The sequence below is a fragment of the Vigna umbellata genome, chromosome 1, assembly GCF_029865625.1.
Source record: "Vigna umbellata cultivar VRB3 chromosome 1, Vumbellata_1.0, whole genome shotgun sequence".
NCBI lineage: Eukaryota > Viridiplantae > Streptophyta > Magnoliopsida > Fabales > Fabaceae > Vigna > Vigna umbellata.
This window is the reverse complement of record NC_142165.1, coordinates 89,650,635-89,722,723: the sequence shown is the minus strand read 5'-3', so window position 1 is coordinate 89,722,723 and position 72,089 is coordinate 89,650,635. Positions and strand designations below refer to the sequence as shown.

The following is a 72,089-nucleotide window of genomic DNA, read 5'->3' as shown; positions in this document are numbered from 1 at the left end:
TATATCTCTTCTATACCGAAACATCACTTGAGACCCTCTAACCATATTGAACCTCTTAAAATAAAAAGTGATTCCTAACATGTTTGTAAAAATATCCTTAACATGTTTACAAGGATATATTGAGACAACTACAAAAATCACTTCAGCAGCTTAGAGATATAGATCAGGAAAAATACTCACTAAGGATTTATGTTTTTGCATTTTCGTATATAGTTTTCTAGACATTGTGTATTTTTCTGCTGCTTTTGAATTTTATGTAGAACGATAAATACATTATGTATTAAATATTGCTCCTAAAAGTAATCTAACATTCTTGATACCAATACTCTTTATTATCTTATTTATCTTAAAAGCTGTAATTTTTAAGACAAAACTAACTATAATTATAAATAAATAAATAAAAACTCTAAGAAAATGTCAAATTTTAAAACTAATAAAAATATTTTCAAAAATTGAAAAAATAATAGAAGACCTAAAATATATTTAATTTAAAAAGTAATACATAGCTATCGATTATACATTCAACAGAAGATCGTTTTCATTGTGTTATGGAGTGTTCAACCCAACAATATTTTCATGAATAGCTTTTTTAAAAGGATGGTCTAAATAGTAACTTGGGAGTGCTAATAATAATGCCGATATGAAATAAAATAACAGATACCATCTTTCTAAAGGGTGTTGCTCCTTCCACCACCCTAAATACTTCTGCACCTCCTCATTATTTTCTTTTATTCCAAAAATACTCTACACCTTCCCACTATTTTCTTTTATTTCAAAAATATCCTACACCTCCCCACTATCCTCAACAATCTTTCTATTTTTCTCTCTGCATTAATGGAGCATTATCTTTATCTTTTTCTCTCTACATTAATGGAGCATTCATATGGCTTAGATTTAACCTTGTGATATATTGCAAAATATAAAATTGAGAGAAAACTTCAATATTAGTGCTTCTACCACTTCCATTTTATAAACTTAAATGTTAGATGCAAATACAAAATAATAAACATAATAATATTAATAGTAAATAATATATTATTATTATTATTATTATATACTAACATGACGAAAGAACTAAATAAATATCAAATCTTTAACAAATAAATTTTTTTTATATTTTAAGTATTTAATAATATTTTTATATTATTTATCTAATAAATTAAATACTTTATTCAAGTTATTTGAGTCAAAGATGTCGGTAAGTTAAAACATAATATAATGTTAAAAATTATAGATATTAAATGTAAAAAAACACACATATATATAAACATTTTTCTAGAAATTTAGAACAAAATTTTACCATTTATTAAGTGATTTGAAGAAAAAAATTTATATTGAACAGTGAAAATAAGATTGAATCAAGCTTATTTTAAGGGAAAGTGTAAATAAAATTTTGCAATATATCACAAGTTTAAATTTGAACCATGTGAATGTTCCATTAATGCAGAGAGAGAAAGAGAAAGATTATTGAATATAGTGGGAGGTGTAGGGTAATTTTGAAATAAAAAAAAAATAGTAGGGAGGTGTAAAGTATTTTTGGAATAAAAAAAAATAGTGAAAAGATATAGAAGCACTTGGGGTGGTGCTAATAATAAGGCCCATTTTAAAGTTATCACTGTTTTGCACAAGAGAGCTCAAGCTAACTATGAAATGTTCATAGGTGTCTCTTTCTTATACCATTTTTTGTGTTGCTCTATTTTATTTTTGTAAAGTTTTGAAATTTGGTTTGATAAATTTGGAAACTATTTTGAAATTTTGTCCCGGTCTCTAAAAAAAATAGTTATGTTCCGGAATTTAATTCTGAAAAGTTAACATTTAATTATATTCCAAAATTAGTTTCTAAATAGAATAATTTTTCAATGATTTTGAAAACTAATTTCCAAAATAAGAGAATATAATGTTTGTGAAGTAGAAATGAGTGACACAGTAATATAATATATTTTAAGAATTAAAAAAAAAAATGATAGTACCTCCCTTAGTCGTGTGGTGCGAGAGGTGCCTTCCACAGTCCCAGCAGTTGGGAAATTATTGGTACTTGATAACCCTCTATGGCAGACATTTAATGTCATATATACTTTGGATAAAAAGGACCATAGTGGTTTTATCTTTTTTAAGATTTTTAAATAGTTTTGAAATTTATATAATGCTTTCGCATTTCATTATGCTATTTTTAGATTGGAACAACTTTGAATCGAATTGGATAACATTAGGGGATTTTACAATCACTTTTTTTCAGAGCTGCAAATAGAGTGTTCTTTATTTTAGTATCACCATTAACCTGTTGAGCTGCTGGGCTTTTGTGTCTTTTATTTTATACAATTGAACGTGGGCTTTTATTTCTATCCCATTGTTAAATTATTAAAGAGTAAATTTTTTAATAAAATTTGAAAACATGATTAATTACAAAATATCAAATATATTTTAAGATTGCATAGTTTAAAAATATTTGTTTTTACTGTGTAAACTAAAAATACATTTTTAATTATACTATTTTATATATTTTTTAATTATTATAAATAATGTAATATGCACAATATTTTAGATAGTACATGTAACATCCCAGATTATATAGAAGCATATAACATAGTAAGTCCACATTTAAATAAAAGAGAACAGTTAGAGTAGACTGTAAACAAAGTAGTTAAACTTACAATCATCCCAGAATGAGGCATAATTTAAAACTTAAACGCAAGTAGAGTGTTCCAAAAGGATAGGAATCACCGGAAAAATCCTTAACAGCTAAATAGTAATTCAAAATACAAGAAATAATAAGAGAGTCCTAAGGAGACTAAACCGCAGCATCGTCTTCCTCCAAAGTCTGCTTCAGAGGCACCTCATCCATCTTTGTTCACATCCAAGTGGATGATCATTGCAAAAGAAAGCATACCCAAGCAAACACAAACACATAAGCAAGGGTGAGCTAGATAAAAAAAAATCACGTTATAATAGTCATAGGCAACATGCAAGTAAAAGCGAATATACTATACTATACAAACATGACTTGTTGCGCTTAAACTTGACTCGTCCGGACTTAGAATGATTGCCGAACTATGGCGGGTTATGCACTCGTGGTGGCTTCTACTGCTTTGCAAAGCCATTGCCAATGGGTTTCACTCTACCACACTCACGAGGTTAGTCCGTTATTACTCACCTTGGGCCATACTGGAAGCACCCAAGACTAGGACCTCCTGCTACTCCTCACCACATGGATCAATCCTTTCTATTTGAGAATGAAAGACCATTGGAGTGTCAGGAAAACCCCCAAGACTAAGCTACCATGCAAATCATTCTAAACACACTGAAAGGGCACCACCATGTATCTCCCTTGAGGATCATGGAATTACGTCCAATACTAATACTTTCCACTTTAACATCCACATGTTAATGCATATATAAACCCTTAAAGCAACTGGAACAATTAAGTAAAATAGCATACTAGCATAAATAGGAATATAGGCCGAACAGAAAACAGCAACCCATAATGGGCAAGACTGAACACCCTGTGAATGGTGGAGACCGAACGATACCTCACTTCCCAAAGTACAGGACCGAACGGTCCATAAATGGTAAGACTGAAGAGTGACCGAACACTATTCAGGACCGCTCACTAAGGGAGACTGAACGCTACCTGAGACCGAACGCTACTTAAGAGACCATCCACTAAGATCGAACGCTACCAAGACCACCCACTAAGACTGTACGCTACTTAAGAGACCTAACTTTCCTTAAGAGACCGAACGCTACCTGAGAGGCCATCCATTAAAACCGAACGCTAACAAGATCGAGCACTAAGGCCGAAGTCCCCTTAAGACCGAACGCTAAGACCGAATACTCAACAAGACAGAGTACTAAGGCCAAACTCCACTTAAGACCAAACGCTAAGACAGAACGCTCAACAAGACAGAGTACTAAGGCCGAACTCCACTTAAGACCGAACGCTATTACGACCGAACGCTAAGACCGAACGGTTATCAGTTGCGAAACTGCATAATTCTGCAGAATTTCTGCAGAATTATGAACAGCACCTAACCCAACTATTCCTAACCATTTTTACTAACTTCTGACACCCTTAATTCTTGTTTTATACTTAACTAAACTCATCTAAATTATTCTGAACATTCCTACTACCCTTCTAAAGTGATTAAGATCAAGTTTTGTCTTTTGAAACATCAATTTCCACAACTTAAGGACCCAATTTCGATTTTACCACTTCTAACATGTTCTAGTCCAGTTTTAAGATCCTAACAAGTCACAAATGACTTGCCTAAGATGTCCCAACAGCCCAAATGTGCCCAGAATCCCTACTTCCCAAAACCACTACCTCACTTCCTTTCAAGTGACCCCAAAACACTACCAGTGTACTCAAAACAGTGCATACATCAAACATATCAATCTCAAATATCACCTCAGCCCAACCAAATCCACAGTCACAAATTTACAACATGCAGTTCATACAACAAATCTCAGAAACACAATTTCAACCCAAACAACATAATTACACAGAGATCAGCACATTTGCACATTTCATAATAATAAACTTTAAGAAAACCTAGCTCCCCTTACCTTGGAACTTCTTTGCTCAGCTCTAAGACCCACAGCTCCAGTACCCCACACGTGAATAATCTAGACAGCACCCTACAACCCGCAATGCGGTGACCAAGAACAGCTCTTAGAGCTAGAATGAACGGAGGAAAACATAAAGAAGGGTACACTAGGCACATGCAACTTGCCCTAGGTCACAAACAGCGGAGAACAGTGAAGAGCTACTTACCCGCTAAAGAATGAAAAATCTATTCGGATGGTTGCGAAGGTCTCTACGCCGCGGTCACTTCAGCACCACCTAATCCAACATGCAACCACTAAACGTGAGGAAAAGGTAGAGAGAAGACAGAGAGAAATGGAGGAACACGCTTTTTAGAGAGAGAATGAGAAATTGAGATAATGAGCTCAGATCTGAAAAGTCCCTCCTAAGATCATAGTGTCCTTAGTGTTATAGCCTGACTACTTCAACATAAGGCCCAACTACCATATATTTTCAGGCGCTTACAGTACATCTTAGAATAAATTTTTAAATTGATAAATGTAGTGTTGATTACATAGTTTGAAAATGCATTTTTTGATCGTGGAATCGAAAATACATTTTTACATCATACAACTTAAAATATATTATCAAATATCCCTCTAAAAGAAGACATATTATATATATATATATATATATATATATATATATATATATATATATATATATATATATATATATATATGTATTAATTGAATATTAAATGCTGATATATTAAATGTTGTAACTTGCTCCACTAAATATACATTGGGTATTGGGCTGCCTAGGATGTAGGTCTCTTGCATGCAATAACTCAATCTCATCCAACAAGAACAGATCAGGATAAGACTGTTCAAAGCCAGCAGAGTGATCACGACCAAAGAGGAATCATCATGTCTCTATATTCTTCTTGTTCAACCTCCAATACCACAAAACACCAACATAACCGGAGTTTCAGTAGTAACACAACCGGAGTTTCAGATTCACACAGTTTTTATTGTTTCGATCATATCATCATTATGTCATTAACACGTCCTTAAAATTATGAGATTTATATCGCATAGACCTAAATCTTTTACGATCATTTTGACATTATCTTTTTCTACTTTTTATTCATTTTTTTAAAATATAAAATTTACACTCTTATAATCACGTATATATTCTAAATTCTAAATTATCTTACGTGTGACTTCCAACAATAAAAGCGATTGATAGAAAAAATTTCAAGTTTATTACAATCATTTAAACCAGTTTGAGCAAACATCCTTAACATGTCATCGGTATCCTATCGTATTTGGTAGTCTGGAGATGATATTTCCCTTCTCTACCAATTTTACACGTAAAAAAATCCTTCAAACTTTTCATGTTCTGGGACCATCAATTTCCCCTCACAATTGGCAGAAATTGATTTGTCATGTACGATCGTAATACAGTAGCAAGACATTGACCTTGCCAACAGTGCTGCCAAACAATAACATCCAAATTTAGCATTTGTGCACAGTTGTACACACAGGTTAACATCTTGTAGGTGAAGAATATATACACCAGTGAGATGCATGCTTGTATGTGCATCACTCTTGATTGAGCCATGCACATTCCTAGTTTGCGTTAAACGGTTAAAGTATTGTTGGTCGTCTCTGACTCTACACAGGTAGAAATCTTCCATTCAGTCTATTCAATTGGACCATCATGCAGTTGGATTATTTAGGTGGTGGTCCAAAATCTTTCTCAGGACCACTTTTGACAGCATGCGTAGACTATGACTCATGCTGCCACTATATGCTACAACCCGCCCTTGTACTGTTTTTTAGGTCTAAATAGTAAAAGCATTTCTTTTATTCAAAGTCATGTTATTCTAACACCAATACTCATTCTTTGTTTTCAACTCCATCCCTTGGTAAAAAGGGTTCTATGTATAAACACAAATTTCCTTAAAAAGGATCTCCTGTCATTTAAAACCTAACCATAACTCTTTTTTTCAACAAAAAACAGTTGATGTGAGTTCTTCCAAACATACTTGGGCAGTTGAAATTGAATTCATTGTACCTTCTAATCATATTTCAATTTGTTCTTTTTCATGTCTCCTCCAACTTTTCTTCCTTTTTGGTTTTCATCACGTATATTTTATTTAAAGACAAATTCAAGATAGTAGGATTGATGCTAAATGTGAATAATTTTTCAAAACAAGAGTTTGAACTTCGGTTCATCTCTTTGATTCCAATCCTTATGCTATTCTAAAATGAAATTTTGATATTTTACGTTTTCTTTTTCACTCGCATTACAAAAGATTATAGGTTGGTTCAGGATTCGTAATTTTCATATATCAATAAAAGTTGAAAGCTGACTTTATATAAAGTGACACACAAATCCGGTTTCTCTGTGTGACACCAACAACAAGAACAGCACTTTAAGGTTTTTTATTGTTGACATATAATCTTTGAATCACACTCGGGATTAAGACAACACATCCTCTGGGCAAAGATCTTTATATAACCAATTCTTCCGTGGCTATTTTGGTGAGTTTAGATCCAAAACGTTATATCATCTCCATTTAATTTGTATCATGTTTTTAAAACAACATTTGCGCCTTGTTTTTATTGTATAATTCTCAAAATTCAGAAGAAAAAGAAAAGGTAAGAGATAACACATAATATATATATATATATATATATATATATATATATATATATAAGGAAAAGGAAAAAAGGGAAATCATTATTTTCCTGTTAGTTTCCTGTGAAAGAATTGATGATATAAAATCTGAGATAACATAGCCTCAGTAACTTCACAATCACTCCTCCCTAAAGTGATAAAATCTAAGAAGTGAGTGGATGCTATTAAACAGGGAACTTTTCCTTTTAGCACATGTCATTATTTATTACTATTATTATTATAGATACTATTAATGAAAAGCAAGATACGAAATTTGAATTTTGTACAACAATCTCTACTGATATCATACTAAAGTTTATCTATTATAAAAAAAAAGATATATAATTTTTAAACAAATAATAACAATGGAAAATTACTTCTTATAAGGTACTGGAAATATATATATCAATAAAAATAATTCCTTTAGTTATTTTAATATATATCAGCATTAAACGTCCCAATCATATTGGCCACTTGCTGTCTTTGCACTTTTCACAAAGGAAAATGTCGTGTTTGCACTTTATGCTTTTGGGTGTTCTAAAGGGCTCTGTGGTGAGTGAATAGATAGTTCTGGAATAAGCCCTGAAATTTATGGTGGTGTGTGTGCTGGCTCATTTTGCCCATTCATCCCTCATCCATAAAGGATCAAACAACTTTATTATATAATCCATATTTTTAATCATTTTTTTAATCTATTATTATTATTATTATTATTATAGATCACTTTTTTTAGTTCCGTTCTCTGTAAATCGACCGACCGGTGAATCTTAAATTTAAACAAACAATGTGTAACATCCTAAAACTAAACAGCGTACGCTTTAACGGCCTTATATAAAGTTTCAAAAGTAATTTGTACAAGATTTAGGGAAAACATGACCGAACGGCTTACAAAATCCAGATACCGAACGGTCAGATAGCAAACGAAGGAGAGGAGGTGATCGAACGATCACCTCATACTAAACTACTAGTTATCAATCGAACCTCCTACGGCTCGGCCTTTACTTCCACTTCGACTAAGTTCTCCTCTTCTAGCGCCTCTTCCAGCAGCGCATCTCCATCTGCTCACATCCACATGGATGATCATTGCAATGACAAGACGAACGCACAAGACGAGACAACACAAGGAAAAACACAGGGTAAGCTTATATAATTTAATTCATACATCAACATATAAGTTAAACAATCCAACACACGAGAACATTTCAACGTACGTATCATACAAAGCATATCACTAGACTGACCGTTCGGACTGTATGAAATCTGTGTAGTTACAGGCGTTCGTGCACCCGGGTGATGTAGCAACTGGGATACACTCAACAGCTGCCACCCGAGGTTAGCCCTATCTGTCCAAAGTACCCCTAAGGACTAGGACCTCCTGCCGTTCCCACACATGACCTACCCTCTTCTACGTGAAGACGAGTACTCACGGAACATCAGAATGAACAGCCAGCTTAGCATGCCCACAGTCATACTTTACAATTCCAACATTCATACATGAGTCGTTCCTCCCTGGAATGCTCGTCCATAATTCACAACATTTCCAAATCATATTTTCTTCATCTTTCCTTAATAATTATCTCGGTGAACTATCTCGTACAAAGGTTCCACAAACTTAAAATGACGAACGTTCAACCCAAATTTAAAAACTGGGCCGAACATATAGAGGAGACAGGGAGATCTTCAAATTTGGGAATAGATCAAGACCGAGGGTTTACATCGGTCTTAAGAAAAATAACGAGCACAATAATGTATATATTCCAAGGACGAATGGGACGGACGTCAATTTCGACATTGAGTCAATTAGATGAAATGGTTCTTGAGAACTTACTCAGAACATTAAAAGAAAACCAAAACAAGGACGTGGACTCTAGGGTGAAGCAAATGAATAAGGATATTTTAAGGCATCTAAAGACTGGTACTTAGGGTGATTCCCATGAAGAAAACCGAACACTTGTGTTTGATTGGGTTTAGTATCAAGAAATCAAAATGTCAGTCAAAGACTGAACACTATAGAAAGCGAACCCTAGAAAGCTTAAACGAACGGTCGTATTAACCATTAGCTTAAGGAGATGAAACGAGTGCCTGGTGTAAGACCAAGCACTACTCAGTACGAGTGCTTGGTGTAAGACCTAGCACCAATAACTTACATAAAAGGGCTTGATAACATAGTACGATAATGTTGAAGTAGTGTTTACGAACGATAAAATATACAAATACCTATATACTTAGATTTATAACCGAACGTTAATAACCAACTGTGCTAGGCCGAACGCTCATACACAGTATTATGAAATGAAGACGCTCGTCCTCAACTAGGGTTCTTTCCAAATGAAAGAATCCATTACAAATTCAACTTCACTAGAAAACCGAACGGTGAAGGACCGTTCAGTAACGTACTTACACTTTCTTAAGGGAATTTCTTATCAGAATCAATATTATTCAAATTCAGTTCTTAACATATAGTTTCACACTTTTAAACATTCATACAAAAATCACTATTTTTCATATCTCATACCATCCAATCATAGAAATTTCATACATTTCATGCACCATAACATAACACCATCATTTTTCATATCCAAGCAAGTCAACGAACGTTCATGCCAGACACAGTCGTATAAATTAAATTAATAAGCTTCCCTTCCCTCTAGTGTGAACGAACGTCCTACAGACCGCAACTCGGTTTTGTCAAACTACGATTCCTTCTACCCTCAACGTTCAACTATTCTTCAAACCAAAATCAAACAACAGACCAAAATGGTTCATAATTAAACTAAGGACTCATGCAACTAGAACTTGGTTTGCATGTCCACAAGAACAAACGGCTAAGGGGAAGGAAACTTACCAGCTTCAGAATTCGAAACTGTTCGGTTCAAGTTGAAGTTTGGGACGCCGGGAACACTTCTACGGTCTCTGAATGATGATCGGAGAAGGGAAAGGATGAGTTTTCTTAGAGAGAAGCTAGATTTTCTAGTGAGAAGAAGGAGAAAATGAAAGATCAAAGTAGTTGGAAGAAGGGTGCATGTAGAGAAGAGTGGGACGGAAGTTTCAGAAAAATCATTTTCTTCCTACGTCCAAACGAGCGTCCGCTCTCCTACCGACACCTGTCTTCCACTATCTGATTTCAAAATCCTAAATACTTGACACCTGACGTCCGCACAGAGGGTTTTGGGTGCGTTTTTATTGAGTCTGAGCAGAGGTTTTGGGGTGCATTTAACAAGGCCTGACACAATGAATATGTATGAAAAAACTGATTAATTGGAAACTTCAAATATATGTTAGAAACTAATAAGTAAAATTTGATTTAGTGAGTAAAAAATATTTAACCATATATGGTCTCAAATATTAACCGTGTGTAGTGTTGATGCAGTGTTAATTTGTGAAAAGGGATTGAAATACGCTCCTGAGTGGCTCTAGGAAGTGATACACTACTTATAATTTCAACTTCAAAATTTCATTATAATCTAGGTGCATCTTATTACTTTTTCAAAAATTGTTATAGGTGACAACTTGGCATATCTTGTAAAAAGTAATTGAGATATACTATTTTTCATGGTTGGGTGTATCAAAATGAATTAGGATTTTAGTTCTATATAAAAATGTAAAATAATTATTCATATAACTAAAATTTCATTTAAAGATGTTTTATTATATATATATATATATATATATATATATATATATATATATATATATATATATATATATATATATATATATGGGTTTGCTAACGCGCGTACGCCTGATTTTCATGGATTTTAAGTTTTAAGGTTAAGGGTATTTTAATAATTTTCATTCTCAAAACTAAAAAAAAACAAATCCCCCTAGACCCTTACTCACCTCTCTCATTCCTCCTCTCAACCATTTCTCTTTCATCTCTCTCACTCCAACCTTTTCACTATCATCCCTACTGTAGCTCCAATTGAAAAATCAGAAATACTTGTCGTTAAAGAATTTGCCTTTGTAAAGAGTCGAGTTATTGACATATTTACCTTCAGGTAAAGGTTCATTCAAGATCTCTTCAATTTCACCATCTTTATTAACCTCTCTAATTTCATCATCTGTTGAATCATCATCTCTAAAAAAAACCTTCCAGGCCAATTATCAATTCCTTCAGATGTCATTATGCTTGTGAAAATTAGATAAAATTATATACGATAAAAATTATAAAATGAAAACTCATTATAAAATCATTTTTTATAAGAAATTGTTTAACAACGAGTGTTTCTGATTTTTTTCCAGGCCAATTACCAATTCCTTTGATGTTATTATGCTTGTGAAAATTAGATAAAATTAGATAAGACAAAAATTATAAAATGAAAACTCATTATAAAATCATTTTTTTGTAAGAAATTGTTTATCAGCAAGTATTTCTGATTTTTTTCCAGATCAATTATCAATTTCTTTATCTTGTGAAAATTAGATAAGACAAATTATAAAATGAAAACTTATTATAAAATCATTTTTTGTAAGATTATTTAATGACAAGTGTTTCTGATTTTTTCAATTGGAGCTACAGTAGGGATGACAGAGAAAAAGTTGGAGTGAGAGAGATGAAAGAGAAAGGATTGAGAGAAATGAGAAAGGTGAGTAAGGGTTTGGGTTTTTTTTTTAGAATGAAAATTATTAAAATACCCTTAACCTTAAAACTTAGAATCCATGATATATAAGGGTATTTTTGTCTACTAAAACTCGGTACACATTGCTAAACTAAAAAACAGGCCTACGCGCGTTAGCAAACCCATATATATATATATATATATATATATATATATATATGTGTGTGTGTGTGTGAGAACACATTAATTAAAAATATTGATGAAGTTCAATATGAGTGTCATGCATATCATTAATTATATATATGAATTCGAGCTCCAACACAAAATGAATGAAAAAAACGAAACGAAGGAAGAAAGCATGTGTTGAATGAAGTATATTTAGAACAGAAAAATAAAATTGTATCACATTCTATAGTAGTAGATTTAGAACCGTCATAATTTATTTTGTAATTAATTACAAAATATTATGACGATTTGATTTAAAATTGTGATAATATGTTTTGTAATTAATTATAAAGGTATCATTATATATGATAGTTAAATTTAGAACCTTCATAATATATTTTGTAACTAATTTCAAAATATTACCATGTAACTTTCAATAATGAATAAATTTAAAATCGTAATTATATATTTTATAATTAATTATGAAATTGTCATCATATCATTTTTTTTTTATTTATAGTTAAATTACAACTACTATAAAAAAAATTGTCATAAAATCAAGTTTTTTCACTAGTATAAATTGTCTTCCTATCAGCTACTAATTTTCTTTTTACCAATTATGATAAACACAAAGCATGTAATAAAAATATGAAGTTATACTTGTTAAAAACCGAATATGGGACGAAAGTATAACTTCTAAAAGAGCCCCACCAATCATGTGATTATTCCATTCATAATAAAAATGTTTTAGACTAAATATTTTAAATGGCTTCGTCTATTATTTGCTAAATACATTATGAAAAATAATGCTAGGCAGGCGTTGACAATCTCTTTATCTTATGACATCGCTAATCACTCCATAAACTAGGAGAAATAAATATTATAAAGACTTTTCGATACATACAAGTTGCCAAACCCCATAATTTTCTTAAGTTTATCCATTTTCATGTATAACAATGCATCCTCAATTAATAGTTCTAGCTTCATCAATAACTCATATGGTCCCAGAGCTGCTTCTTATAACCTTCTACTGTTTGCTGCTGTATTTATGAGACCTCCTTCTCATCAATGCTTACACATTGACTACATTAGACCTCCATTTTCTTCTTACCTTTTATTTGGTTTAATGATTACTTCTTATTTGTGACGAATTTAAATTTAAAAAATTGTTTTTATTTTTTATTATTTAAATATAATGTTGTTTATCATATAAAATAAATTACTTACTTTCAAATTTTTACTCTAAAATTTATTCATTTTACTTCTAAATTCTTTAAAAGAAACAAGTAAAAGCTGAGTTACATTACATTACATGCGTGGGTGGCTTATGATAAGGAGACAGACTGAATGCAGCGTGCAACTTTGCCAGAAAGGAATGCTCAAACGTTGAGCCACACATTAAATAGACTTTACCAGAAAATGCTTACTCAAACCACGTGACTTTGCACTTTGGTTTTGGCTGATAAATAGTTAATATGTCTACTTAGGGGGGATAACACGCCAATTAAACAATGAAATTAATATATATTTATAAACATATATTAGTATTACTATGATTAACTTTTTAATATGTTTTTTCTATGTATGAGTATAAAACATTTAAAACTTCATAACAAATATAGGGATACAGGTAACAAATAATTAGCATTATAATAATTTTAAATAGGCATATAATTAGAAATAAGTTACATAAATGTAAAGTTGCATCATTAAATGTAAGCATCATCATTAAATGTAAGCATCATATTAAAAGCAAGCATCTACCAATAAGTTCTTATGCATTTGTCTTGTTGTAGTTGTTTTCTTGGCCATATTACAGTTGTTTTTGTAGTTTGTATATATATTTTGGTCTACCCATATTACAGTTGTTATTGTTGACTGACTTTTTCTTAATAAATATACAAGTACAAATGCCGTTTTCTCTATAAACCTTACATGTTTGCCTTGGGAAAAATTTTACATGAGAAAACAACTTTTAATGTGCCTTTGTATGTCTCAATATTTTTGTATATGTAAAAGGGTACAATCATAATTCTTTTCAAGTTACTTTCAGATATATGCGGAAATTTGGATGATAACGCTTCCTAAAGATATTTCAAACATTATTAGCTACTGTTTCTTTTAAAAAAAATAAGGGTAACTTTTTTCAACAAAAGTAAAATAAAATAAATAAATAAAATGCTTAAAATGCATCAACATGGAAACAAACATAATAGACATGTCTGCAATTTTTAATGTTTAACCAATCTAATTCATAAAAGAAAACAAATAATATAATAAGAATGTTGGATATAACTGCCAAAACATAAGGTTGATTCAAATTGAACTCTAGTAAAATGGTTAAACATTGACACTATGATTAATAACATAATAAACTTTTAAATATTTGAAGCGCGACCAACGGTGTAGCGAGCAAACCAGCAGTGGCAGCAAGCAGACCAACGGTGGCATCATGCAAACCCGCGATGGCTGCGACGACCAAACAAGTGTCAGCACCAACACTAACACGGCAAACACAAACGGTGGTGAGCAAACTATGTGATAATCGTGCGGTGAATTGGTTTGTTAATAAATTTGTATTTTTTTAAAAAGAAAATTCAAAATCTAACTGATCAATAAAAAATATTTTTCTAAAGTAATAAAGTAATAACATATAAATAAAAAGGGTGGGAAAAGAAAAATTTGTAAAAAGTAATTTTATACAAAATTTGAATTAAAACATGTTACATTTAGTTGTTAGTTTTTAAAAGGAAGAATTAACTTAAACACTAAAATTGAACTAAGACTACGAGTAAGAAGTTTAGGATAGAAAACATCTCTTTTGAAGCTATAAGAGATGAAAAACATCTCTTTTGAAATCATAAACATCTTTTTTGAGTTCCAAAAGAATAAAAACACCTCTTTTAAATCATATAAAAAGATAAAAAACACTTTCTTTCTTTGAATTCACAATAAATAAACACTTTCTTTAAATTACACAAAGCATAATACATTAACAGATTCTCCTCTACTAACGTGGTACCCATAATAGGTTTTTCAAAATCTTTCTACATAGAGTTTTCAAGACTCAAACTTCTCTAAACTTTTGTATTTTCAAATGAAAGCCTATCACTTTATTAATAGAAGCCATTTTTGAAATTAGGTCAAGAAACTGAAAAGTCGAGTCATAATTGTCGCTAATAATCAATTATCACAAATGATAATTGATTAAACAATACATTGATCATGCCACGTAATCCAATCTATCTTAAACGGTCGTTTGTTCAATTTAATGGTAAGTTTCTATTTGATTCAATTTTATAAAAATAAGGACCCGATTGAGACGCCGAAAAAAAAAAAGAAAACCTATTTGGGATTCTAAATGTAAATAGAAACCTATCAAAACATTAAACTTTAATTTTAAAAACAGTTAGAATGGGGCAAGACAATGTTGTACCAACCAATACATAATTTATTCAAAATACATATTCAAATTTTAAACATGTGTAAAGTTAAAAATATATGAGAAAAGAAATAATTCGTACTCACAGATAAAGTTTATTGTTCATATGATTAGAGAATAACAAAACAGTACTTATGTATAAACTTGATTGACAAAAATAATTAATAATTTTATCTATATGCATAATTAATTATATATATAGGAAAATTGTATATTAGTAGTAAAATAAAATGTATAAATTATGATAAATTTTCTAATATATATGTATTCAGTGATAAAAAAAATGATGGTATATTTACTAGTTGCATTATTGGAGTGAATGATATTGAGTAATATTAAAAATAAAAAGATATATTAAAAAGATATGGTATATAAAACTATTAATAAATTACTACATAAAATGTATAGTTATTCAAATACTATTTATTTTCCTGAATGGATATAGATGTATTGTTCTTGAAAACAATCTACAAAATGGTATTTTCTTTTATTAATTTTTAAAATTTCCTTTATAATATGAGTCGCTCGTAGTTTTTTAAAATATATAATATTTTCTTTTCAAAATTGGTTTTGTAGAAATCAAACATAAAAAATTTCCAGAAACAAGAAACGAGAATCTCCGCCAGATCTTTCACATATATAATTTATAACATTAATATTAATTAATTGGGATTTCTATTTACTATAATTTCAAATGTAAAAACTTGCAGCGTTCGAGTAGAGACACTGACCACGTAGCTTGCTTCTTAATCATGTCTTCAATCTTAATCACATGTTTCCAATACGATCCATAAATTATATGCACCTTGACATTGGACAATAAGATATACGATACACGTTGAAATTAAATGGATTGGCTTCTTATGTTTCACTCACTACGTGCAAGATAATAAACAATTCAATATATCAAGAACTCTAGTATATATCTTCTTTTGCAGTTTTGTTATACTGTACCAACACTTTTTAATTATTGGTTGAAAATAATATAAGTTTATTAAAAATAACCAGGTTTAATTGATCAACATTTAACGATCATCTATATTAAGTTTTGGAGGGTGTTGTTTAATATTTGTATTTTATATATAAAAAAATCATTTACAAACTATCTTTAATTGCATATATTATAGATGGTATATTTGAAATAACTCAAAGAGTACATTGGAAAAATAACATCAAAACACGATGAGTGAGTAGAAAAAAAATACAAAAGGAAGAACACAAGACTTAGGTATGGCAACGAAATGTGATGGAATGATAAGTCTTCTCAAAAGTCAATTTTAATTCTCATCCATTCTTTCTTTATAGTCCTTCTTCTAATGATTAGATTTTTGTTTCACAATAATGATGTTATCTTTATTTTATAATCTTTTACATCAGCAGACAAATTCTTCTATCCAACAACTTAGTAATTATCTTTTAAGACACACTGTTTGTGAGACAAATTATTACAATAACAGGTCAAAAGTCTTTCATGGATACAACATTATCCACCTCATAAAAATAAAAGTGTGTCATCGAGACCTTTCACTTTGATATGATAAGCAACTGCATCTTTATTCACTTCACATAACCAACAATTCCCACATATATACGTATATATAGTTGTCCCTCATAAAACTTATAAGCTTATTATTCACTGCAAAATACCAATAATAATATATATAATGATAGTTAAAAATGCACTTTACACCAGTAAATTATAGAATGAACAGTGTGAGGTTGTGGCAGAGAAAGCTGGAGCTTGGTTTGTCTCATAATTTATCATTAAATAAGAAGGTACTAAATGATACCAAAAACTTTTAGTAAAATGAGGTAGGAAATATAAAAAAAAAGTGTTTAGTTTGTTTAACCTACGTCTTTCTCTAATCGGGATTGATAACTAAGAATTTGTTCTGTAGTGAAAAAGTGTATAATAAATAAATGTTTGTTATTAAGTAGCACGTTGGCTTGCTTACCTCAAAAGGCATTTAGTTAATGCTTTTGGATAGGTATGAAGCAGATCGAGGATATAATAAGTAAGGAAATAGAATTGCATGTATAGTTTAGTTAATGATTCTGCTTATGATTAATTAATATAATTAATGAGATTTAATCTAATAAAGTATTTATTCGATGATGGTCCCTCTAGACTTTTGGCATGGTACTTAAGGACGATGCCTTTCAAAGTTTGGTTGTTATCACATGCCCCGACAACCATCACTCAACTCTTTCGTTCACTTCCTTCTCCTTTTCATTTCTTTCAAAATATCATTGTTTTCTTACCAAAGCTAAAGTGAAAGTGGGGAATTTCACCTTTCAGCATGGAAAGTGATGAGAACAAATGGATTTCAATGAAACTTGTTTAAGCACTAATAATCGTTTTATCTCTGGTGAGAATTATTGATGGGTGGAAATTAAGAGAATCAATTAACGATCGGTGAATCGATTAAGAAAGTGGAATAAAAAGAAAGAGGAAAGAGAAGAATAGTAATATTTAAAATTTATGAAGTTAATGTGAGGAATGTGAGATAGAAGAGAATGAAAAAAGAAAAGAGAAGAGAGAGAGAATAAGAGGAAGGTGGGTGGCACGTTAATTCATTATGAAAGGAGCTTGTCACCCTCACTTTCACGATTCACACACAATGCCAAAGGCAAAAAGTGTATTCATATCCTCTCTCTCCCTTTTCCTTTCCACCATCTCTCTCTTTCACACACACACACAAACACAATATCTGCCATGCATCAAATTCCATGCCCACTCTCAAAGCATGCTCCCAAAGTAAATTAAATATTCCCATCACAAACTATACTCCATATATGAAAAAAAAACTATACCTTTTTGTTCCGGCATAAAGATCAACCCAAGATTTTTTCACAGTTTAATCACAAGTTTTTACTTCATTTCTCATACTTAGTAGATAGAGTTAAGTATTTAGAAGAAGATGCCATAATAATATTTGGTTGGAACCCATCAAAGATATCTACTATTCTTTTTATATATAAAATGGAAATACTTTTTTAACAGAGTATCTCTAGGTTAAGAACTAGAGATTAATGTTTGAAGAAACCCATGATTATTTAAGAGTCTAACTTTCTTACCGGATATTCTTGGAGTTTAAAAAATGGAAGATCGAAATGATATATACCTTAAACAAAGCAATAAGCTTTCGTGCATAATTAAGTCCAGGGTGTAGAGAAATTTCACACAAGTGAAAATTTTGTCAACAAAAAGTATAATTTTTATGTATTATCAATTACTTTTTTACGCAATCAATTCATTAAAAATATGATAGATTTTTCAAAATTATTATTATAAAAATCAATAAACTTATAATTTGTGATTCAACTATATTTATCATCAGGAAAGAATGAACTTTACTGTTGAAAAGAGTTGCAACTGATAAGTAGAAAAATGATGGCATGTTATTAATTGGTCCGGCCTTTTATTTATTTATTTGATCTAAATTTATTGGTTAATTTGAGTGAAAAAGAAGTTGGTTGGTATAGCTACTGAAACCAAGTGGAAGGCTTTACTTGGAGGAAGCAAGAAACTGGACAACCTCGTCGTTTTGCTTCTTCTTATGTTGCTCTGGCCCTTTCTTACCTTCTTTCACTCTGTTCGAGATTTATCATAGCAACAACAACAATATTATTATTATTCTGATTACACACAAAAGCATAAGAAAAAAAAAATCTTTTTGCAGAAAACTCGTATTCCCCATTTCCCGCTCCTCAGTTGTATGAAACCACCTTCTTCTCCGTCTCACAATGCTTTCAGCGTTTGCAATTTAGTAACCCAGTTTTTCCGAAGCAGATTTCATTTTTCTCTTTCTCGTTTCGCGAGAAAGTTGAACGAGAAATGAATAGCAGAACACGCACCACTCTTCACTCAGTGAAACCTCCTTTAAATGATTCTAAAGTAACTTCTTCTTCCTCTTCTTCTACTACATTCTTCTTTTTTATCTATTTTGGAAAACAAAATACTTCATTTTGAAGCATAGACTAGAGCTTCTTTAACCGTTTGGGAATGATTCTTATTAACTGATGAAAAAAGGTTTGCGCTTTTGATCCAAATCTAAACTGGGCTCTCCAGCTTCTCTTACGAAACGAATACTTTATTATTTTATTTATTTGTGGTGTTTACTTTATTTAACTTTTTTGAGTTGGGGGGAATTGAGTTTTATGATGATGATTTGCTTATTGGTGAATGTGGAAAGCAGGGGAAGATGGAAAGTGGAGGGAAGAGAACAATGGGTGGGCACAAGAATGGGCGCCGATCCAATCGAGAAAGGAAGATGGCTTTGATTCAAGATGTACTTAGAATCTTCCTCAAATCTTGTTTTCACATTGTGTTCCCTTTTTTCTGTCATCGAATTTTTTGGTTCGTTCTGCAAAATCACTAGCCCTTCATGTTTTCAAGTGCAGGTAGATAAGTTGAAGAGGAAGCTCAGACATGAAGAGAATGTTCATAGAGCTTTAGAAAGAGCATTCACTAGGCCTTTGGGATCTCTGCCTCGTCTTCCTCCTTATCTTCCTCCTTATGTTAGTCTCTCTCTGTCTCTCTCTCTCATTGTTTAATCACACACAAATTAAGTGCATATTTTACTGTTAATACACATTCTAAGACAATTGGAATGGAGACGTATGTAATAGGAACTGAAATGAACATAAGTCTGAATTGTTTTAACAGAAATCCAAACACCCCATCACTTTAACACGATGAGTTTGTTCATCGTATCAATCCCGATCAAGGGACTGCTTCCTTTTTCCAGCGGTCAGTCAAGTATTAATTTCTCATGTCGAGTGATTGGTTCCTTTCGCTAGACCCAATTCCCCTTGTTTGAATTATAGTACTTACACACTATTTTTTTTTTTTATCATTAAAACTTAATATAGTTTTTGTAAGTATTACTGGCATTATTTTTTAATTAGTATAAGTTTTATCTTAATTATATGTGGAATAAAGTTTTGCATTGACTTGAACTTTTGTTATATTTTTACCGTTGTTGTGCTGATTTATGAATAAAAGGAGAGTAATGAGGAATGTGTGTGCCTGTTGTAGACATTGGAGCTGTTGGCTGAAGTAGCAGTGTTGGAGGAGGAGGTGGTTAGACTTGAAGAGCAGGTTGTGAACTTTCGTCAAGGTTTATATCAGGAAGCCGTGTACATTTCCTCCAAGAGGAATGCAGAGAATTTGAATGACCCTATTGACCAAAACACCATCAGGAGTTCCAAGCATCAGAGATCAAAATCTATGTCTCAGAGTGAGTTCAATTCAACTATGATGGGAAGGCCTCATCCTTCTCTTGCCAGAAGTGCTTCCAGCAGAAAACTACTGTTCTCTTCTGACACTATCAATGAACACGCTGGGAAGCTAGTCCATGGAAAGCAATTGCACAGAAAACAAGATTCATTCTCATCTATCCCAGAAGAGGGAAGGGGAAAAGAGAATCGATCGTTTGGTAACTTTGTGAAGGATAAACAATCACCGGAAAAGAAAACAACAACCAAAGTTACTTCTCCAATAAAGAAATCTCCGCTCAAGCAAGAATCAGCTGAGAAGTGCATGGATCACTTGAGGTTACAGGTAACTAGATGATAACCTCACAAATACCATTTCAAAGTTATTTCAGTTAGTCATTTGAGGTTTTGAACTGCCTATTTATTATAGCTAACATAATAAGTGAACGTTTCTTCAAATTAAGCTGAACCAAACATGTACTTAGTGTTTATTGTTCTGTCCATTCAACATCATTGTTTTCCGTTTTGCTTGCCCAGTTGGACTGGAGATTAGCAGACCATGAAAGGGCTCAGAGTTCTTCAAGTTCATCAGATGATAAGGTGTCAGAAGTTGATATCACACCCAATAGAGTTTCAGAGGATATTGTAAGGTGCTTGAGTAGCATTTTTGTTAGAATTGGTACATCCAAGGACAAAATTGGGGAAGCAAAAACACCTTCGCGCTCTGCATCAGCTTTCAACCAATTCAGCAAGGAAAAGGATCAACTTTGTGATCCTTATGGTATCTGTCCAGAATCAAAAACAAGAGAAGTTGGTCCATATAAAAGATTATGTGAAGTCAAAGCCTCCACTGTTGATATGAACCGGGCATCAAATGCTGTGTTTTTGATCCAAAGATTAAGGTAAGTAGTTATTGACTATTAAGTGTTTTTGATTGAGGAAACTGTGGGTATCTATCTAATCTTGCCGAAAAATTCAGGTTCTTACTTGGGAAACTAGCTTCTCTCAACTTGAAGGGTCTTACTCATCAGGAAAAACTTGCATTCTGGATAAACATTTACAATTCATGCATGATGAATGTAAGACACCTTTGTGCTGCTGGTTTATTGCATCTCATTAAAATGCAAGCCGGAATAGAGTTGAATTTGACGTCATCTTAGGTTCTGAGAGCAAACATCTTATAACGATTTTGGTTTCAATGTTGTAGGCATATTTAGAGCACGGCATCCCTGAGAGTCCAGAAATGGTTGTAGCATTAATGCAGAAGGTACATTTATTTGGGTTATATTGTTAACATTCATTATTATTGTTATTATTATTATTATTGTTGTTGTTATTGTTGTTGTTGTTGCTAATGGTGACGCTGTTAAACTACAATATTCAAAGCAGTAGAAGCATTGCTAGAAAGTCTTAATCCTGAGTCCTATGGTCACCTACCAAGAAATACAATTGACAGAAAGAAAAAAACGAAAAAAAAAAAGTCATTGGACTCAAACTGACCATGAGTCCCTTCCGATACTATAATAGGTTCTAATAATAGGTCAGACATTAAACCATGTTCAGAATGTTCCACTGAAATTGGTTCATCAGCTAAATGACTGTAATGCTAAAGGACATTTCAAATTTAGTTCCAAACTTCTTATACCTGTTTCCTACAAACACTGTCTAAGTATGTAATGTCCTTTCTATATATCTCTCTAAATAAAATGTCCAAGTTAATTAACTAAGAAAGGGCAATGCATGTTTCAGGCAACTATGGTAGTGGGGGGCCAGTTACTCAATGCAATTACACTGGAGCATTTCATCTTGAGACTGCCTTATCACCTCAAGTTTGTAAGTGCAAAATTTTTGTGCTTTCTTTTGAATTCAGAGTTCATAGAAAATAAAGTTGACTTTCCTTCATTTTTTTGGTTCCTGTGACAGACGTGTCCAAAAGCTGCAAAAAGTGATGAGGTTAAAGCACAAAGCATATTTGGCCTGGAATGGTCTGAGCCCTTGGTAACATTTGCACTTTCCTGTGGAAGTTGGTCTTCACCTGCAGTATGTTTTTCTATCTTAGTTTACAAGATAAAATTGTTATGCGGCAACGGTTAACTGTTTTTTAGCTTTTGGGGACAGTCTAGATGAGTTTTTCCTTAAACATTTCTGAAGGAGAAAAACAAGAAGGAAATGAAAAATTCACTAGTTAAAATTAGCTTACACAGTTAAAAATAAAAATTCAGAAAAATTATATGAGAAAGCTTACACAAGTTATTTTAGTCTATCAAAAGAAAACGACTTCAATTTTGTTTTCATTTTTCTTTTTCTGAAGTATTTATGGAAAAGTTTGTCAGATCTCAAATTCTTATGGAGAAGTTGGTATGTGACCAATATCATGTCTCAGACGTGTTGATTCTATAGTAAGAAATCTGGAATTAATTAGTTTCACATTGCAGACAGTAATTATAAGGTTAGAAATAGAAGCTGTGATTATAAATTTCTGCCTTATACATCAAGACGTGATTTTGGTTCTACAGGAAATAAAATCAATCACACCATAATAGCGTATTTGGAAGGTCGTTGAGAAAAAACACCTTTTGGATACAGAAGTTATAATTAGTTTACGAACATCACATCCGAAACATGAAACCAAGCCCCTTATAAGAAAGAACATTGTGTTCTTCCAATTCCATTGTTCCATTTTACATGTAGGAGTTTGACAATGTGTTCACTAGTTAAGATGCATTTCATTCACCTTTCATTATCTTCACTCAATAAAGCATAAATATTACATGCCTTTTCTATTTCCATAAATATACTTTTTTAATAAAAAAAAATTACTTTTGTTTTATTAACCAAGTGACATAGCAAATCTTGTCTTTTTTTCTTTTAGGTGAGAGTTTATACAGCATCACAAGTTGATGATGAGTTAGAAGCAGCAAAGAGAGACTATTTACAGGCTTCAGTTGGTATCACAAAATCAAACAAGTTAATAATCCCCAAGTTGTTGGACTGGTATTTACTGGACTTTGCAAAGGACTTAGAATCTTTGTTGGATTGGGTCTGCCTCCAACTACCTGACGAAATGAGAAAGCAAGCAGTTGAATGCCTTGAAAAAAGGGGAAGAGATTCTCTATCACAGATGGTACAAATGATGCCCTATGATTTTAGTTTCAGGTTACTTTTACACCAGTAAGTTCTGAGAAGTGTTGTTCAGGTTACTTTAGTTTGATGTGGTGGGTTTTTTGTTTGTACATTGGTGGTTCACACAGAAAGTACATAAGCCAAAACACGTAACGTTTTCTCATTTGGGAATAGGTTTTGGCATTTGGGTCATTGCTGGTTAGTTATGCTTTTCGGAGATATACATAGAAATGGAGAGTTTTTAAATCTTAGATTCATTTCGGCTGCAACTTTCTGCGTTTATAATAATATCATATGTTGCTTTAAACCCATGGCACCAAATGCCAGTACACCAAATAGAACAACGTTTAACAACGTCAGCATACCATGGATTTTGGTTGGGGTAACAAGAATATACACAAAATTGAGCAGCGACTGAAAAAATTAACTTATGCTCAGTTTTATATTATTTTTAATTATATATAGAGAGAGAGAGTTAGTTCATGCATATGTTGTGATTCATTAAGAGCTATCTTCTATACATATGGTCAATTATAAGAGGGGTGTTATTCCCTCCACCACTACATTTTCTCCCTCCACCTCCCCAATTCTATTACATATTTTTTGAATTACAAAACTAATTTTTTATAATTACAAAAATAACTTTTTTACTTTTTAATCCTAATTATTTATTTTAACTCTAAAATCTATCTTTCTACCCCTTCTCACCCACCTCCCAACCCTCTCAAATTCTCATCCAAACTCCATCACATCCGTTTCTCATCTTCCATTTTTTCTTCATATATGTTTTCTTCATATCTGTTTTCTTCCTCCTTTAGCGGTTCGGTGGTGTATACTAATAACAATAAAGATCCTCAAAAATACATTATTAAAATACATCAAAATATATTCAAAAATAATATATCAAAAAATATAAATTATATTATTTAAATATCTTCAAAATTAATATAAAAAAAACTGTAAAATATAAACCGTATAATCTTTAAACGGATGTGAGCATCCATCTGTTTAAAGATTATACGGTTTATATTTTAGGGTTTTATTACGCACCTTCACGCCTCTGAACCTTTCACAATCTTACTAAACACAAAGTCCACCATACTTTCACGTCACAATTCTATAAAAGAGAAGAAGAAGTGGAACATGAAAGACAACCCAAGGGTAGTGGAACGTAAGAGACAACCTGGGAAAAATAATAAAGAGAAAGAGGGAAGAATGATAAAGAGAATGAATGTACACGTGAGATTTTAAATAATATTAACCCTAAAATTTTAATAAGGGTAAAATAGGGATGAAAAAATAAAGAAAAGGGTAAAAGGGGAATGGGGTGGTGGAGGAAGCAAGTTGTGGTGGTGGAGGGAGTAACACCCTTAAAAGAGTAATTTATCATTTATAGTATACATCTTTTATTCTAAAAAAATACACGCAATTTAAAAAAGTGAACTATAAAATCAACCGATATTAGCTTTTAAGTTGCGAGAAATTCTTAAGTATAAAACAATAATGCATCGTGTATGCTTCCATTAGTAAGTAAATAGGAAATGAAATATAAGGAAAGAAAATAACTACAACAAAAGGAAAAAAAGAAACTAAATATTTTTTTCTTGTTAATTCAGAAGAAAAGAGAGTGAAATGATGTTTTATTAAGGAGAAATAACAAACTGTTTGATATATCCGTTATCGATAGCCTTAGATAATTCTTATATTCATATTGCTTTCCCTGGAAACAATTGTTATTCAAAGTAACATGAAAACTCAGGTTTATTTTACAGAAGACCGTTTAAGATATTTAAACAATATCTAGATTTACTTTTATTCCTAAACAATATCTAGATATAAACTCCAGGTTCGTGATTTTTGGAATAAAAAAAGATCCATGTTAACTATACTTTCTTAAATATCAAATTCTACGAGACATTATTATTGAATGAAAATTGTTAGATATAATAATTGTACAACTCTAATGTCCAATCGAATAAACTCAATTTCTGATAAAGTTTAACTAATAAAAGAATATATTGACGTGTGTTAACAGTACTCCACTTAATAGTAATAGTTTAAAAATTAATTAAAAAATTATTAAGCTGCTGCTTTCTAAAAAGCAAGATTTAGCTAATTATATTTTCCGTGTATTAAATGATCTTCAAATCCATATCCTTATAATATGATAAAACTATGAATCGATAAACTCATTCCATCATTTCTCATCTGGTAAGCTTTCCAACAATACATAAACACAAGTGCAACAACTCTTCCCTGGGATTTCAGATCATACTGGATAAAAATTGTCGATTTTCTCATATGCACATCAAATAATATCCCATCTTAAATTTACATGCATAGCCGAATGTGTATACTGACCGTAAAGGACGAGAGCAATATTTACGAAATGCAATTGATCTGCAACTTCGTTTTTCTATCATGGCAAAAGAACAACACAACTACATTACAGGACAACAACACACTCTGTAATCACAAGCAATGCATCATAGGAAAAAAAGAGAGCCCACAATCGCATCAAAACTCGAAAGCAGTGTTCGCAATAGATGATAAACCTTACAATCTCTCCAGATGTGGCGCAATATTTGATACCCCATAGTCTCTTGTATACTTTCTCTACAAGGTTGTCTCTGTAATACTTTCAGCGGGGGTACAAAAGGTCATATATAACAAAGATTATAATCCATCTCAGACACTCAACCAAACGGAGAAGGAACTGGTCCTCCTCCGGCAAGAGCATCTGATCTCTTGATGCTTCCCATTCCGCAGACAATGCAACCAGGTGCAGTCACGGCCGAAAATTTGGCTCCACAGAGATCACAGACATCATATCCAATAGTTGACAGCCTGCTTAAGGTGCCAGCACAGAATTGTGAGGGATCTTCCAAAGGATCAATGGACTTGTTTGTCAAACCCCTCTGAACACACAGGTCGATCAGGCTTCTAAATTCCTCCTGCTTGTTTGAAGGTGCTTTAGACAACAGTAATTCTAACATTTGCTTCGAATAGGCATAATTTTGTACATCCATGTTTCTTTTGATGGCAGTTCGAATGCAATTTATTCTGTGCTTAGCTAGAAGTGGCAGGGAACCAAGATGACGTGAAAGTCTAGCCATCTCATCTTTAGCACTTATTGCACTCGGACCATGGACTTTCTGCAGACGTCCAATTTCCTGCAATAATGAAGGTAATATACAATTCATCAACCATCCACTGCATTACTAAACTATAGAGTCGAAGCAATTTTGAAGGTTCATGTCTAAACAGAGAAAGCCAACATTTGTACACCGCAAGGTTAAAGACTTTACTGTACAAGTTTACAAAAATTAGATTCAGTTTAAATAGTGTAGATAACGATCGATACGGAAAAAACATGACATTTTCTTTGCATATATTCAGATGAACTGCTTAGAATGTGTAGTACAGGCCCAATTCGAGTTTGGATTGACCTGAATATGTATCAAGCATAGGAGGTGTATCATTCAAAAAGTTTGAATCAATTGGACCCCTTTAACCTTATAATACAGAGTAACCTGTCTTAATTTACCCTGCTTGGTACTACAGCTTATTTTACCCTGCTTGGTACTTCAGCTATTCAACAGGAGTCACCTGACATCACTTACAGCACATCAGGAGTCTTAACACGGTTATTATGTTTATGGCCTAGAGAAAAAAAAAAACGTGTGTACATTTTTATAATAGGTCCATCCTATCGTACTTGCGTTTAAAATTGAATAATCGTTCAAATTGAATAATTGCATTTAGTACCCGGAGAAGAGTGACTGCTATCTTGTATTGAGCACAGATTGTTGCTTGAGCTTTTATATCGATTCCACGAGATTGTTCCTTAGCTAAGGCAAGAAAAGCTTCATCAAAGCAAGACAATGCATCTGAAAGATTATTTTGCTCCAGGTGAGCGAGTCCAGTCTTGAAACATACAGAAGCAGCAGCTCCACGGGGAACCTGTCAGAAGATTCATGAGATTAGATTGGAAACAATGATGAAACAATATATATGCCCCGCAGGTTCAGAGAAAAGCTAATTCCCTAGTTGTGTCATTATCCAAAGAAATAATCTATCATGTTCATAAACACACTAGCTAAATCAAGATCTTTTCTCAGGCAAATTGTCCTAATTTCTTCTCCAGCAACTGAAAAATTATGACATGAAAATTAAAAAGGGTGTATTCCATTTTGTTTTATCTAGACGTAAGTTCAATCCAGATCATCTAATTCTCGCAAAACTACCCAATTCTTCCCTTGACACTCATGAACAAACAAATATTTCAGAAAACCATGGAACCTCGTGTCATTCAGATATCGCTGCATGTTTATTTTCTACATACCTGTCCAGGATGCACAGCAATTTGTTGAGAACCAGTTTGTGGAGGCTTCCCTGAATCGGGAGACTTTGGTGCTCCAAGTATGCTAAGATCAAGAGGTTGGCTAGAAATTTGAGCCTGAGTAGCCTGTAGCTGAGAGTCAGGTATGACCACAGCCTGAGATGAGGATTGTGGTGGGACACCACCATCAGGAAGTCCTATGGACTCGTTGGAAACAACAGGTTGTTGAATGGTTTGAGGGGGAATACCACCTTGAACACTAGCATCAGCTTCAAAAGCACCAACTTGATTAGGAGTTGTCTTAATATTTTCAACCCCTGGAGTGTACTTAGAGAGAAAAGTTCCAGCAGGGGGTAATCCCGCAGCCACTTGAAGGGATGGAATTGTATTCTGAAAGAAATCCTCGGGAATAGGTCCTGCTTTAAGTCCCCCACTCACAACGCTACTAGTTGGCTGTGAAACGAGTTCAGGTTGAGTCAATGTATCTGTACCAAAAATGTCACCAGGAGTTGAAACAGTTGAAGAATCTGACCCTGTAGTTGCTGGAGGCAGGGAAAAATTCTGGCCAAGATCCTGGCTTCCACCAGTTGAGAACCTGGTCCTTGTAGGTGGAGCTAACGCTTCACCAAGTTTAAACTGTCTAGTGGCTTCCTTAATCTTATTCACATCCACAGTAGAAGAGGCAATTGGCTTGTCCCGTATTTTTATGTGTAACTTTTTTATTTTGGATACTCCTTCTTCATCACTACTGCTGCCATCGGCAGCAGTTCCATACATGGATTTCTTAAATTCTTCTTCTGCTTTGGCCTGTTCATCAGCAGAGGAACTGACAAGCTGTTGGTTAAGGCTTTCCAGACCCATCAACGAATCACCTTTGGTATTACCAACCACATTCGACTGATGATTAGATACAGATTTAACAGAAGATGCTTCAGGTCCATTTATTTTATTATCATTACCTTTAGGCATGAAAACCTTAACCAAACCATCTTCCCTCACCTCTACAATATTGCCCCTTCCTTTGATTGAGCCTAAATACACACCAATATGATCTACAATAATGGATGGTATTGTACCATCATCAGTTTTCATGTATGGTGTCACCTCTGCAGCAAGCTCCCACTGAGGTATATCTTTCACAGCAGTAGGTGTTTTAATTTCCCAGTTTCCACCACCCCATTCAGGTCCTTTAGGAACCATACTCTCAGCTGCAAAGTTGGCAAATATACCTTGTGTCCATCCAGTTGATCGAATTCGTAATATCCTATCACAATATCTCCTCAATTCCGAGTCAAGACTTTCTTCTTCCAATTTCTGAGCAAGACGCCGCATGGCACTTGGATTAAGGTGGCATATAAACAGATCAAGCATACTTTCATGATCTGCTATAACTTCAAATGTTTCTTTTGCACTATCAAATTGACCAAACCTGAAAATAACCTTCAATTAGAGAAGTAACAAACTTGTAGATCATGACATTCAAATAACTACAGTACCAGCTGCACGCCAAAACATAACATATGGAAGCTCCAAGTTACAACATTCACAAAAGAGATGCATGTCACTAGATCAACCAACACATCTAAGCTATAAAATGAAAGGAAAAAAACACTGATATAAGCAACATACAAGATAAACATCTAAAGCCAGAGAAAGCCAATTTGAAGTATTATACAAGGAGTACGAGGCAATCAATAACAACCAAAAAATCAATCAATCTAGAAACAGAAATAAATAGAAGTCATAATATAATAACCAAACCCTTTCCATTTCATCAATGCTACTCATATACAGGTAACAAATGGATGGACTGAATAACAGAAAAAAGAGAAGCATGTGTAGAAAATCATATTTTGATGAATTTGCCTCCAAACTCATAGGCGCATGAACTGGAGTTAAATTGCAGAATCAATGAAGAAGATGAGGTCAATGTTGAGATGACGACCTCGATACCACTTGATGGATGTTGAAGAATTGGTTCAGTATCGTATATGGAAATAATGCAAATTCCTAGAAGGATTAGACCTAATCTAGGGAAGGAGGCTAGAAGAAGCTTTGAGGAGAACCTCTAGTCGGTGACTCCCAAGAAAAGTAAAATTTGGAGTGATCTCAACAAAGTTTTACTAAAAATCCAAGAGAGTCTTTACAATGGTTGTTAGGATATAGGATGATAGATTAGATGGGTTTAGGAGTTAGGGGTGTGGGGGTGTCGGTTGTAAAAGGAGAAGCGGATCAGAACTGCTATAAATAGAGCTCTAGTAACTCTGTAGGGATTATGGAATATACTTTGTGTAAAGTCAGGAGTTTTAGCTTGTAGAGAGGGGTTATGCCCTCAGCCAGGGAGGTTATGCTCCCAACTCATTCTTGTACAAAGGTCTCTTTTACTGTGAATAATACAGAAAACCCATTCTTTCTTTCTATCTCCATCTTTTGATTGTGTTCTTGTTAGGTTCCAAACCCAGGAACCTAACAAATTGGTCCGAACTGCCGGATCATCAAGGGAGAACTGCCGAATCATCAAGAGAGAACTGCCAGATTCGAAGTGGGGTGTGCCAATTCGAGAAGCTGCCGTTTCAAGAAACTACCATATCGAGACGCTGCCGGATCGGAGTGGGGGTGAAGGATGAAGAAGTAATCAAGAAACTGCCGGATCCCATTTGGAGAGAAGACGTTAGCGCATGATGGAGGGAAGAGTGGTGGCAGTTGAAGGGCACTTGGAGGCTGTCGAGATTGCAATAGCCGAGATGAAGGCAGACACGGCGGCGATACGACAGGACATCCAAGCGATCTTGAAAGTGCTTGGAGAACGTAACCACAGTCACAAGGGCCAGCATCAGGATGAGAGCCAATCGTCGGTGAATGATAATGGGGGTGGACCCGACGGCGAAAGGGGAAGAAGAGGAGAAGGTAACCAAGAAGGAATGGTCAATTGGAGGAAACAGGTCGAGTTGCCCGTGTTTGAAGGGGGCGAACCATGGATTTAGATAGGCAGAGCGGAGAAGTTTTTCGAGGTCCAGAGGGTGGCCGAAGACGAGAAATTACAGTTGGCTTTCATCAATATGGAGGGGTATGCCGCATATTGGTTCCGTTTTTGGAGGGAAAAAACCAAGAACAATTCTTGGGAAGGGTTGAAGAGAGCGCTGGTGATCCGATTTGGAGAACGGAACGGGGGTACCATCTTTGAAAGGGTGGCGGCCAGTAAGCTGTTGGGAACTGCGGAATACGTCCCAGCATCGAATGTAAACGATCGTACAGTCAAAACGGTCTACAAGTCATTGGCCGAGCGGTCCGAGACCATAGAAGACCAGTCGTCTTGGGGACGAACGAGTGGTGAGGTGACACGGTCGGAGGCCGATCGCTATAACCCATGCCGATCGGGAGTTGCCGAGTGATCCGAGGCCAATCACCCAGGCCGATCGGGAGCCACTAATAGTGTGGGGTCAGTCTGGAATATGCACGGTCAGCCAGGGAACCGAACGGTATTGGTCATCAAAGAACGAACGGTTGAATGCAGGGGGAGGAGCCGAACGGCATAAAGATATGGAGAAGAGAATCGCATGGCAGAGGACTGTTGGATCCGAACGTGAAAGGACCACCGGAACCGAAAGGGAGAGGACGTCGGGAAGCGAACGTGAGAGGACTGCCGGATCCGCACGGGAGAGGACTGCCGGACCCGAACGGAAGAGGATGGGAGGAACCGAACGGTCTTATAGCTACAGTAAAAGGCCGAACGGTATTACACTCAAAACGGTCTCCTAGTCATTGGCCGAACGAGCTTACCATTAGAATGAAGGATGAGGAGGGAAAGGTGGATGGAAGAATCAATGTCCGGGAGAGCAGGACGGATTTTGTGAAGAGGTGGACCAGCGAACAAAAGAAGGGCCTTGCCGTTCGTGAGGCACCTACAGAGGGGAGAGAACTTTTTGAAGCTTTGAAAGACATCAAAGAACAATTCCTCATGGCTTATAATTCTGGAAATGAGGTAACCAGAATGCTGGAAGCTAATAAAATCCAAGAAAAATGGAAGTTATTGGAGGAGGAATTGCCACCACCCAAACCTCCAGACTTGAATTGGAGTGCAGTTGCCAAAGGGTTCCAATAATATGAGTACACGATGATGAAGCGGAGCAAGGAGATCAAATCTCACGTTTCCAACCTTGAGGACAAGATTGTTCTGAAGCGGGGTGTAATGTTAGGATATAGGATTATAGATTAGATGGGTTTAGGAGTTAGGGGTGTGGGGGTGTCGGTTGTAAAAGGGGAAGCGGGTCAGAACTGCTATAAATAGAGCTCTAGTAACTCTGTAGGGATTATGGAATATACTTTGTGTAAAGTCAGGCGTTTTAGCTTGTAGAGAGGGGTTATGCCCTCAGCCAGGGAGGTTATGCTCCCAACTCATTCTTGTACAGAGGTCTCTTTTACTGTGAATAATACAAAAAACCCATTCTTTCTTTCTATCTCCATCTTTTGATTGTGTTCTTGTTAGGTTCCAAACCCAAGAACCTAACAATGGTGCAGACCCTTCTATTTATAGGAATGAAGGCTCCTCTCTACGCTAACTACTACTTGCCCTAATTTCATGCCACAATTCACGGATCAGCTAACAACAAGTGGGATACAACGTGTTTTAAATTGACATCACGTGAAAAAAAATGAGGAAGGTGCTTTTGGAAAGAAGACTGGCTTCTTGGAGGAAGAGATCAATAGCCCTGCCTATATAGTGAACTCGGAAACCTGGTCCTGCAAGAAGAGCTCAGCAGCTCAGCTGAAACAATACCTCGACAACCCGGCCATGAGGAGAACCCAGCAACCCGGCTTTTTAGCAACTTGGCAGCTTGGTCTAGGATTGAGCCCGGAAACCCAGCTGAACTTCAAGGCAACTCAATCCAGGAGCCTGACAATTGGCCTTGGAGCCCGGCAGCTCATCCCAGGAGCCTGGCAGGTTGGCCTAGGAGCCCGGAAGGTCAATCGGGAAGCCTGGATGGAAACAAGAGAACTCGGCCAGATGCAGAAAAGCTCGGTTGGAAACATGAGTCCGGCAGCTTGTCCAAAAGTACAAAATACAAAGAATATGAAAGAAAACTTATACATTTCTACACTATTGTATATTTAGAAACAAGGAGACTAAACCCAAAAGTACAAAATACAAAGAATATGAAAGAAAACTTATACATTTCTATTATTTGTATATTTAGAAACAAGGAGACTAAAGTTGGACTGATTCATGGACCCATGTTGTAAGCCCTTGGGGTGATATTCATCATATTTGTATCCTTATTATATATTTCCTTGTCATATATATACCTGTCCCTTTACCTTAGCTAAATACGAAAATAAATCGCCAATTATAAGATATTGAAATAGATCCTTAGAGATTATAAGGAAATGTGAAAACTTTCCTAAAAGATAATCTAAGATATTCTGAATTACTCAAAGATATCATCACAAGAATGTGAAATGAAACATTATAAGATATTTTTCAAATTTCGATTCTCTGCCAAGTTTTTTGTGTTGTCCTTCTACTGAATCTTTAAAATAGATTGATGGACACTGATTTTGATGTTTTAATATACCAACATTAATGTATTTTAAAAGTTTAGTAGAGGGACAATACGAAAAACTGGAGAGAATCTGGACTTATTTTTCATATATTCTAACAAAAACAAAACCTTAACATATTAACAAAGATTAAAATCTTCAAGACACAGTTCAAGCTAATAAGGAATAAATGAAACGTACATCATAGTTCAATAATTCCTTTATGTACAACAGAAATATCAAAAGCACAATCAAATTTCCAACTTTGCCTACCTGATACAGGCATAACCCAACTGCCTGAACCGGTGAAATAAATGAGATGTGGAGGGGCATTTTGGGTAATCTCTGGAACGCAGAAATTCATCTTTCAAAATAGATAAAGCAGTGGAAAAACGAAGAGCTTTCACAGCATAAACTCCACGCATCACCTGTGATGAAAATACTCACCTGCTCATATTTTCAAATAAACCAAAACGAAAATGCTAAGAGCAAGGAATTATGTTGCTTACTTGAGTGAACTGTGGACCTGATTGTGACAAAGCCACGGCTAAATCTCCACAAACAGGAGATCCTCTAGCAAGAATATCCAGAGACCTTGGTGTTATGCGCAAACTGTCAAACCTGCACTCCAATAAAAGATTACAGTGTAAGTGTTACAAGCTTTCATATAAATTTATGAAAAGCAAAGTGTTTTTGAAGTCTACAACCTGGATTTTATACCCATTAGATACGATTCATTGTGTAGTGTGTGTATATATATATATATATATATCAGAAGTTTGGTGCCACTTAAAAATTTATACAAAATACAGTGTGAAGTGTCTCATTTTTCCAGGTTACTTAAGTCATGGCTCTAGATCAAGGTCAAACCTCAAGCACTGCCTCCCCTTGTTCTAACCGCATCAACTATATGATTTTTATAATCTGTTGTAATGGTTAAGGTCTTCACCATCCTTAATCATCTTGTCTTGTGAAGGCATAGTAGGACAACAATCAGAAACCAATTAAAAAGCCAACAGTAGTCATGACTCACAGTCATGACTTTCATGAACTAATATTTAAAAAAAGTGGTACCTAAGCCTCGACTTTTATACATATAACTTCAATAACACAGAAAAATTACTAACATCATATTGTGTTACTGTTTGATTTAATTAAACCAATTTTCAGTAATAATGTTAAGTAGTTTTTAAGTCTAACTCAACCCCACAAAATCAACTTGTAAAGTGAGGTTTGCACTCACTTATATACTATGAAACCATCTTATCTCTAATTGATGTGGGACTTCCAACACACCCTCATCGGTGGTCTGATAACGGGTGAAACAATATGTCCAATAAAGAACAAATCTCGCTAAGATAGACTATAACAATAACTTTGATACTATGTCAAGAAGTGAATTTTAAGCCTAACTCAACCCCAAAAAACTGACTTGTAAGGTGAGATTTGCACTCACTTATACTATAAAATCGTCTAATCTCTAGTCGATGTGGGACTTCCAACACTAACTTCCAACAAAATGGAAATATGCACAGCAAACTGCACCTGTTAGGTAAAGTTACCCAAATATTTCCACTATTAAAACATAAGTTAAAATTTTCTTACTTTAAAGGAAGAAAAGAAGGAAACCTTGATGTTATTTGGTATAATATTTCTGACAGGTCAAGCTTCTGCTCAAAACTTAGCTGCATTGTGGCAAATCCAATAAGAATTGGTTCAAGAAGACCAACAAGGCAGCTTTTGATCTCAACCCTCTTCTTCTGTCTAGGATTTATTTCCGTGGGGTTAGCAAGCAACAACCGGTCATTCAAAGAACCAACCAACACTGCACGAGAAACTCATAAATAGATCAGTAGGACTGCACAAAGAAATGTACAGTAGTTGAAACAAAAATAGAATATGCTTATCAAATAATTTATGGTTACAGATTATGACATCCTAGCATGCGGCAAGAAGAATTACCCGCATAAGGCATACTGATTGAGAGGATAGGCCTAACTTTTCCATCCCAACCAAGTATACTGATAGTAGTAGCAGTAGAAAAAAGGAGGGCCGGCCCAACCCACAATAGAGATCTAAAGTGAGTATGAGTTAAGGTTCCCACAAAGAGAATATGTGAGACAAAAAATTAAAATTAGGAGGGGAGAAATTTTAAGAAACCCTTTGGTCTATTAGTTTGAAGCAGAGGCAGGTAAAAAGAGGTTCCAAGAAATCCTCCCCCTCAATAGAGAGGATGCTATGCTCCCTCCAATCCCCCACCCCACCCCGCCCCTCCCTCTTAACAAGTCAGTTCACTAGTGTAAATAAATGGTTTGCTCATGTTGTAGAGAAATAAGTATATGGTGTAGAGAAATAAGTATAAAGGATATTGGAGGAAGTCCCTTATTAAAATTTGCAGAAGTGGCAGCAAGTATATCAAGGGCTGCTGAAACAATAAGGACTCGCTGTGTTGTTAATATTCCAGCAACGTATCCCCTAAGAGTTTCTTGCCAGTGCACCTGCCAAATTTGAAAAAACACATATTAGCACCTAGCAGAACAATGAAACAGAGCTATTTGATAATATTTCCACAAACAAGGAACCCTATAATCACCTGAAGCAAGAATGAAGGATCGAAACAATTTTTATTTTGGATGGGTAGGGGGAGGATAGAAAAGGCTCATTAGATCCTTATTGCTCCCATTCTTACTTTAAGAAATTAGACAAGTTTTAATTCAACTCCACAAAATCAATTTGTAAAGTAAGGACTATGAAAGATTTACAAGTTTTATTTAAGTCACATCTCTAGTTGTTGTGAGACTAAACCACTATTAAGACTGCAATTAAGACAGTCCACAAAAGAGATCACAAAGTTAACATCACTTTCTACCATTCCCCCCACCCCCCAAGGGTCACCAGCTGGAGTGTGACAACTAGTAAAGTAAGCACTACCCAAGATTATTTAAGTCACATCTCTAGTTGTTGTGAGACTAAACCACTATTAAGACTGCAATTAAGACAGTCCACAAAAGAGATCACAAAGTTAACATCACTTTCTACCATTCCCCCCACCCTCCAAGGGTCACCAGCTGGAGTGTGACAACTAGTAAAGTAAGCACTACCCAAGATTATTTAAGTCACATCTCTAGTTGTTGTGAGACTAAACCACTATTAAGACTGCAATTAAGACAGTCCACAAAAGAGATCACAAAGTTAACATCACTTTCTACCATTCCCCCCACCCCCCAAGGGTCACCAGCTGGAGTGTGACAACTAGTAAAGTAAGCACTACCCAAGATTATAAGTTCTATTTAAATCATATCTATGGTTGATGTGGGACTATACCACTCCTATAGAGACTCCAATTAAGGCAGTCCACAAAGAGGTTCCAACCACAGTAGAAGTTACTGCAGTTAACGTCACTTTCCGACACTCTCCCTCACTTAGAACCACCAGCTGGAGTATGACAAATGTAGGTGTCCCAACAATGGATCTAAAATAATACCATTTATGATCTGGGTGAGTCAATTTTATGGTTTCTTAGAAATTGGACTTAAAGTTTAACTCAACCCAATAATACTCACTTCAAAGATGAGGACTGCTCAAGCCTTATAAGCTCTATTTAAATCACATCTCTAGTCAATGTGATACTAAGAGTGCCTAAGAGTTGCATCTTAGTGGCTATAGTTTATGATGCTTAACTTAGCCTTTCTAGTCAACCTTTCCATACGTAGCCCTTCCCAAACTAAGGGTGTTTAAATTTCAGGCGGCTTTCCAACCTCCTAATGCCTAGGGCTATAGACCAGAAGCATAAAAAACTGGTAATACAAGCGGTCAAACATGGATCTATAATTGGCATCCACTCTTATACTATAATTTGACCATAGCTCTAATTGACATGAAATCTCGAAAACACACTTTAACATCAAGAGAATTGCACACCTTAAGTGTAGAACTAGATATTTGTGAGTGGTCCAATAATCAATGACCCAATAAGCCTAAGAAACCTCGCTATAATAGATTCTAATACCATCTTACAAAGTGAGTTTTAGGCCTAAACCAACCTTATAAAATTGATTTGTAAAATGAGATTTACATCCGCTTATACACTATAATGTAGTCAATAAATTAAGTTGTAAGGTGAAAATTGTCCAAACATTATAGATTGTATTTAAGTTATCCTTAGTCAATGCAAACCTAAACATACCTATGAGTCACACGTAAGTACTATAATTGATGACACAGGTGACCAAGTGACTTTCTAACATTGCAATATAAATTGTATTAGTAATTTTTTACTAGAAATTATACCCACAGACAACTACCCTCCATATTGTTTCAATGAAAGGAATTTTGCATATACAAGACAGGAAACATGTAACATTGAAAAATCACTCTAAATGTCTACCAGTGACAACCACCTTAAAAAGTCCTTTAGCATAACACAGAAGTATCCAAATGAACTCTAAGGCCAAAGAATCAACCACAAAATTCCAGCACTTTTTTCCAACAAAATACCCACAGAACTACAAATTGAAAACATAAAACCATTTTAGCATCTCTCTCTATTGGTTCCAAAAGTTCTAAAATTAAAACTTTTGTTTGGAGATCCATGAGGCAAACCCAACCTTCACCAACACATAGAATACTAAGCAATTTGTTTCCCTCTTTTTCTAACTCATTTTCCAACTATTTTCACTTAACTTCAAAGATGCAGTTATGAGCAATTTGGTAACCATAATTAAAAAAACACACTTCTAAATGATACCTGAAGCACAATCTCGTTTCTTTTCAACTTAATTAACTTTTTCCCTTCACTATTGGTTGATAAGTACTGGCCATTGGCAGTTGAAGTTGATAGACTGTAACCTTGTATGAGCTTCGCTATTCCAATTTGGTTTCCATGAGTAGCAAACATCAAAGATGAATCTACATTCACAGAAATCACTTTCAATACTTAATGCTATTCTAATTTCAACAAGTGACAACTATGTGTCTGTTAACGGTTAAATAAATGGATTCACATATGGTTGAGATATTCAAGCACCTAATGGAGTAGAAAAGATACGATCAACTTCAGTTTCAAACATATACGGTATTGGGCCACGAATTGACCCAACAGTTGTCTCTGCAGTTGCAGTTGGGTTCTCTTCAAAAACATTTTCATTGTCCTTAGCTTCTTGAGAGGCCCCTCCTGGTAGAGTATATACACTCAATACTGTTTTGTCATCATCAAGGATTGCAAACTGATTTTCATTGGGGCCAACAAATCCTGCATCTCGACCTACAAGACAGATACTTGAATTATTAAAATGTAACAGATGACCGAAACCTGACTGAGAAAAAAGCTTACTCCAGTTAGAAATACCTTTTACTGTGCTGCTTTTACTGTTTGCTACTTGTGCATCACTATTTTCCCAGTAAAGCACAACTTCATTTGTAGCACCACTAAATTCATAAACTACAAGAAATAACCGCTGCCTTTTACTGTGTATCAGGTATTTTGCTCTGTACTCCACATTTCCAGGAATCTATAGAAAAATAATGAATAACATTACAAGGATGAATTTTCCAAATTTGCATAATTTTTCAGTTGAAATATATAAATACTTCCAGCATATCAATATTATGAAAAATGAAAATCTCCACAAAAAATCACAAATACAGAATGATGTTTGTCAAAAATATCTCTGTTACCGAAGTATATAGCTTCCGGTAGATAGTGTCAGATCCAGAAGAAAGATTATGTGCCATAAGGTTCAGTCCATCCATATAGTATGCCCTGACAGGATAATGCAGAACTCGGTTTGCTTTACTAAAGAAATTTAGCTCCAAATGAAAAGGCTGGCAGTGCACAAATGGTGTCAGTTTATTGAACAGAAAATATAACAAACTTTTCAAAACAAACTGTTACATGAATCATACCTCGTAAACTGGAAAGTCCTTCAGATGATGCTTGTTATCAAGAACACTGATAAGAGGCAAGCGTGATATAGGAGAAATTTTTGCATGGCCCTCCATAAAATGCTAAAAAAATATGTAAAGGTATCATTCAGAAATAATTGACGTAAGAAACTCTTAGAATATTTATCCTATTTATCATTCTTATAATATTTACTCTATTTATCATCATTGTAGTGTGTCTAATATACATAGTAGTAGTACCTAGGTATGCACCTAGGTCAAGGGGCAGACCTGTAATCTTTCATGTACTTTTGTATCAAAACTTTCTTATATATAGAATGAGAGAGAGGGATCTTTCAAGTCCTCTACAATTTTTTTACAGTTTCAATCTCAAGTTGGTATCAGAACGGGTCGATCCTACTCTGGTTTCTGTCTCGTAGCATATGTCTTGTGTTGTTTGTAGTTGTCTGCGGTTGTCCAATCCCTATCTGCAGTTATCCATTGCAGTTTGAAGCTCTTCAATGTTGTCAGCCACTGTTCTTCACTATTTCGCCGTTGTCCACCACCGTCCGCCACCGGATCTGGTTCACCTCTCCATGCGATGACCACCCACGCCAGTGCCAGGGTCCCGTTCTCCTTCACGCGCCGCTATTCACTCCATCTTTGTGCACCGTGAACAAGCGCATACTATTCATGCGCCGCCCTCTGCTCGTCTGATCGCCATCACGACACCTCCACAGCGGTCACCGGTCCTTCCTCTCCCCATTCTGACCCTCAAAACTCCTCTTCGAAAGGGTCCCGAAGCTTCCCTTGAAGAAAGTTTGTCTAAACCCTTAGGGTTTTCTAGCTCCTTGCTGTTGCAGTTTCTTCTTCTTCAGAAATGGCATCTAGCAGTACTCTTTCATTCTCCGAAAGTCCATCAATTATTTCCTAGAAGCTAAATGGAAAAAATTATCTATCATGGTCTACTGCCATTGAAATGTGGTTCTTTGGGCAATGACATTATGACCACCTTGAGCAAGATGGAAGCCATGTGCCTGCAGAAAAAGCTGATCAATGGAAACAAGCAAATTTCCAGTTGTGTGCTCTGTTATGGCAATCAGTGGAACCCAAACTTCTTATATTTTGAGAGCTTTCAAAACTTGTCACTACTTTTGGAAGAAAGCTCAAATCATCTATGCCAACAATATTCAAGGTCTCTATGACACGGCAATCAAGCTTGCATCTCTTAAAATGGCAAACCATGATATGGTGTCCTTCATGGTTAAAGCTCAATCTGCTGTCGAAAAACTAATGATATTTTAAGAAGCGGACTCATTTGAGGATATCAAGAAGAAACTAGACAAATATTACATGGTGTTAATCCTTTGTACCCTACATCCAGATTTTGATCATATCAGATATCAACTTCTGACAAGTCATGAGGTCCCCTTCATGGAAACATTGACCACTCGCCTTCTCCACGTCCCAGTACCTCAAACTCAAGAAGCGCATGAACAAGTGGAACCATTTGTCATGGTTGCCACACGAGGAAGAGGAGGACGTAGTACTAGAGGAGGAGGATGAGGAGGTCAGGGACGTCCTCAATGCACATACTGTAAAAGGATAGGTTACACTCAAGAGAATTGCTACTCCTTACATGGTTTCCCTTCCAAAACCACCAATATTTCGAAGACCGAAACTTCCACTTAATATCAAGAGTATATCTAAGGTTAAAGTCTAACAGCTTGGCACAGACATCTCAATTTCACAGTACATCAACAACTTGCATTTCTCAATCCATGGAAGGTCAAAATTCATGGGTAATTGACTCAGGTTCTTCTGATCACATTTATCGTAATACCTCTTTGTTCTCATCCATTTCCTTTCGAGAAAAGCCTCATTTCATAACCCTTGCAAATGGACCTAAAACTTCCTCAAAAGGAGTCGATCATGTTTCCTTGTCTCCCTCTCTCAATCGAAACTTTGTCCTTTATGTCCCTAATTGTCCTTTTAATTTAATTTCCCTAAGCCAGTTGACCAAAATGTTAAATTGTTCAATAACCTTTGATCACAAATCTTTTGTTATATAGGAGCGTGGTTCGGGGAGAGAGATTGGAGAAGGATATGAAGTTGGAAAATTATACCATTTTGGATCTCATCCAAGGGTGTCTTGTGTTGCTGCTCCTAATCCTAAAGTGTTACATGATCGACTTAGTCATCCTCATTTGTCCAAATTAAAAAAGATGTGTCCTGAATTAAGTGGTCTCCAGACCTTAGATTGTGAGTCATGTCAACTAGGAAAACATATTAGATCTACCTTTCCAAAAAGTCTCAATCAATATGTAATTCTAGTTTTTCAATCATCCATTCTAATATATGAGGACCTAGTCATATCTCCTCCTTTGGTTTTAGATGTTTTGTTACCTTCATTGTTGAATATTCAAGATGTACTTGAATACATTTGTAATAAGCTTAGTGCATATGACATATATACTCCAGCTTGAGGGAAAGTGTTTAGAATATAATTAGCTATTACAGATTTGTATGAAATTAATCGTTACATAATCTAGGAAATTAGGATGATTGATTCTTAATTATTAGGTGTTTTTATTATAATTGATTATGTAAAATAGTATAAATACATACGGTGTGGTATGCATCAAACATACTATACATTTAGAACATATACAATTCTATATATACTATAAACGTATTTGAGCATATCATAACCTATATTTTTCAAGATGACACGAATTGTCGTGTCAGATACATGTACCTGATACTCGTATAGTATTCGTGCATCATAGATACAAAAGCCAAACTTTTGTGGCAACAGTCTATTTTTGTGGTTCTCTGGTGTCAATGGTAGCTGAGAAGGAAAGCTAGAATTTTCAAAGGCACGGTGATCTCAAGAAAATTTGGAATAGGATTACTTTCTTGGCTAGTCTGTGGTGTTTTGCCAACAACTGTTTGGAGTGTGTTCTCTGTTACACATCAAGAGAGATTGACAAGCCTATTAAATGACTTAATTCTAGATGTTTCTTTTGTTATTTCTTAAAGACAACTTATTGTCTTTAGTCTTAATTTGATGACAGCACAAGATCAGTTCCATATGCAACATAAACTCCAATTCAACAACAACAATAAATAAATAAAATTAGAAACATACACTATAAAGAAAAGCCTTCCTCGCAATATCTGATATTGTAAGATGCCCTTGGCTGCAAGAAATAGTACAGATATCAACAGTGACATAAGATCCTTACGAAAATTAATTGAGCAGACTTTAGGGAAGAATCCAACCATTGTCAAATCTCAAACTGATAACTTAATGCTTAAACTCAACAATTTTTTTACCAGAAGACTAAATTTCGAGTGTGGATAGTGATTATGAAATAATAGATTATCTTGGACCCAACAATTAGACAGGAGCAGCAACTGATCCCACCAAGTCGTCCCTAAGGTAGCATGAACAGAACAAAATAGGACCAAATGGAATGGAACACCGTTGCTTTGTTTATTTAGAACTATATTTGGTATGCATAGAACAAAATATAACAGTGTCCTTTTTTTGCATTTGGTGCCTACTCAATAGAATAGAACACTCTTTTCAGTTATATATGTTTCGGTGCCAAATTGAGTTAACGAGACTCATTACAGGTTGGCTCACTTTTTGGTGAGCCAAATATTTTGTAATCCAATTCGACCTAACACAAATTGATGGATTAAATGAGTTGACTTATTTAAAAATGTTTTAATCCAATTTATTTTATATATTTATTGCAGTACAATCAAAACGGATTAACTCGGCTCACTTTTGTATAACAATACAATCAAAGTGGTCACATATTTCTCTAAACATGATTATAAAGATAGAAATTGAAAATTAAAGTGTCATATTTTGTCAATAAATAAATTAATCATCCAAACTATTCAAACATTATTGAACAAAAAGATCAAATTGTCAACCTATATAATTATAAGTAGTAAATAATTATAATAAAAATATGAAAAAATGGTAAAAAAAACTAAAAAGTTGTTAGTGGGGTACAGGTCAACTTACCTTTAACCCAACTTGAACCCACCAAGTCGGGTTCAATTTAACTCACATTTAAAAAAAATATATTTTCCAATTCAATCCGACCTGAATCCGTGGTGAGTCAGATTAGTTCATGGGTTTAAATCTATTTTGGCATCTCTCTCTCTCTCTCTCTCTCTCTCTCTCTCTCTCTCTCTCTCTCTCTCTATATATATATATATATATATATATATATATATATATATGTATCTCCATCTTATTTAAGGTTCAGTAAAAATCAAATAGAATAGACACTCCTTTATGTTCCACTTTACAATGATCATAATATAATAATTTGAAAAGAATGTCATAGGCTACTGTAACAACTTATGCATATATGACAACTTAATGCAACAGGAAGAAACAAATTTAAAAGATATTATAAAAAATAGTCATTAATAAAAGTACTGGTTTGATTTTAGAACATAAATGCATACAACAATTGAATACAAAAATAAATACTCTAACATGTAAATATAAATGTATTAGGTAAGAGATGAGAGAAGTGAGCATCAACTGTATTATTAAAACGGATAGTTAAGATTAAAATTCAAGAAAATAATCTTGACCATCTCTGTATGTTTGTTTGATCAAGATTTACTTCTTTTACCTCATGCTGTCACTACAATATATACGTATGTGTGTGTGTGTGTGGTAAAAACAGTCCCCGTTTTAAGAATGTAAGAAATATAAGTATAAGTCATACAACCATACATTATGATCAAGATTAAAAATTAGTTAGTGACCGTAAGACTACTTAAGAAAACTATGTGCATTTATCTTTTAATCCCAACCATTAAAACATGATTCCATTGTCTACATCTATTGTTTTCATTTCTCACAGTAGCAAGAGTTTTCACTTGAGACGTTCCTCCTAGATTTTGGGCTTAAGGTGTAACTTAACCTCAAAATCAATGTAAAAGTTGAGGACTGAAAAAACTTTATTAGAACCGACAATTAACCATATCTCTATATGATACAAGATCTCAACCCCTTAAGAGCTTACATCCCAGCAGCACACTCCAGAGACAAGCAGAGGTGCTTCCTCAAGTACATAAGAGCCTGCTGCCATGGGTCAGCGGTAACAATGGCTGAACCAAAAATTGCAGTACACGTGTAAAACAAAAGGCAGAAGATTGAACAAGAGTAGCTCCGCAACCACAACTGAACTGAACAGTAAGTAATCCAATTGGATTTTCCATGACAATGAGTAGAATATGTAAGGCAAACAAGATCAATCCCTTAGGATCAACTCATCTATGAAAATGATATAACCAAATTAGAGTATATAAATGGGGTTCAATTCATTCTATGAGCTTGATTTTCAAGGTGAGTCACGGAAACAAAATTGAAAGATGATATTATAGAGCATATCCTAGTTGTTGTTGGACATATTCAACAATCTACAGATTCTCAATCTTGCAAACTTAACACGCAACTCAAGATGTGTCCACACCATAGTGACATTGGCTAATGATATAACCAACTTAGTGCTTGCGTGCGTGTAACAAAACAAATCAGAAAATTTACAGTGCAGTATTTCAAATTTCACTAATTAAAGCACAATATTTCAACAACTTCAATACTACTAGATTTGTTGACCAAACCCTACGCTGATATTGGTATCAAGTTCCCTAGAAGGATAGCCAATCAAGACCAAACTCTTCAGAGTAGAATAGATATAAGCCTAAGTGGTTTAAGAATAGAATAGATATAAGCCTAAGTGGTTTAAGAAAAAGTTCTAATTCCCATTTCCCATATTCACTTTATTTCCTGTTTTAGAAGAGGAAATGGTAGAAACAAAATGAACTTTGAAAACAAAGTAACACATTTTGTAATTATTAATCAAAACATGAAACCAAACAAAATACAAAATAAGCCAAACACAGAAGAACCCTTTTCTAACTTACCCTTTAAGATGATGCTCTTGTAGTTGAGATTGAAGTTGATGGTCTGCTAACACTCCAGAAGAACCCAAGGCAGAAAGTTTTTCCCTTAAAACAGATGCTGCAAAGCACTTCTACCATCAGCATATCTTTAATGTTAATTATATACAAAAATAAAAGCAATTACCTGAAGATCCTCGTGCACTTTGTAAAACTGCAAAAAGTTGCTTTCTCCCTTCTCTACTGTATCTGGCCCTATTTTTTGAGCTGTCGGCTATTGTCACATTCTGTTAAAATAAACACCAATTTATCTTCCACATTCACATACAAGCAAGGTATAAACAAAGTAAGGTAGCACGTAACTGCAAAAACTAGTGCTGCTAAATTAAATTTTGGATGAAACTCTAAAGCTTTGATGCGTGGCAATGGATAAACTGTTTCTCCACCCTGTTGAGAAAGGATTCGAGGGATATCAATTGATTCAATAGCTGCATCATAATTTAATACATGTTAGCCAAACACTTATAGAAAAAAGAGTACAAGAATGAAGTATGACTAGTGTTATTATGTTCCTCACTATATATCTATCTATTAAAACATTCTATAACAACAAGGAGAGAGGAAAAGTAGAAGCAGAAATATTCTGCATTGTAATTAAAATAAGCTATCAAAATTCAACACCAACAGGAAGTCATCAGGTTTTCAGGGTGAAGGCAGGAAGAGTCAATATAGCCAACCTGCAGGCTCAAAAAAATTAGCCTGAGTAGGAGGTCCATTAGGATTAACTGCAACACGTGTTTCCCAAACATGAAGATTTCCATCCTTAGATAGAGTTACAAGTAAGCGCAACATGGGGAGCCAAGCAACTGATGTTATAGGATGAGAACCAACTTGTTTTCTGAAATTTCAATAACAAAAAATGATTACATATAACCATAACAACAAGCCTAAACTCAAATATCTACATATAAACTCAGGATAATAATAAATAAGAAACCATAGGTGACAATGATACTAAGCCTCAGTCATGGTACAAGAAAAAAAGCCGATCATAGTAAATTACACTCACATTCCAATCATAATAGGTCTCTCAGTTGATACATCCCATACCAGAAGTGTACCTCGTCGATCCCCAACAAAAATCCATTCCAGAGTTGGATGAAAGGCAAATGCACCAGCACCAACAAGCTTTATGGTATTGTCAACTGAGTAGTAAAAACAATATAAATACAAAAAATATTAATATAAAGCATGCCTACAGGAAATGAATATGTAAGAAATCATCTTACGTTGTAGTGTGTAATGAACAGCATAGGTATGAATATTATAAGCTCGAATCAAACCTTCTGCATAAGCAACATACTGTGATGGAAAAACAATCCAGTCAAATTCAAAAAACATAGGATTGAAGTATATCATTAGCATAAGAAACTCATCACTAGAAGTGTCTTACACCAGAACAACATCACATGTACTTACAAGAAAACGTAATCTCCTAAAATGATGCACACTGAAAACATTACCAGTACGGGGAGACGAGGGTGACAAGCAAGGTTGACAACAGGCTTCTTCAAGTCTGTCTTAATTTTTGTGGGTGCTCTACCACCTTCTACAGTTCCAACAACTTCATTTGTGCAAAAAAATATTTAATAGAAACAATCACCATTAGTAACCAAACTAGTACAAACATATTTGTTTAAACACATTATAAGGCATATCCAACCTGTCACACTCATTCGTTTATGAAACCCAAAGAAAACAACAGGTTGTAGTGGGGTCAAAGCCATATGAACTTCTGTATCAGAAGAAATTTGCTCTGTCTTCTTCTCTGGTGAATGTAATACACATGTTTGCTCTAAGTCAAAATCACAAGACCGTATTGTACAATCCTACATATGTAAAAGAAACCAACAGGCATGATAAGAAGAAAAGAACAACCCAATCACAATATATAAACGAATACAGAATACAATTGAGGGGCATAGCTAAAAAATAAAACAGGAATAGCAAGTGGTCTTGCTTCCCAAGACCTAAGTAACAGAATATGAAACAAACGAAATTCATAAAAGATTGAAACGGATAAGAAAAAAAAAGTTCAAATGAATAGGAGAATCTGTGTTTAAGCATTTTTTATATCTAAATGAGCAGTAATATTAAAATCAAAGAATAATTATAAACATTCTTTTCAGTGAAACTTCTTAATTTTAATTTTTTTTTCTGGATTTCATCAAGTCAAATGCTTCATCAGTTCAGTAAGATCCTAATTCCTAAAATGTTGTCCACATCATCCACAATACATCCATCAAGATTTTATTTGCATATTACCACCTCTACAGCAAAAAAAATCAGAAAATAAAATCCTGAACATTTGTGTGCAAGAGAGAGAAAATTAATGGTTCTGAACAAACCACAATCTTTTTGCAAAACTACATCCTTCCTTCATAGTGAAAGCATGTCTACACTTTCCACTAAGAATTTCAGACACAGCAAAGGGATTATTTTGATGGAGGAATGAGGGCACATGAAAAGTTCAGGTATGATCAACCTGGAGGATTGCAATCACAGTATGCCCACTTGTAGGACTATAAGACATTCGTACAACAGGTGCCCCAATGTCAAGAGCGGAAATCTTGCTTCCTGTTAATGCATCAAATTCTGCATACATTGAAACAACCATCAAGTAAAACAGTTAAACCCAAATCAAGTCAACACACAAGGAAATGCATAAGGAAACAGCAATAAGTCCACTCAACTCAAACTCAAACAAGACTTTTAAATATCGGAAAACACTTTATTTACACAAGACAACAGATTGATTAGGATCCCGACTAAATTTAAAAAAGAAAAGACAATAACATATGCATTACTAAACCCATATTTTCTAAAAGTAGTTGACAATGACAGCCATTCGTAACCTACAAAGCTACAAACAATAGTTCAGTCTCTTATGACATTGTTGCACTAATCTATTTGTCCTCTAATCGACATAAGATAAGAGGATTTGATCTCTAAACATCTAAGATTTATTTTCTTGCAAATCCTATTTCAGTTTCTCACTTCATTTCACAGCAATGCTTCCTGCCCTGTGAATAAATTCTTGTGATAATCATGCACTCCTTCCTGACCAAATTCTTTGTTCAGACTACTGTTCTTGATCGGATTAAAACCAATGATTTACTTCAGATTCAAAGATCCCTAAGTTTATCTCCTGATTGTTGTGTAATGTGGACAGCTATTTGTTCTTGCATTGTTTGGCAGCTTCATTTTTCTAGAAAAATGACTTGGCTTTGGTGAACATCAGGTTTATCCCAAGAATCTTCAGCAGCCTTCTGCGCATTATTGTCAAGGATTCAATAACGCTAGGCATGCTGTAAAGAGTTAATATTGTTCTGAGTTGGCTATTTTTTGGTGTATTTTATTAGAAAGATATGCTAGAATTTTCTCTCGACTCTTTTATCGAGCTCATTAGGAATCAAGAAGTTTACTACCTTCTTTGCAGTATTGCATTTATATAGGAGTATATTTCATAGACCCTCCTCAGGTGTCTGGCATGCAATATTGCATGTTTTTCATCCATTTTTTTTATCTTTTCATTTTTTGTGACATCTTTTTTCCTTGAGGATATTTTATCCTTTGCATTTGAATCTTTCTCAACTTTCATAATAAATCATTTGTTTATAGAAAAAACATTTGGTTACATGTCTGCTTGTCAAACCAGACCCAACATGACCCTTGTGGGACTCATCTATTACATGCATACATCCAATATTTTAAATTTTTTCAGCTATGGTTATGTTATAATACACCATTGACACTTTTAAAATTTGACAATAGAAGGTAAAGGTTGAGTCTGATTCACATTAAGCAACTTTCTTTATAAAAAAAAAAAAAAAGAAGCATATATATATATATATATATATAGTTAAATATGTTTGTAGTCTTTGAATTTTGACGTGAAATTAGAATTTGTTCCTGCCTCAAACTTTGATACATTTTGGTCTGTAAACTTTAAAGATGAATGGATATAGTCCTTTCAATCCAATTAAGTTAAAATTTTTTTATATGTGTCAAAAGTTTTTCATGTTAGTATTTGAGTTGTTTACTCTGTTTGACACATTTTCGTTTCAATGTCATTTGTTGAACGCATTTGACATGTTAAATAAATTTAGCAAAATTGGGTTGAATGGACTATATCTATTTATTTTTAAAGTTTGGAAACCAAAATGTATCAAAGTTTCGAACAAGGACGAATTCCAATTTTATTTCAAAGCTCATGAACTAAAGACATACTTAACTCATATATATATATATATATATATATATATATATATATATATATATATATATATATATATATATATATATATATATATATATATATATATATATATATATGTATACATATATATATATAGTACTTTTCCCTTTATGCATAATTATTCCTTCTTTACATTGGCTAGGTCTATTAGGACAGGTTGATCTCAACTTTATACTAATCTATAGCTTTATTTCTATGATTTTAAAAAATTGATTATTCATTTAATTAGAGAACATTTATTAGAAATTAAATATTTGCCCTCCCTTCCCTTTTTTCCTCAAAAACCTCACTCCTCAGCATATGCTTATGAATTTCCTTTTGAAAGATGTAAGGAGAAATTATCTATATGTTGTTCCAGAGGGCTCAGTAATAGCAAGTGTTGGCAACAAGGTTTTAAAAATAGGCGCACAACAGGAATTTTGGCTGAGATGTTAAACATCATGACAAAGCCATGACACAATTGTAGACCTTTATAGGAAAATATGACATATACCAAAATATTACAAATCTAGGAGCTTGTGTTCGTTTGAGAGAGAGAGAGAGAGAGAAAGAGAGAGAAAGAATGTATGCTTCATAGTTCAAACTTGGATGCGGTAATATATGTAACATGAGGTGATAGTATCTGCTTCATAGTTCCTAACAAGTTGATTATAGATATACAGTAAAAAAGTAGTTAATTAACAACAGCTCAGGTATCACGGATCAAATCAACATAAAAAGTAGTTTCTACTGGTGCGTGCCTTCAAAAACTAAAGTTTCAATTCAAATTAAGCCGCAGGAGCATTCATCAAACAACAAATATATATATATATATATATATATATATATATATATATATGAGCGTTTGAGTGTCTGCTTCATAGTTCATTGTACGTGATTGTGAATACACAGCAAAACCGTTGTTAATTACCAACGGCTCAGATGTCACGGATCAAATCAGTACACAAGATTACTTCTACTATAGTGCGCGCCTTAATAAACTAGTGCTTCAAGTCCAAGTACCATCAAACGACCATAACAAGCACACAGTTAAACAAACTGAATTGCGAATTAACAAGGTAAACTAAGTTCCAGGAATCGAAGAGGTACGAAAAGAGATAGTGGTTGGTGTCTCACCGACGATGTAGGTTCCTATGGCGACGGCGACAAGAGCTTGGTGAGGATGGAAGCAAGCAGCGTGAGGCTGCAGAGGCCTAACGCCACGGCCGACGTGGCGCAGATCCAGGTGCTGCAGCGTCGTCCACTCCATGGATCGCGTTCCCAAACCAGCAACACTACTTCACCACATTCAAATCTTGTTTGCGCTTTTCGAAAACGTGAAATTGTGCTTTCCAATGCTGCAATTATCGATCTGCAATGGAGTGTGGAGAATCCAAGGAAAGATGAGCAGTGAGATCGCGGGACCGGGCGAAGTTGGGAAAAGCCTGGTGCAGAAGCTGGAGGTGGTGACCAAATGAGACGAGAGAAAGAAAAATGTTTTGATTTTCAAAGAAAAATGTTTTGATTTTCATACGGGGTCAAGCGAATTTCCTTACCGGGCCTGATCCTGTCGGGTGGGGGAGTAAGGGCTTTTCTTTCTGCACCTCCTAAATTAAGGAATACCCTTTTTTACCTTTATAAATTTATAACAAATTATAAATTATAAATTTATAATAAAATAGGACAAGTCTTCACTTCATCCTTCTACGCGCCCATCCAAAACTTTCTTCATTTTCATTTTGTTTTATCATAGTTATTTTGTTAATGTGGAAATTGAATCCATCATTTTTCTCATTCTTGTTTTAAATCAAACAAATTTTTAGTGTCTTGGTTCACCATTGAAGCTCTTTAAGTTATAGAACATCTGTTTCAGTTTCTTCATCATCGATTGAATAGAGGAATAGGTTTTGTTTTTGTTTTTGTTTTCTTATCATCTGTAGTGTTTTGGGTAAGACATGAGTATAGGCTCATTGTAGGGTTCTAATAGGTTCGATCTAGAATGTTTTACCAAATCCAAAAAGATATATGAAAATCAACCATTCAAAATGTGGGACGAATGTCTTACCACTTAAAGAGTTTCAATGATGAATCAAAGCAATGAAGAAAGACTCAACAAAGACATAGAAGAAACCAAGTTGAAGAAAGGTTTCAGTGCAAAAAGGAAGAAGGTGGAGTGAAGACTTGTCCTATTTTATTATAAATTTATAAGGGTAAAACTAACTTTTCCTAATTTAGGACTGCAGCAAAAAAAAAATTTGAGAGCAGGAAGAAAAGAGGGTGGAGTAAATAAGCCGCTTCTATCGAGGAGCAGGCCCAATCAAATATAGCTAGGGAGATTCTAAATGGGCTGACAATTTCTTTGAGCACTCTGATTCTTTCTTCTTGCACTTTTATAAGTGTAGATAAGGTCCAAATTACTAATAAATTACAAATAATTTTGGTTGCATAATTCCAAAATTAATTATAAATTTGTGCAACTCAGAATTTAAAAACTTGTTACAAATTGTATAAACGAATATGTACTTAATATTGTACAATTGGGTTTCAAAGGATATAATAGAAAATGTATTTTATATTGTAAAACTTAAAATTCAATAAATTTTAAATTATTTAGTTAAGAAATTTTGGATATACTATCTCACCTATACATATATTTACAAAAATTGTAATATAAATATATTGTACAATTGGGTTTCAAAGGATGTAATATAAAATGTATCTTAGATTGTCAATTTATAATATATTTACAAAATTTGTAATTCAAAAAAATTAAATATAAATAATTTAAACTTTTTCAATACTAACTCTAGGCGGAGATTCAATAAAAAACCATGAATGTAGGAATAGATCTCTTATAAATATATTTTTATGTTTATGTTTATCAGATTTTCCAAATTTAGAATTCAAATTTATTATGTTTCGAAGGTTTAATTAAGTTTTTAGTTCATAATAAAATTTGGATGTCTTCAGTTTAATCTTTAATAAACTTTTGAAAGTCTAAATTATTTAATTTTTCTGTTGTTAATGGAATGACGTGATTATTATTTTATTATATTATTTTACTTATTTATTATCATAATTGTATTTATAGAGTCAAAGATATTTTTGTAAAGTTTTCTTTTATTTCACAAAGTTTTATTATTTGATAGTCGTTCTTCAAACATTTTTTTTTGTCGTCTATGAAATGGTAGGATGTTTACAAAAAAAAATTAACATTTAAGTTGGTGTTTTGGGTCAAAAATTCTTGTCAATTTTGGATTAATGTAAAACTAAAGTCAAAATATGATTAAAATAATATTTATTGAGGTGTTTTGCTAATTATGGATCATCATTTGAGTGGACCTCAATATAGGCCCATTGGCTCATAGGCTCATAAGTTCAATGATGATCTTATTCGTGATGATCTCTAACCATTTTTTTACTAAGTTACCTAGTGTGTGGATGTCTTCGACAAACAAAGAAATGTACTAACATGTGCCACCCCACTCTAGTGAGAAACGTGCTTTATCAAATAATGATGTTTTTGGGAATACTGTACTCAATATTTGGTTATTGGTGTCTAATGTGTGACATTAAACTTGCCCTTTTGGGTGTGTAGCTCTTAGTATCAAGTAGATAGTTTATCATCTTCAAAGTATTCGATATTTGGCATGTGAGCTCTACTAGCAAAAAGATACTTTATATGCGGTATCATATTGATGTTTGGTTAGTCAATCATTTTAAGGTTGTATTTGATAGAGTCGAAGAAGCTTCAGTTACATACATTACAATATGTTATTTTATAAATTTTTAATATTCACTTATTTAATAATTTTCATCACTAATTTCAACTACATCTACATTGCAAAACGGGAATATATTGAATGACTTTTTTTGGAAAAAGATAACCTAACTTTAGATAACTTTGTTCAATTCTTAAATGGTTTCTTTTATTGAAAAATTGAAATTGGTCATTCGACACATTAAAATTAACTAAAATTTCAGTTGCTTTTTTCGAAAATAAGTCTTTGAATTCGTACCCTGTGTAAAATTTGTAGTATTTTATACCTAGACTCCAATTGCATTAAAGAGAAACCTATTTTTAGACTCTAATTGCATTAAAGAAAAACCTATTTTCAAATATTGTGAATTGTTCCTACAGCTCATTGTACAAGATAACGTCAGATCAAACTTCTTCTTCCACCTAGAGACGACAACAAGTTAAGTATGGGTACTGTCTAATCACTATATGTCTCGCCTAAAAAGATTTATTTCCTGAAAAAATACCCAAAGGCTTTATTTATATTTATGGATACCCATGGACATTTTTATATTTTATAATTTTAATTTTAAATAAATTATTTAAAATGAAATAATTAAAATATAAAATTAAATAAAAAAATTAAAGTACAATTTAAATTAAATTTCTCACTAAAATATTAATATAATACAAATTTTAATTAATTGCACCAAAATATAAATTTTAAAAAATAACTTCAACATTGTAGGTCTAACTAGAAAATAAAAATACATAAAATCAAAATTTAAACAATAATAAATATTTCTTTCACTAGTAACTTTATTTTGATCATTTTATTAAAAAAAGTTACAATAATAAAACTCGCTAATAATTATTTATCAAATAAAAATATAAAAAAGATAATTATGAGTGAGTAGCGAGTATCCCTTGGTAAGATGTCATGAATCATGATATTCATACACATTCCATTAATAAACAGGTAATAAAATACACGTATTCATTATGTGTGGATATTAATTAAGAATATTTATTAGTGTCCATCATGGATTTTACTTATGGAAATTTGCGGATATCAAGTTTTTTGTCAACCTTATACTCACCCTATAAACCATGCCGTAGTTTCAGGTGCTTTCACTTATGTAAGAAACTTTTCATTTTAGTTCTCACTTCCATTTTTCACACGCACACCTACAAAGTATGAAGCTTAAATACAAATGCTTCACATATTTTTCCACGACACAAAGTTGGGAATGCAACAATATTTTAGAGGTTTTTTATGTTAAAGAGAATGGGAATGGAACAATATTTTAGACGTTTTTTATGTTAAAGAGAATTGCATTGTTCACGTATAGTTTTTCTCGTAGTTGACCTCCATGACAACATTGTTAAAGACTCCGACCTTTATGGAAACTTTTGTATCTTTTCTTTACTGACCAAGGGTTGATCAAGAAATCTTCCAGCAAAGACATTGTGGATGAGGTTGAAAATTTATTAATGCTATGTTGTAATAATAAAAAAGAATATTATAGTAGTTGAAACTGTTGGGTCTATGAGGAAGATGTTCACTGAGGAGATACAACACCAATGAGATATAGGTCCAATCACATAAGAGATTGACACCACTCTCTACCCAAAACCTTAACACAATGAGTTAATGGATCTTCAACATTATGTGGTGTTCTACTTTTTCGTTTCTATCCAGTGTAGGACGTAGACTCACACTTGGAATCCTAACAATCTTCTGTTTCAAGGGTGAGTCTCTTCCACATATGTCTCCTTTATACCGTCGTTCATCTTAACGGGACACTCTTACTTGAAAACATTTGTCAGCAAGACTTTCGATACATGGACCATTATACTCATCTGAGCCTAACTTGACTATGAAAACACTTGTTGGGTATATCAGGGAGGAGGTTTGCTGAGGAGATTTAAAATCAATGAGATCTTAACTCAACCACATAAGGGATTGACACCACTTTCTACCCAAAACCTTAAGACAATGGGTTAATGGATCTTCAAACTTGTATGATGCTCTACTTTCTCATTTCTACTCAATGTGGAACTTAAACTCACACTTGAAATCCTAACAATCTCCCTTTTTAAAGGTGAGTCCCTTCGACATTGGTATCCTTTCCAACGGAAGCATTTGAGTATCCTTTTTGTACCGTCGTTCATCTTAACAGGACACGCTTACCTGAGATTCGAGTCCAATCATATAAGGGATTGACACCACTTTCTACCAAAAACCTTAAGGCAATGTGTTAATGAATTTTCAACCTTATATGGTGCTCTACTCTCTCATTTCTACTCACTCACTATGTAACTTAGATTCACACTTAGAATCTCATGAAAATTATCAAATAAATGATAATGAAATTATAAAATTATAAAAATATAAATTTAAGAAATTATAAAATTATAAAACTAAAAAACTATATAATTATAAAATATGAAGCTATAAAATTATAAATTCTAAAACTAAAAAAATATAAAATAACATGGCACAACCTAATCAAAGTTATGAAATAAGATTTGACTCATGTCAACCCGTTAAAAAAAATAACAGAACTCAGTTGAAAAGTTTAATTTTTATAAAATATTATTGGAAAAACATATCCAAATTTATCATAAACATAAAATTTAACTATACCTATTTCAAAATACATTATTTGAATGAACATTATCATCGTATATAATTACCGAATCGTTATCAAAATATACGAATTATGTTCCAATTTTTTTAAAATATATATTAATATATAATTATATTCTAATACATTATTCTGGAATTGATATTCCAAAATACCAAAAATATGATCAGAATATATACAAACATGTTATGGATTATTCAATCTTTAAACTACATTATTGGAATAGAAACTATCCGAGTTTTCCATTCTTAGCGCAACCAAGCGAAGAGAATGACAATAAAGAGTAAGTATAGAAATTTAGGTTTGTTTTAAGGTTAGAAAAGTGCGTAAAACGATAATAAAAATATTTTGAACTAAAATAATGAAATTACGCTTAGGATGTAATTTAATTAAGGATTAGTTATTTTTATAAATAAAAGTATTATATAATTAATTTTGAATTGTTGTTATATTATTTTGTTTTTTCTCCTGGGAGAGTGGTTAATTTGTCCTGTATGGGAAAGAATTGTTGGATTAATTATTTAACATGTTAATAAAGAAAGAAAGGAAAATGACGAAAGAATATTGGTGGAATGTGATGAAAATGACAAGTCGTAGATGAAAATAATATTTCCTCTTTATTATTTTATTTTTCTTCTTTGCTTTACTAGCAGTGCACTAAACCAGAAAGCATTCCAACACGAATATCTAACTTCTCTCGTGGCGTGGCTTAAAATTACGAGAACTCCGATTCCGAATTCGCATGATTGCCAAAAAGCAAGAAAAGGAAACATGTCTGAAGGGACCGTAGCTTCAATTTAGTATCAATTTGTTCCTCTGATGTGATCTGAGTACCTATGAATAATAAGTTCTAGCAACAATGATCTTAGATATTTCTATTTTTTCATGTGTTCCAAGTTTTAACGTAGGATGTGCCGAACTCTAGAACATACAGAGAACAGCAAAATGGTACAGCGAGATTGGCTTACTGAGTGAGTTGTGTTTTTTTCCAGATTACTTCGGAGGCAAAAGCATAATGATTGAACTCGCGTGTCTTTTTCCCCATCATGGATTCTGGCTACTGGTCCATAATGTTATTATTATTCTGATCGCTGGGCCAAATAAAAGCATGAAATCTCAAAATATCAATTTTAAAAATAAATTTAAGTCTTCATATAAAATAATATTTATAAATAATACATTGTATTAATATAAACTCTAATTCTTTATTCTGATATTATATTAATAAGCAAGTTTTAAATTTAACTTTTATATATATATATATATATACACGAAGGAAAAAGTGTTCGAGACACTCTCTCTGCACCAGGATTATTCCCAAATCATAATTCTTGCGTTGCAATCATGCTGCACCAGATTCAGTGTGGCCTAAGGCAAATTATTTTTCTATTTCGTAATAATAAACACCATTAAGAATTTAGTAAATAAAAAAAATAAGTTGAACTAACGAAAAGTTTAAAATTGTTCATTGGAGTCTAGAAGAGATTACAACAAACAATATAAATAAAAAATAACGATATCATGACACTTGACATAAGTTATAAGAATAAAATAGTTAAAAAAGTGTAAACTTTTGTATTGTTTAAAAAAAAAATAAAAAATAAGTAAGGATAATGTCAGATGAATTAAAATATTTAGGTATGTCAATGCAAATCAGTAAACTTTACACGTTTTCTATAACATTTCCCATTTTTTAGGTTTAAAAAGTTTATTTTCATTTGATTGCAAGCTTCATTGTAGAAAAACTTATACCCAACTGAACCTGAGAAGCACCTTAATTTAGTGGTTATGATTTTGAGGTAGTTTGTGATCCTTTTTAGCCCTTTAAAACTTGAAAGGTCAATGCAAAAGTAGCACAATTTTATGGTCAAAATAGAATTATATATGTGTAGACAATAACAGAGGGCAGGTGTGTGGAATCTTATTCCAGTTGGGCTACCTAAAATTCCATCTTTATGGATAAACGGGTATCTGTAGCCCTTTTGCTGATATATCTGAAAACTTAAAATGGCCTTTGAAAATAAGCATGTGATTTTTTTTAACATTTGATATTAATATTTATTTTACAATAAATTAGCTTAATTATTTAACGGTATTATAAATATTACAAATAATATATAAATTTACTTATATTTTACTTTTTTAATATTACTGGAACTTAAACATCTCAATGATAAAAAATTTATACACTTGTATTTTGAATGATGTATTTGATTTGAAATTGATTTGATTGAAACAGTGAAGTATGTTTTTAGATTTTGAATAATTTATATTTAAAAGAACTATATTTATTTAATTTTAAAATTTAGAAATTAAAATATATAAATTTTCTAGATATTTGCATCCAAATTTAAGAATGAAAAACATATTTAATTTATATATATATATATATATATATATATATATATATATATATATATATATATATATATATATATATATATATAACAGTTAAGCTACATGTACATACAAGAAAAAACCAATAAATAAAATATTGTAGGTTTCAATCATTGACATAGAATACAAACCAAACTGAATCTATATAGTAATTTAATATCCATATGTTTAAGCACAAGAGTTTACTGAGTATATTTAATTGTTCACCAACTTTTGAAGAAGCTGAGTTCCTTTTGATTCTCTCTCCACTGTAATTCTTCTTCAAAATTTCCTATACATATCATCACAAAAATACTCAAAATTAATATACCAAACTATTCCCATTTAGTATCAAACATTTTCTTACATCATTTATAAATTAAGATTTTCGGATATAACAAAAATGTTTAGAAAAAACTTAAATCTACTTATAAAATGTAACAAGTTATAGAATTAATAAGCATAGAAATGAATACCCCTGATGTGAATGTTGGATAATATACTTGAGTCGTGTTTGTCCAAGTTGTATGATAATATTTGTATGGAGCGAGGGCATGAACCGACAGTTCACATAACCGATACTTTCAGCGAAGTAGTATTGTCTTTGAGTTCCAAGACATGAATGATGTTCTGTTGTGAATAATTATTGAACAGGAACCCCGTGTCTGCAACTAAACACCACATCTGCAATGTTCCTGTAACCGAGCTGGAACTGCAAGTGGTGAGGAATCACTTACTTAATTTACCAACCGCTAATTATCTCTGCCCTTAGCAAACCATTTCAAACCAAATAGTAATAATAGTAATAATAAATATAAATAAAAATGTTATAATAAAAATAATAATTCATGTAATAATTGATAAATGGATTTTAAACCTATTTCAACTTAAAAGTTTATATTGAAGATAAAGTTTATATTCATTTATATATTATAAATTGATTTATCTTTGATGTAAAATTTTCTATACATAATCATGCTAATACATTAATGGATAGTTCAATAGATGATGAATGAAACAATAAACTAAATAAATATCAATTTTACTAAAATGAATTTTTAATCCATGACTATGATAATATATTAAGAACTAAATTTTAAACTAATTCAACACTATAAAATTGGTTTATAAAATAAGGATTATACTTATTTATATATTATAAATTGATTTTATTGAGACTTCTAACATTATAAAAATAAGTCAATATTATTAAAATTTATTATTTTATCTACTATTAAGTTACTATCAAACTAATTATTGATATATAGTATTTCATGCATGAGATTAATATGTTTTGAGAATAATATATTAAAAATTTCATATTAATTAAAAACAAAATCTATTTATGATGTATAAATAAAAAAATGTAAATATTATCTTATAAAATGATTTTATCTTATTAAATTAACTTTAAAATCCATTCAATTACATTATAAAAAAAGAAAGAAATATTTCTCTTTAAAAATATTCTTCCGTACTAGTTACTCGTGACTCGTATCATACATCTTCCTTGTCTTGGTAGCAATCATTTCTTAGTACATGAATAGATTAGAATCAAAATTTGAATAAAAAGAAGTGCATTGTTTCTCTCACTAATAAGAAAAATGAAAAAAATAATATTTCTGGTTCTCTTTAGTCTTTGCATAAAAAAAAGCATAATTTTTTTTGGAAATGAAATGCAGGAACAGATTTTGACATAATATTTGTAGTTGTTTGAAGAGAGATTGAATGGAAGGATGGAGTGAAATTGAAGATGGAATGGGAGGGTTGTGTTGTGTGAGTATTAATGTAGAAAAAAGCAGTAATATTTGTGGTTAGGAATGGGGCAAGTGACGTTGAGAGGAAGTAGTAGTGAAAGAAAGGAGAGTGAGAATGCTGGTTGTAAGGGAGGCAATGATTCAGACACAACCACCACATCTCACACCCTACTACTCATCATCTTCACTCCACTCCACTACTTAAATATCTCACTCATTCATTCCACCAAACCAAACCCTTCCACAATATAATATTCCTTTACACTTCTGTTTCTTAACCCATTCTCATACACTGCACATACAGAGATGCGAAACATGGCCAGCTCCGCTTCTTCACGAGGCATTGCTGCCATCGTCGGTGTCGGTCCCAACCTCGGCCTCTCCATCGCTCGCAAGTTCGCTCACGAGGGCTACACCGTCGCCATCCTCGCTCGTGACCTGGGTCCGTAACCACTTTTATTATTCCTATTATTCTCATATCTTATGCTACCATAGATGCAAATCAACTAAGTAATTTACTATGTACAGGGCGGTTGTCGAGATTCGCCGACGAAATAGCCAGGGAAGAGAAGGCGCAGGTTTTCGCCATTAGAATAGACTGTTCCGATTCCCGAAGCGTGAGAGAGGCATTCGAGGGAGTGCTGTCTCTGGGATTCGTCGAAATTCTCGTTTACAATGCATACCAACCCCTATCTTCTTACCCCACTTCCTTCCAAGACCTTCGCATCGATTCCTTCCACAAATCTCTCGCCGTTTCTTCTGTCGGTGCCTTCCACTGCGCTCAACAGGTACCCACCCTTCTATCGATCCCTCCATCGATTAATCTGGACTCACTGTGCTTTTCTTTCATCACGTTGATTCATGAACTTTATATAAGGTGCTGCCCGGAATGGTTGAAAGAGGAAAGGGAACCCTTCTCTTCACGGGTTGTTCCACTTCTCTCAACGGCATTGCTGGATACTCCGAACTATGTAAATACCAATTATATATCTTTTTTCTTTTTGCACTCTTCTTGTTCTTCTAGAGTAATTAAATTGAGTTGAATTAATTGAATTTGTGAGAACACTGGACCCAATGGGGGAGATGAGACAGGCTGTGGGAAATTCGCTTTGAGAGCACTATCGCAATGTTTGGCCAAGGAATTTCAGCCCCAGGGAGTGCACGTAGCTCATGTTATCATCGACGGCCTCATTGGCCCACCCAGGTTGCTTTCTTTTCTTTACATACACACCTTCATACCTTTCTTTTCTTTTGGCAGCATTGCATACTAATTCTTTCATTTCCTATATATTCATACCAAAATATAAAAAAAAATAGATAATCCTTATACTCTGGAAAGTAGCATATATAGTTTTGCTAGATAGATAGATATATAGTCTGGAAAATGCTTGATAACATGGCATGTAGCAGCTCAACTATGATTGTTTGGTTAAAATCTGATATTTGGAGAGGGTTATACATATAATCCTTTTAATAACTAATGTGTTTACAAATTACACTGCTTAAACTAAGAAACGATGCTAAAGAAAGGAAGTTGAGGTATTGACGGATGAATTTGCATGTTGTGGGGCAGAGGAGGAACATTGACGACGTCATTGCAGAGGGGTAATTCGTCGGGGGAGCAAAGCAGTGGAGTAGTGGGAGGAGGAGGTGAGAGTACAATGGACCCGGACGCACTGGCTCAAACCTTCTGGCACTTGCACGTCCAGGACCGGAACGCATGGACCCAGGAGATGGATCTTCGTTCCCCTTCTGTCAGATTCTTCTAGTCTCTCCTATTAATTTCATGTCCCCCTCAATTATTTCTTTTGCACTCTCCTCTCCTATACTATAGTGTTCAATGTCAATCATTTTTCATATATGATTTTCCAATCACCTGTTGGGGGGGCATCTCGGTGTGTTTGTTTTGCTAGCCAGCTACCTAAATGATGTGTACAGAGATTATAGGTTGTGTCGTTAATTTGGGTGAGTTAAGTAATTACTGTTTTTGTTGTAGAGATTGAGAAAGAAAAAAAACAAGATGAAGAAATGATGTATTATATTAATATATGATGTCAGCATCCCTTTGTGTGCTAATTTGGTTTTGGATTGTTCTCTTTCGTCAGATTATATTTGTCATTTACAAAGTCGTGGTTAATGAGTAATTTGTCCATAGTGGGTCGAGTTGTTTAGGATGGGAGGTATGGGTCCCAGGTGTGGAAAAGTTAAGGGGTGGGATTGGGACATGATTGCATGGATAATAGCAGGAATTCGTGTTCTAATTTTGGACACACAAAAAACTGTGTACGAACGGACTTGCTTGAATCTCTTAAAGTATAAGAATTGAAGGTTCTTCAAGTGGCATTATTTTATTTTGAGGATTTACGATGCTTAATCGGGGAATGCAGAGAATTGTTTGGTTTATGCAAGTGTGTAAGAATGAATAAAAAAAAGTGGGAAAAAGCAAGGTGTTGAATTGATTTTCCAAAAATAATGGAAATGAATTGGTGATGGGTGAAAAAGCGAGTGAAGAATGCATTGACAGCTAGAAGGAATAGGAATAGAAATAGGAACAGTAGTTGATGACGAGAAGCAGGGTTCCACCACATGAAATGGTTGCGTTGCATGATTGGAGATGCTTTTGTATGTTTGCAGAAGCATATGATATGATATGATGATTGGTAAGGTAGCTATGAATCATGTCATATGCCAGGTCCCCAACTCGTATCTGAAAAGTTTAATTACAGCAACGTGTCATGCCACTCTCTCCACAATACCCTCATTAATGCCGCTGTTGACTTCTCAACTTCTTACACTATCGAATAAAATATCCACAACCACAAAACAAAATTAAACCCTAAACTTCCTCTCAAACTATAAATATTACTTCATTAAGGTCTTGTTGCCACATCTTTCGTTCGCAATTCTCTCTGATTAATTACGGGGAGACAATTGTCGGATCATCGCCGCTCTATTATTGAGATGGATGGAGAGGCGTGAATTTAGTGTGATGTTAGTGATTTTGATATCATATTAATTAGAGAATACTGATGGTGATTTAGATATATACATGTTGCACACAAAGTTTTAACTTTATATCCGGATTTTATCTATTTTATATCTTGAAATGACCAGAATTTGAGTGAAGATACAATATAATTAATTATGTCTCACATATTACTGATTATTGATTATGGTTTGTTTTATTTTCAGTATTATAATAATAAATAACTCAATAAATTATTACGGAAATATATCTTGCTTTCGCTAACACATGATCACCTTACAACCATCTTACTTTCTACATACGAAGGGCTTGAGATCATACCCGTCAACCATCAGTGTCCACCAATATCTCTATCCAATCAAGTTTAATGTTCTATACTTTTTATGAAACTTGTTTGGTAGTTTCCTTTTATTAAAATATTGTTGGAATTTTTCTATGAATATCACGTTTGTTATTTTTGGGGTTATTTTTTTTTAAATGACTGCCTTAATCCATCAATTTGCGGTGACTTGAGCTGGACTATTTTTTGTAATTTAATTTGTAATGAGACGAGTCAAACAACATCATTTTAAAAATTAAATAAAGTAAATCGGAATAAACGATCGAACAGATGCATTAACCTATTCTAACAAGTGTGTTACTTGACAATGAACTCGATTGATATAAAAAATATATATTTATAATAATTTAGAGTGAAATATAAATATGAAATTACAAATAATTAAAATAATTTTTATTCATAAAATAGAACAATACCACGGAGAGATTTGATAAACTAAGTATGCCTTATATCTCAAATTTTGAAAATTTTTTAGTAAATAATACTTCAAGCCATACTACTTATTTTAAAAAAATTGTCCTTTTTTTTCCTTAAATCGAACTGGTAACTATAGTTAGATAACTTATTTAAAGTAACCACAAAAGCAACCTCAAGAAAAATCAGTGAAAGAACAAAAAAAAAAGGATCTAAACCAGTTTAGTCGAAAGATATTTTACAACTAATTATTTTACATTTTTCTATTAAAGCTAAAAATTGATCTAAAATATTTGTTATTTTAATTTTATTCTACTTATACACTTATTACAATTATAAAAAAGTTTTATTAAAAATTTAATTTAAATATGATTACATGTTCTGTTTTAGTTTTTATTTGTATTTTAAATGTTAAAATCTATAAATTTATGTTTTAGAGTTCAGTTTTTAACATTATAAAATTACGATATTATATTTTATAATATTATTGTATTATCCTCATAGCTTTATTTATATCGGTGTGATCATGATTAATCTCCAGAAATTAGAATAATTGTCTTGATTGATTTAATGAGTGAATTTAAAAAAATTAGTTATTAATATCTTCAAAGCTACATGTTAAATAATTTGTAAAATATAGGAACATATAATTGTTTATTTGAAATATGAGGAAAAAACTAATTGAAAGATGTAACTTATTTTCAATAAAGATTCTTATATTATTTTTTTTGGTCTTCTTCTCTGAAACAATAAATTTTAAAACATAATGAAACAATTTCTCGTATGATAAAAAGAATGAAAGAAGTTAATTTAAAAAATTTATAAAAATAGGAAAAAGAACAAATACAGTTTATAATTCAGTGTTTTATTACTAGCTTAGTGTGTTTTCGTATAAAACATTGTAACATGTAAAAATAAATAAATTGGAGGAAAATTATTGAATTCGAAAGCAAGAAATAAACTTAGCCTATTCTCACTAAATTAGTTCCAAATTTAAAAAAAGAAAAAAGGTAGGACCTAAAACTAAATTAGTACACAAAATAAACTTAATTTAAAAGAAAAAAAAAACTAAAATAAATAATGTATAAGAAGGAAATATCAGTGTCAACCTTAAATAATTACTATTCATATTGTGAGCATGTTTGCTTGAAATTTCAATTTAAATCAAACAAAGTGCACTTATAGAGCCAATAAGGTATTTTGAAAGAGTTTTCTTCACGAGTTTTTTTATTCGACTTTTGTTTACTATTTTTTTTCGTTCTTTCGATACTCGTCAAGATGAATGAGTATATTTCTATAAAAGATTTATCAACTAGTTCTCAGAGGTAGAGAGTAGTTACAATGCAATTAATGCTGAAAATCAAAATGTGATTAATGTTATTTTTATATGAATATGCTAATAACTATGCACTCTTACTTGAATGAGTCTAAATATGAACTCATTGAGTTGATTATTTTACTTGTGGTGATATGTAATTAGTTTTGGTTAACTTACATGGTTTATTAATATCTTTGATAGGTACAATTAGATATTGGTAGGCGACACAAGATTACAATGGGTAACACTATTCATAACTGAAGACATACGTCTATCAATAAATGACACTTGATCTTTGGTTGGGGGCACTCGATACCTGACACTTGACGCTTGATACTTGACACTTGACATGTAGCATATTGTAGTTAATCTTTTGGCAGACATATGTTAACTTTTTGCAAGCAATCCTCAACTCTCAGTAGGCAGCTACAACCTTAACAAGGTAATCGATATCCAATAATCAGCATGCAACCTCTATTAGTCCGTATTCGTTAGTCAAGGTGCATGATGTGCTAATAATCAATTGTTTTAAAGATCATTGTTGACAAAATCAGATAATCTTCGACCATATATAATATATTAGTCCTCAGTCTTTTCATGTCTTGAAAGCAGGCAAAGTGTTTCAGTAAAAAAAAACACTAATAAATCTTTAGTTGAGTTGTGAAATCATATATACTCGATAATCAATCTACACAATTTTACAACTAATTTTGAAAAAAAAAATTATATTATCTTTAGTCATAATCTTACACGTATATGTTTCCTATACACTATATATTAACTTTGCATCCACACCACATTAGGTAAACAAAAAGAAAATAATGGAGTGAATAATAATTGCTACTAAAATAGTGATTTTTATTACCAACTTTCTTTCCTTTTCCATACTAAACTTGAATAATTGAGTTTCTTTTTAAGAGTAAACGGTTTAAAATAATTTTGAAAAAGTCAAAAAGTTTAAAATAGAATATCAGAACTCTGGCAACGTATACCTACACACAGCATATAGGGTGATAGAGAAATGACAATATATGAGAGTCCCGTGCTACACTCAGAAGATAGGTCTCCAATTAAACCACTTGAGGAGTGGAAAGAATTTTCTTCAATTTTCTTCTTGTAATAATATGTTATCTATAATTCTTAACGTAAAAAGCCCTTTCAAGTGATGGATATTTTAAGAGATGATTATTTAAAAATTAATAAGTTTTCTTTCTTATATAATGTTTATATATATATATATATATATATATATATATATATATATATATATATATATATATATATATATATATAAACCAAACAATGCATTTGAGAGTGTTCTCACAAGTTTTTATTTAAAATAAAAATAAAATAAGAAAATTTATAATAAATAAATAAATATATTATTATTTTTTAGCTATTATAGATAATTTAAAATAAGCTATTAAAACTTATTTCATAAATAGAAATAAAAGAATATATTGTAAGATTTTGATGGTTAAAAATACCTTAAATTAATTCATATTTTTTTGAAAGACTAAAAAAATATTATGTAGGCTGTTTTGTTTTTCTTTTTTCTTTCCAACGACGGCATATCCAGAATTTTCTAGAGGAGATTTATTTCTAACAAAGAAATAATTAAATTTCACATGATATTTATAAGATATTTAATATATTTTATTATAAGTAAAAAATATATATTATATATTGGAAAAAAATAAAAAATATTATCTTTATAATTAAATATTATAATTGAAGGTACTAAATCTAAAACAGAGTTAAAATATTAGGAGAATCATATTATATTTCATACAAAATATAGTAAAAGAATCATAAAAATGGAATGGTTATAGGATCCTTAGGCCCTCTGATTCCCTTCAAAGGCCTTTCTATGGTCAAAAGATACTGTAACAAAATTGTACAAATGTATGCAAAAAGATTTAGTTACTAGTATATGAAATTTCTAGTTGAATACAACCTTGAAAAGAAATTGTAACAGAAAAATGTACTAGAGGGATAAGAACAAAGGAGGAAAAAATAATGATAAAAAGATGTTAATGAAAAGTGTGTATTCAACTAGGACCACCTTTACACTATTTGCAAAAATAAAGAAGAAGAAAGGATGCAATGTGTTTGACTGAGTACAAAGCAATTGGAGAAAGCTTTATGAGTTGGAGCTGAGAATAAAATAAAACCATCAACACACTGAAATAATGCATTGAGGGGACCATTGCAGTAATCCTTTATTGCAGAAGAACAAAACAAGAGGAAGATATTTAACATTCTCATCAGAGTATGGTCTACATCAATTACTTACAATTATGGGAACCAGCTAATATATATGTATATATATATATATACACACACATTAGTATATAGCAAAACCATAATTCTGAAACTGCAAAGCGACCAAAATGTTCAAGTTAAGTATCGTCTTTTGTCAAGTTGATTTTTTGTGAAAGGACTGAAACAAATGGTGTGGTAAAGGGCTTACCACTGTTTTAGGTTTGAAAAGTGAAACTGAGTCCGAATGATCACTGTGAGAGGTAGATCTTGAAGAAACAATTAGTGAACTTTGTATCTTCTTCTAAATTCTTCAATTCAAAGTTGTGTCTGCTTAAATATGACTATTTAATGTTGGGATCTAGGTGTGCATTCATCAACTAAAAACCTTGGTTAACTATTTTTGTCACATTTATTCATTATAATGTCTAAGAGTTTATGATTGATTTTGATTTAAATTAATATAAAGAAGTCCGCATAATCGTATTTTCTTAAGGACCTAGAAGAGTATCCTTCATCTCATGCAATATTATGTGCTTAACTCAAGTATGAAACTTTATTCATAAATTTTGAGAAAATACCATAATATATATATAAATGAATTCACAAATCATATGATTTTTTCCAACTAAATTTTTTATTTTCTATGTATTATTTAATACAAATAGATGAAGAACTCAACTTAGCTTTCTTATAAAAAAAGAAGATAAATCTCAATGATGATGATATATATCAACCTGAGATTTCTTGTGGTCATGAGTCAAAGATCTTAAATATTTCTAAAATAATTGCATCATCTTCTTCTTTTCATTTCAATGAAAAAAATTCTTATATGTTTCTACACTACTTTTTAGATAAGAAAATGTGTGTATATATATATATATTTTAGGAAGATGAGTTATCACAAATAGAATAACAGTGTAACCCTGCCATCAACTGCTTCAATTTAATTGTAATAAAAATACACGTCCTACCAATACAAAATTTCTAACATTATATTCTCACTGTAGCATATAAAATTTGTAACTTCTAATCCAATAATAATAAAATTAGAAAAGAAAATGCTTAATTTTTAGGAAGTGAATTTTGTGCGATGAACCAATATTCGTAACAAGGATGGTTTTATGAATTTCGCATAAAACTTATAATTTTAGGTCTAGATGAATTGCATTTATTAAAAAGGATAAATTTTGTGTAACTTTATGAAATAAATAGAAGAAAACTTACATAATTTACTCACTGATAAAAAACTTTCAACTACATGTTTATGTTAATGATAAAAAATTAAACATGATGTTTAGAGGCATAGGGTTCCATATGGACCATATCCATGCAAAGTACAGTACTGTTTATCCAATCAATTTTAGGTATGGGATAACTTGCTTACTTGTTTCCTTCCAAATGAGTAATGTTTATCACATTCTGAAAGAATCAAATGAGTACCCTATATAATATTTTTTTCTCTCTCATGAAAAATAAATTTGTTTAGAATTATGATTGCTTAGTAGAACAAAATTGGGTAAAATGAGTTCTGACTTAATCGTAATTTTTTTTTGTATTTTATTAAATCCCTAATTTTTATTTTTATTTTCAGAATTCTAGTCATTTAATATTTAATTATATGTTCTCTTAGTTTTTAATACCTTTTATACAATTGTTATTATTGATTTTTTTTTTATTATTATTTTAGACACGTCCTAGCAAGATGGAAGGGTAATAGAATTTTTTTTGGTTTATATTTCTTTTAACACAATCTTCATCTTTTAATTTTTAATTATGTTTGTTTAAGTTTTAGTTTAAAAAATATTTTAAATCTCTCTCAACCTATACTTAGTGATAAGGTGAAGCAGTGCTATTATTTTCTGTTATAATAAAAAGTCACGAGTATTAAAGGTTTTCACTCAATCTCACCATGTCATAAACTAGTAAAAATTTATTAATAGTTAGCATCATTAGATGAAACCTATAGAGTTCTAAAAGCAATTTCGTTCAACTCAAAAGCAATGCAATGAATTCAGTTTGAGCTTGGACATGAATGATACCCCTTGGTTGTGAATCTCAAAACATGTTAGAATATCAAGAGTAAGATGATCTACAACAACCACAAAACATTAAAACCTCCACCTTAAACATAATACAACTTTACAGTGGAAAACATAATTTAATGCCTGTAGAAGCAAGTTTTACTCCGGCTTCAAGTGTAGAGGGGCTCCAGTATAAAACGAGGGACAGAATCCCAGATGATTTATGTTGAGTATAATTCAACAGTGGAAGATATCCTTTACTGTGATGTGTGGACCAGTTTGATTGGTCAGGTTGATTATCATGAGTATAACGTTTTGATCTTTCCATCGCACTAAACATGCTAGTGAGGTTTTGCAAGACTTCGAGATGGACCGTGCAATAACTTAACAAATCCAAGGAAGCTCAACTTTCCATCAGTGTGCCTAATCCAGTCGTGAAGAACAGCATGAACAGGGACAGACGGACCAAGCCCAAGCTCCTGATTATTTAGTCAAAACCACACATCAGAGAAATGAAATGTGTTTCCTAACTTAAAGAAACTGCTTGTCGATAAATTCAAACCCAAACTAGAACGTACCACAATTACTAATAAAAAAAAGTAGCATAGTATGCTAGAAAAAATAACAAACTAAAGTAGGGGGAGACTGTTAGATATCTTCATTTACAAAATAGTTGATACAGTAAGATTATCCATATAAAGAATCCAAATTATTTAACGTTACAGTCAAATCAAACATACCGAAGCCAGTTCCTCAATGACTATAGCTCTGTTTCCATCCTTTTCAAAAAGTTCATAGGCACAGCGTGCATGTTGCTCCCACCGGTCAAGTGCTTCAAGCTGATGAACACTAAGTGCAGCTGCGCAGAACTCATCAAAAGCCATCCTTCTATATTGCAATGCATTAAGCTTCCACACAGAATAATTTGTATCAACAAACCAGTATATTCACAAAATAGCATTTGAATCATATATATATATATATATATATATATATATATATATATATATATATATATATATATATATATATAGGCATTCCAAAGCTAAATCAAACCACTTACTGATGCCAGGAAATCTGGAATGCGTGATTCCTTCATGGCATCTGTTGCATGTTTCATTAAGGCCTGACCAGCTCAAATTATGAGATTTCAAACATCATTCTCTTAATATAGTGTATAAAAAGAGAGCCGGAAAGAAACCAACCGCTTTGATATTTTCCAAGCTAATAGTGTTAGTTTTGTTTGGCTCTAAAAGTGCAAACTGCTCCTTCAAATGCTGCAGCTCTTCGGTAGCCAATGTCTTAGACAAAGCCTGTTCCAATGGCCACCATATATATAGCTAGTAAGTTATTGGGAAGCATACAGGAAGTTTGATCAACAAAAGCAATGGGGAACACCGGAACAGTACCAAAGAAAATAATTAGAGCGAAAAAATACTTAAAAAACTCAAGAAGACACACCTAGCAGGTCTAAAGAGAAAACTCTACATATATAGATTTTGGATAGAGAATCAGATCTTATGGATGTCTAAGTCTTACCTCGACAGTTATAAATAGAAACAATGCATAAGTAGATTTTTTATAGGAACTGCGGTATTATGGAATGTCTGAATCTCAAGTAGCACGGAATGTTGGGTGAAGACTGAGTATTTGTTTCTCTCCTCTCACCAACTGGGGTTTCCTAGCTTTTGAGTGATTATCAAGTGGTATCAGAACCAATTTACTCACTAAGAAAGGTTATCTATAATGACTTTTAACTAACGAGGAAGTTGAGTGAAGTGTTACCAAGTATCGTAGAATGGAAGTCGTTGAGACGTCGATTTGTTGGTGGAGTACTCAAGTTTTTAGTTCTCTTCAAATACTTGGGTGCTTATCAAAATATTTTACTATCTTTAACTTCTAACTTCCAAATAGAACTTCATCAGTTCACCAAATTTGAGTACATGCAGTTGGAATTGCAAAACAAATTCTACTGGTTGATTACTCAGATTATTCTCGCAACAATCAACTCAACCTGATTTTAAAGCAATTTCAGAAATATACATACTCTTAAAGCTGCTTTTCGTAGAGAGGAGGAACGCATGTATGTCTTCATGAGCTTGAACACTAGAATATCCAAAGGCACTTTTACGTCCTTATAATTTTTAATCCATGGATGACCTGCAGTATAAACCTGTAAGGAACATAATAGAGTACAAGAAAAATGAATACCCTGAAGTGATAGATGAGAAACTCACTCAATGCCTGCGCTGCAGTCATTCTTTTCCTTGGATCTTTATTTAGAAGTCTCTTAACAAAATCCTTTGCCTCATCTGATAGAGAAGGCCATGGAGGTTCATCAAAACTTGGAGTAGCTCTCAATACGGCACGGAATATCCCAGATTCAGTCCGTGCCCAAAATGGACGACTGCCACATAGTAAAATATAAGCAATCACACCAACACTCCAGACATCAGCCTCTGTACTGTAAGCTCTATGCAAAACTTCAGGAGCCACA

At 33.0% G+C, this 72,089-nt stretch overlaps 4 protein-coding genes across 6 annotated transcripts in view; 2 read left to right on the top strand and 2 right to left on the bottom strand.

Moving 5' to 3' along the window:
- Positions 1-18,850: 18,850 nt before the first annotated feature.
- LOC124826556 (uncharacterized) lies at positions 18,851-23,970 on the top strand. Of its 2 annotated transcripts, none has more exons than XM_047299395.2 (10): positions 18,851-19,274; positions 19,576-19,668; positions 19,781-19,897; positions 20,418-20,942; positions 21,134-21,498; positions 21,576-21,675; positions 21,804-21,863; positions 22,346-22,429; positions 22,520-22,636; positions 23,469-23,970. In XM_047299395.2, exons 1-10 carry the CDS (start codon positions 19,215-19,217, stop codon positions 23,769-23,771), a joined length of 1,824 nt encoding a protein of 607 aa, XP_047155351.2. In that variant the 5' UTR covers positions 18,851-19,214; the 3' UTR covers positions 23,772-23,970. The 2 variants fall into 2 exon arrangements, with proteins under 2 accessions (XP_047155351.2, XP_047155349.2); XM_047299393.2 differs by having other exon boundaries at positions 19,573-19,668.
- Positions 23,971-25,960: 1,990 nt separating this feature from the next.
- Positions 25,961-51,212, bottom strand: LOC124826557 (uncharacterized). Its single transcript, XM_047299399.2, has 24 exons — positions 50,863-51,212; positions 47,974-48,083; positions 47,152-47,317; positions 46,952-47,052; positions 46,718-46,790; positions 46,498-46,633; positions 46,166-46,326; positions 45,792-45,916; positions 45,616-45,715; positions 45,453-45,549; positions 42,634-42,685; positions 39,504-39,605; positions 39,276-39,422; positions 38,947-39,109; positions 38,626-38,862; positions 38,347-38,507; positions 35,969-36,097; positions 35,562-35,679; positions 35,229-35,424; positions 34,109-34,220; positions 33,873-34,027; positions 28,065-29,490; positions 27,488-27,682; positions 25,961-26,892 (listed from the first exon to the last, which is right to left on the bottom strand). The coding sequence occupies exons 1-24, from the start codon at positions 50,993-50,995 to the stop codon at positions 26,416-26,418; spliced, it is 4,872 nt and encodes a 1,623-aa protein (XP_047155355.2). The 5' UTR covers positions 50,996-51,212; the 3' UTR covers positions 25,961-26,415.
- A 9,111-nt stretch (positions 51,213-60,323) lies between these two features.
- LOC124826575 (uncharacterized) lies at positions 60,324-62,324 on the top strand. Its single transcript, XM_047299419.2, has 5 exons — positions 60,324-60,690; positions 60,777-61,036; positions 61,126-61,219; positions 61,341-61,452; positions 61,822-62,324. The coding sequence occupies exons 1-5, from the start codon at positions 60,555-60,557 to the stop codon at positions 62,015-62,017; spliced, it is 798 nt and encodes a 265-aa protein (XP_047155375.1). The 5' UTR covers positions 60,324-60,554; the 3' UTR covers positions 62,018-62,324.
- A 7,293-nt stretch (positions 62,325-69,617) lies between these two features.
- Positions 69,618-72,089, bottom strand: part of LOC124826576 (CDPK-related kinase 5-like) — a 4,354-nt gene continuing 1,882 nt past the window's right edge. For both annotated transcript variants that reach the window (XM_047299421.2, XM_047299422.2), the window contains 6 exons: positions 71,830-72,089; positions 71,640-71,752; positions 70,798-70,905; positions 70,656-70,718; positions 70,333-70,500; positions 69,618-70,071 (listed from right to left, as the gene is read on the bottom strand). The exon at positions 71,830-72,089 is cut by the window's right edge. In XM_047299421.2, the coding sequence (XP_047155377.1) occupies positions 69,934-70,071; positions 70,333-70,500; positions 70,656-70,718; positions 70,798-70,905; positions 71,640-71,752; positions 71,830-72,089 (850 nt within the window). In that variant the 3' untranslated portion in view covers positions 69,618-69,933. The remainder of the gene's footprint in view (positions 70,072-70,332; positions 70,501-70,655; positions 70,719-70,797; positions 70,906-71,639; positions 71,753-71,829) is intronic.

Excerpts from the sequence above, each read along its gene's own strand:
- LOC124826556 (XM_047299393.2), top strand. The coding sequence starts at position 19,215 with ATGAATAGCAGAACACGCACCACTCTTCACTCAGTGAAACCTCCTTTA. Across the intron at positions 20,943-21,133 it reads TGGATCACTTGAGGTTACAG|TTGGACTGGAGATTAGCAGA; the intron begins GTAACTAGATGA and ends TTGCTTGCCCAG. Across the intron at positions 21,676-21,803 it reads ACAATTCATGCATGATGAAT|GCATATTTAGAGCACGGCAT; the intron begins GTAAGACACCTT and ends TCAATGTTGTAG.
- LOC124826557 (XM_047299399.2), bottom strand. The coding sequence starts at position 50,995 with ATGGAGTGGACGACGCTGCAGCACCTGGATCTGCGCCACGTCGGCCGT. Across the intron at positions 46,791-46,951 it reads ACCCTCGTCTCCCCGTACTG|TATGTTGCTTATGCAGAAGG; the intron begins GTAATGTTTTCA and ends TTTCCATCACAG. Across the intron at positions 39,423-39,503 it reads AGGACTTTCCAGTTTACGAG|CCTTTTCATTTGGAGCTAAA; the intron begins GTATGATTCATG and ends GTGCACTGCCAG.
- LOC124826575 (XM_047299419.2), top strand. The coding sequence starts at position 60,555 with ATGCGAAACATGGCCAGCTCCGCTTCTTCACGAGGCATTGCTGCCATC. Across the intron at positions 60,691-60,776 it reads CATCCTCGCTCGTGACCTGG|GGCGGTTGTCGAGATTCGCC; the intron begins GTCCGTAACCAC and ends TACTATGTACAG. Across the intron at positions 61,453-61,821 it reads GGCCTCATTGGCCCACCCAG|AGGAGGAACATTGACGACGT; the intron begins GTTGCTTTCTTT and ends GTTGTGGGGCAG.